Source organism: Juglans regia, chromosome 12, assembly GCF_001411555.2.
Source record: "Juglans regia cultivar Chandler chromosome 12, Walnut 2.0, whole genome shotgun sequence".
Lineage (NCBI taxonomy): Eukaryota > Viridiplantae > Streptophyta > Magnoliopsida > Fagales > Juglandaceae > Juglans > Juglans regia.
In genome coordinates, this window is record NC_049912.1 from 13,135,739 (window position 1) to 13,207,827 (window position 72,089).

General features: G+C 35.7%; 2 protein-coding genes, 1 non-coding gene and 1 pseudogene across 5 annotated transcripts; 2 read left to right on the plus strand and 2 right to left on the minus strand.

Annotated features, from left to right (window-relative positions):
* Positions 1-11,500: 11,500 nt before the first annotated feature.
* On the plus strand, positions 11,501-29,085 carry LOC108992409 (annotated as a pseudogene).
* Positions 29,086-31,852: 2,767 nt separating this feature from the next.
* LOC108981392 lies at positions 31,853-33,214 on the plus strand. The gene is made up of 2 exons (XM_018952535.2): positions 31,853-32,314; positions 32,442-33,214. Exons 1-2 carry the CDS (start codon positions 31,983-31,985, stop codon positions 32,926-32,928), a joined length of 819 nt encoding a protein of 272 aa, XP_018808080.1. The 5' UTR covers positions 31,853-31,982; the 3' UTR covers positions 32,929-33,214.
* Positions 33,215-33,910: 696 nt separating this feature from the next.
* On the minus strand, positions 33,911-45,444 carry LOC108982165 (putative cyclin-B3-1). Of its 3 annotated transcripts, XR_004797725.1 has the most exons (25): positions 45,297-45,444; positions 44,664-44,723; positions 44,520-44,577; positions 44,337-44,400; positions 43,361-43,412; positions 43,108-43,156; positions 42,926-43,019; positions 42,612-42,647; positions 41,517-41,574; positions 40,568-40,625; positions 40,396-40,453; positions 40,191-40,220; positions 40,029-40,083; positions 39,786-39,834; positions 39,411-39,501; positions 38,498-38,546; positions 36,566-36,859; positions 36,366-36,488; positions 36,068-36,157; positions 35,696-35,857; positions 35,530-35,589; positions 34,816-34,914; positions 34,502-34,680; positions 34,233-34,422; positions 33,911-34,120 (listed from the first exon to the last, which is right to left on the minus strand). XR_004797725.1 is itself a non-coding variant. In XM_035683234.1 (24 exons), the coding sequence occupies exons 2-24, from the start codon at positions 44,673-44,675 to the stop codon at positions 34,287-34,289; spliced, it is 1,956 nt and encodes a 651-aa protein (XP_035539127.1). In that variant the 5' UTR covers positions 44,676-44,723; positions 45,297-45,443; the 3' UTR covers positions 34,232-34,286. The 3 variants fall into 3 exon arrangements, 1 of the variants encoding a protein (XP_035539127.1); XR_004797726.1 differs by lacking the exon at positions 45,297-45,444 and having other exon boundaries at positions 44,520-44,585; positions 44,664-44,678; XM_035683234.1 differs by lacking the exon at positions 33,911-34,120 and having other exon boundaries at positions 34,232-34,422; positions 45,297-45,443.
* Positions 45,445-45,539: 95 nt separating this feature from the next.
* On the minus strand, positions 45,540-45,613 carry TRNAI-AAU. Its single transcript has one exon. It is a non-coding gene; the product is annotated as a tRNA-Ile (tRNA).
* Between the last annotated feature and the right edge of the window lie 26,476 nt (positions 45,614-72,089).

Genomic DNA, 72,089 nt, shown 5'->3' on the forward strand with positions numbered 1-72,089 from the left:
ATCTGGATTTTTTTTTTCTTCCTTGATAGCCTCCCACAAGCTAATGGGTGAATCCTGAACCATTTAGCTTGTCACGTAAAAGTGTAAAGCGAGCTGTAGTGAGTCCTTTCATAAAATGTCAGTAACTTGCTTTATAGTAGAAATGTGTTTTGCTAAAATATCCTTGTTTTGGATCTTATCCCATATGACATGGTAATCAATTTCTATATGTTTAGTCCTAGCATGGAAAATAGGATTTGAGGCTAAGGATTGCCACACTTGCCTTGAAGTGTTAAGACCATACACAGATGAATGCACAACATTAGTAAGGGTGGCGTTAATCCAACTGAGTAGGTATTGATCTTTCTTGTTCTAGATAATATAATCTAGATTTATAGTTTGAGAATCAGGAAGATTTTGTGGAGGGCATGGCTTAGTGTCATCAACAATATCCAAAAACTCATGACTCCTTAAAACTAGAATGAACTGTGACAACCATAACAATTAATTTGAGTTGTCTAGTTTGACAGAGGACAACCGAGTAATGTTGGGAAAGGAAAACGAGGAGGGAGTAGAACTAAAATTAGCCATAACAAAAGGTGTAGACCCTTTGGGCTTGTATACCATGAAAGAACAGAGTATAGGAGAAAGAAATTTTTCACACTTTCACTATATGATATGTACAAGTATATATGGTAGTTGCATGCAGTAATCGCTTAATCTATACAGGGTAACAAATCAACATTAAATATCTATCCGTTACAAATATTCAATATGCTGATATGTTGGAGCTAAATTCTTGGAGACTTAAATGATGATTGATCTGGATCTACAGTAGCTTGAGTCATGGGTGTTAAGATATAAAATAAATAATAAAATCTACTTTTTCCCATTAGGTTAAGCTTTTGAGACAAGTAGTAGTTTCACATGGTATTATAGCAAAGGTCTTGAGTTTGAACATTGACTCTACACTTTACCCAATCTAATTAAATATTCCATGTATTGGGCCACCCATTGAGAAAAATTTTGGCCCAAATGTGAATGAGAGTGTTAAAATATAAAATAAATAATAAAATCTATCTCTTTCCATCAGTTTAAGTTTTGGAATAATTGGTGATTTCACATGGTACTAATAAAATTATATTACGTGATGTATTGCTAGTACCTGCTTTAGCAAAAAATCTTTTATCCATTGGGCAACTTACTACTAATTACCCTTATAACTGTGAATTTTACGGTCATGTTGGTTAGGTTGTTAAGATATAAAATAAATAATAAAATTTATCTCTTCCCACCAATTTAAGCTTTTGGGATAAGTAGTGATTTCACAATGGGCATATGAAGATTGATTCATGGGCATCTAATCTGCATTTTTATTTTCTTCCTTAACAGTCAGGACTACTACAAAGAGAGAAAATACCATTGAGTTGCCCAAGACGTTTGTGGTTGTGTTCTTTAACCAACGGATACACTCTTTGTAAAGAAGTTGTCACGCGTTATTGTTATGCATGGACTTCAATTCGCTTTAAAGCCATTAATTGAGGAAGCTGCTAATCATATATATTCTTTCACCAAATTCTGCCTTCTTTAATTTCTGTCTACCAAGAAGCATCATATACTATCCCTCAAACTATTAAAAATTGATATTTTTATAAATTAATTTTATACTTGGCTGAATGAGATCACTATAAAAAAATAAATAGAAAAATAAGACAAATCGAACTGTTTAGTCAAATTTAGTAGGTCATTATTTAGGATCTCCTTTCTTAACTTTTAAATATTATAGCAATCTGGCCGGTTCAGATGACAACCTTTTATTCTGACCTTTTCATTTCTTTTCCCATAAGATGAATGCAACACTGACGTTGACAAGAAGTTGCTCCTCGATCATTCTTTTAAATTTTTTTTTTTAAGGAAGAGTCAGGGCCACATGTCCAATAGTGACCCCTACCCCAATTTTATCAATCAACCATCACTTTTGGCAGAAGAATACCCTAGACCAAAATACACTTGAATGGAAAAAAAATGAAAAAAAATAAAATAAAATAAAAACCCGAACCCAAGTGTTACTAAATACATTAACCTTATACTCCTAGCACAAACCTTATTCTAAAACAAGCCAAAAGAACAACCAATAACACACCTGAAGCCAACAAACAACCTTCCAAATTAAGATCTCAAAGAAGGGAGACCTAATTTATCCATCTTTAAAATACCTTTGAGCTTCCACGGAATATCATTAAAATTAATTCATGTACCAGACTGATGATTCGAGGCCAAAAAATGCCTTTGAGTAAGAAAATCAGCACCTGAATTTCCTTCTCTATAAACATGACTCATCTTGACTTACAAACTGGACAAGATCTTTTGGATTTCATCCCAATAGTCTTCAAGATACCAAATGCCACATCTACCTTTTTCCAACCAATTTACTACAAGTAAAGAATCAAGCTCAATCTCAATTCTATGCAAATCCAACTCCTTACTATGATGCAGCCCATAATAAAGAGCTAATAATTTTGCTTCATCCTTAGAGCCATGAGTCAACTCTTTAGCAAAATCCCACCTCAAACAACCCTGATCATCCCGAATAAGGCCACCCACCCCCATGCAATCTGGATTTCCCAACGAACTCCCATCAACATTCAATTTAAACCATCCCCTATTCGATCTATTCCAATGATCATTCTTTTATTACAAATGCTTTTGATCACCATATATAATGCATGCAAAGCACTATTGACTTCTTCAAATTTAAGCAGCTCAATCATCACCCATCTACAACTATACTTTTCATGCAAAATGACTTCTTCCATCGCCTTCCCAGGAATCTTTTCCTCTCCCTCCTTCCCCTTCTATTCCTCTTCTTTAACCTGTCAATTATGGATTTGCGATGTATTCTTGAGCTTTCGAGGTGAGGATACCCGCAATAATTTTACTACTCACCTTTGCAATGTTTTGCGTCAAAAGGGAATCAACACTTGCATATATCGTGACGAGCTTAGAAGAGGCGAAGAAATCTCACCGAAAATTTTCAAGGCCATTGAAGAGTCGAGGATTTCCATCATTGTATTTTCTGAAAACTTCGCATCATCTATGTGGTGCTTGGAGGAGCTGGTGAAAATCTTAGAGTATAAGGAATCAAAGTAGCAGAAGGTTCTACCGGTGTTTTATAAAGTTGAGCCATCAATAGTACGATATAAAAAAAATAGTTATAAAGAGGCATTGGTTGAACACAAAGACAAGTTCAAGGATGATGTCATGAAGGTCCAGAGGTGGACGAGAGCCTTAAAACAAGTGATCGATCTATCCGGTTGGCATTTAGAGATCAATGGGTAATTGTAACAACTCTTATACATCCATGGATGCATATTTTTTTTAGTTTTGATCTGAAGACATCCTTTGAAGATATATATTAATGCATGTGTTCACATTAGTGTTGAATCCTTGACTAAAGAATAGGCTTCAACAACTTTTCTTTCCATATCTTCTAAATTTGAAAAACTAAGAAATTTCACTTAAACTATTACAAAATTACCTAAATCAATAAAATACCAACGAATGTCATATTGTGAAGAGTTATTATATTTTCAAGTTGGTGTGTAGAGCAATACCATCTAAGTAACTTAAATGGTAAGATTTGATTGATAAGATTCAAGTTTTAAAATTAATATATCTCCTAAATCAAATCATGCCATATATGGGTTTTCTTGGATATCACAAACTGTTATACTTTTAAACTAATTCATACGTTTTTAATAGTTGTTAGCTCAAATGGTAGGGCTGATCATTTTCCTACATTTAGTACTTAACTTGGGGTCAACCCATGATAGGACGATTAGGATTAAGTTCGACAAGGATATAAATGTAACTTTTTTTGTACCCTACAATAATGTCACAATTGTGCCTAAAATTGTGTCATTTATTACATGGGAATTCCCATGCATGTCTTTTAACGCGAGTTATATAAGTCAAATTCATGAATTTTCTTTTAATCCATTTGCATTGGTAGGAACAAATCTAAATTTATCCAGGAGATCAAGAGGTCTAGAGAATAGTACTAAATCGTACATACTTGCATGTTGCAAGTATCCGGTGGGAATAAAGTCTCGTATGAAAGATATTAATATGCTTTTATGTAGTGAGATGAATGACACACGCATAATAGGAATTTTCGATACTGGTGGAATTGGTATGACAACTATTGCACAAGCGATGTATAACCTCATTTCTAATCAGTTTGAAGAGACTTGTTTCCTTGAAGATGTTAGAGAGTCTTCGAAACCAAATAAGGGCGGTCTCATCCAATTGTAAGAGAAAATCCTTTCTGAGATCCTAAGATATCAAGTATGAAGGTTGTTCATGTTGATCAAGGAATCAATTTGCTAAAGACGAGACTTTGCCATAAAAAGATCCTTTTGGTTCTTGATGACATTGATCATTTGGACCAATCAGAAAAACTATGTGGAAGATGTGATTGGTTTGGTTTAGGAAATCGAATCATCATAATAACAAGAGATAAGGGCTTACTAATTAAGCATAGTGTTGGTTGGAAATATCCTATGAAGGAAATGGATCATGATGAAGCTCTTAAGCTCTTTAGCCAATATGCCTTCAAAAGTGGCAAACATGATGATGATTTTGCAATACTTACAGAACTTGCACTATGTAACAGCCCGCTAAAATTCATTGATGGAATTTCTATTGACTTTAGGAATCTCGTAAAAACTCCATAAGTTTTTATGAATCGACCAATTGCATAGGTTTTAGTCTGTCAACATAGCCAGTGTTATCACTCATTATGGTACTAGAAATATGAGTTTTATTTATTTGAGGTGGTTAGAAGTGTTAGAATGCATTATGGTCTATGCCATTAGACTTAGTGGATTATTTAGGATTTTATGGTGCAATATTCTATTTTCATAATTCCGGACGAAACATCTGTTGGAAATTGTGAAATTATTTTTAGGGGCACTTCGAGGTTGAATTTCGGTAAAAGATTTTCATTGTAGGTTAATATGAATATTTAGGAATTTTTAGTGTTAAGTTTATGATTCACTTTTTCGGAGTGAATTGTAACCTCGGTAAATACACCAATTGCAGTGTTTCAAAATCACAGTGTGGAATGTCCAAATTAGATTAGAGAAATTTTATTTGGACACTTGGCAAGATTTTAGCCACACTTAGTGAATAATATTAGACAATATTAGACACTTGGCACCATGAGGAGCGTTTGATGGATTTGAAGGAATCAAGCTGTGAAATCATGCCACTTAAGCAAAACTTTGTTCATCTGCTCAACCAAATTGTGCCAGACCAATGAGGGTTTCCATCGTAGTAAAATCCTAAAGGGTGGGAATTCAATTGAAAGCCCAAAAACCTTGTTGAAATCAGAACCCTAAACGGTTTCCCCAAAACCCTAAAATTGGCCTCTAAACATTTTCTAATCCGATTTCTAGTATTGTGTTTAATCACTTGATTAAATCACTTCCACAAGCTATTAATCCTTCAAATTTGTGTTAGAACATCATTATCCAACCTTGTTAACATTGAAAAATTGATTGGGTCAAGTGATATTGGATTTGGGCTTGATAGCAACCCAAACCCTCTTTAAACCCCAAAATTTAGGCCCATTCGGTTTAGGCCCATTAAGGCCCACGAAATTGGTCACCATTAGCATTGCTTCATGGCTAAGTTTTGTACCCCCACTTGGCTGGCCAGATCTGTACAAGAAGGGCTTAGAAGGTTCATGAAATACAAAGCTAAAGGGCCACCTCACTCTTTCACTCTTACACTCCACCTTGAGAAAAGATCTTGGACTGATTTTTATGAGAAGAAAAGGCCAACACTCAACCTTTCCTTTCAGTCCTATCACTTCCCATAGCTTGTGTAAGCGGCTCTCCAGTCCACTTCCCACTAAAAGCAACTTTCTTTTATACTTTTCCTTCATAGAACACAAAAGACACTCTCGGACAGTTTTTAGTACCACTTTTGAACGCCTGTTTCGAAGCTTTTGTAAGTGTTTTCTCGCAAAATTTCCTTCATGAAAGTTGTTTCTTTTGGAGTCTAGTTTACATGGATATATTATTAGTTCCATTTGGAGATCATTTAATTGGTCAAAAGTTATTTAGACCCCAGAAAGGTCATTCTGGGCGATAAACTAGAGAGTGTGTTATATTTTGGAGTTTTTGACCAAGCTAATGAATAGATCTTGGTCCAAAATTTTTATAGAGTACTGTTAACATGTGTATATGATTATTGGTTGAGGATTTGTTGCATGATTAAAAGTTTTGGTGAAATATTTTCTTAGGTCTAGAAACTTAGAAACTAGAAGAGGAAAAACAGTTTCTGTTTTGAGCAAGTTTAAATCTTTTATGGTTTAATCTTATTCCAGTGGCTTTGATATTTTTATTGGAAGATCCTAAGCATCTTATATACATCTTAGAATATTATTTTTAAGATATTTGAAGTTATTTTCGAAGATATGAAATTTTATGCATTGAGATATTTGGTTAAGCCAAAGTGACGATGTTCTTGACTAAATTTATGTTTTGGGTGATGTTTAACCATGTGATCTTGAGTTGGAAGCTTGGATCTATTTTAGGACACATTTTTGAACCATGTGATGTTTTGGTTTGAAGATCACTTCTTTATAAGTCATGGATCATGAGGTTGATCAAAACAAGTTAGAAACCAAATTCTGTTTTGAACTTAGAAGAAAAAACCAAAAAGTTCAAGTATGGTTTTAGTGATTTTTATGACTTTTGTTCATGATTCAAAACATGATTATTCTTAAGAATATGTTATGAGTATAGTAGAAGAAAAATTTTAGTTTAATCATGAGTTTTGAAATTTGAAAGAATTACAACAAAATCAAAGGAAATAGCCTTGTAAGTTTCGGCCATATAGAGTTTTGATAGTTGTATTTAGTTTTAAATTTTTCTGAATTGATATTTGAGCTTAGGACAAAATTTACATAAGGTATGTAAATTTTGGTGATTTTTGGAGTTAGGATGCAAAATTCTTAAGTTAGGGGTAAATTTTTTCTAATTGTTAGTGATTAAGTTCTAATTATTAGAAATCACTACTTTCAGTTTTTCATGATCGTACTTGAGTTTTGTCTCGAAGCGTGAAGATCGAGGTAAGTTAGCTTTTAACTTACTATCAGTTTAATGTGTATGAGTGATAAGTAAGGGAACTAAAATGTCTGTATGCATGTTATCATATGTGTCATGCCAAGTCATTATATATTTACCTGTTACACAGAATTTATCCTGTCATGAATTATTCATCTGTTACACAAGATATTATGTCACGTATTGCTATACATTACTATACACTGCAAGTATATCTTGTTAAGTATGCCATCTGTTACATGTATTTCATGTCACGTAATATTCACTGTCACATGTTATGCCATGTTAAGAAATGTTGTCTGTTATATGGTATGCCATGTTACGAAATATTGCATGTTACATGTATGCCATGTTATGAAATGTTCTCTGTTACATTTATGTCTCGAAGTATGTCATGTCTGTCATCTTACGTTCATGTCACGTTATGCTACGTCAAGACTTCTGTCTTTTATGTCACGTTATGAAATGTCATGTATGCCAATTAAGTTATTCATGTTAATCACGACCCTAAGCACTAGGATGGGGTAATATCCTAGTGGAACTCCTTTGTTCACACTGGAGTGTCTAAGTAGGTGTGAAATTTCCTGGATTGACGAAGTACAGTCAACAGGTTGCGAATGGGGCCTAATTAGCTGGTCACCAGAGCGCGTCAGACACTAATGCTGATGGTGCCACACATTATGTTACGTGTGTCCACAGCAAGTGTGACACAAACAAATAAGTCATGGGGCCACAACAACTGTGGAGCATGAAGTATGGGGCCACAACAACTATGGAGCATACACTACGTGAAACACAACAATTGTGACACGTAGAATACGTGGGGCCACAACAACAGTGGAGTACGTATTAACGCACTCACAGCTGGTATAGAAACCTGTGATGTGATGCGGTAATCAGCAGGGACACACGGCTCAAGGGGACCTGTGTAGCACCCATATGGTCACTTTAATGATTAAGTCTATTGAATAAGATTCCAAGTTCAAGTCATGTTTCACGTTATGTTATGTTCAAGTTTACGTTCACGCAATCATGGTAATCCCATGAGACAAGAAAATGTTTCAAGTTCATGTTATGTTATGTTCACGTTTACGTTATGTTCCAAGTTGATATTTATGTTATGTCATGCTCAGGTTCATGTTATGTTTCAAGTTCATGTTCAAATTATGCATGTTTACGTTCACGTTATGTTTCAAGTCCATGTTATGTTCCAAGTTCACGTTCAGGCTATGCTTCAAATCCATGTTATGTTTCAAGTCACGTTCATGCTATGCTTCAGTTTCAGTTTAAGTTATGCCAGTTATGTTATGTTGTATGTCAAGTTATGCTATGATTACTTATGATTTGATTATGCATTCATGCTTTTACTGCCATGCATGCATCATTAACCTGTGTGGAAGTTTCCTGTTAACTTGCTGAGATTTGTAATCAAATCTTGCTGTGGTAGTCCCTAGTACTATTCCTCCCGAATGGTAGATTTTGTTACAGGATCTGAAGGAGAATTGAGAATCGACCAACTGGAAATGATCGACTAAACAATAGTGTGACGTAGATGGTAGTACAATACTTACCTCATTACTACTTGTATTTGTGGTATTCAATCTCCAACACTCTTTTGATCACAATCATTTTGGACTAGTGTTGTGATCTCAGTTGTTTAGTACGTCATTATGTATGAAGTATGTTTTAAGTATTTGAGATATTTCGGTTTGGTGCATAGTATTGCTAGAGAAAAAAATTATCCGCTGTGAATATTGCATAATGCTAGATGCATGTTAGAAATATTGCATCTTATATGTCATGAACCCCCCAGGTAACCTTGTGTTGCATGTCTCGACGCTTCAAATGTCCGTCCCATTCCAAGCGGAATTTGGGGGCATCACACACTACATTATGTTGGCAGCATTCCACTTGCTTCAAAAGTGGTAGGCTCAAAGCGAATAGGAAAAAGTACAAAAGAACTCCATAAGAAAATATCCAAGAAAAACTCAAAATAAGTTACAATGGATTAGATTATTATCCATGGAAGACTTTCCTTGACAATGCATGTTTCTTCAAAGGAGACAAGAGAGAATATGCCAATAAAGTACTGAAAAGTTGTGATTTCTTTCCCTATACTGGTATCAAAAAGCTGAATAATAAATGTCTCATAACTATTGATTGATATGACCGATTGAGGATGCATGACTTACTAGAAGATATGGGTAAAGAATTCACCAGAAGAACCTGGCAAGCACAGTAGAGTATTCTTTTATGAAGATGTTCATGAAATACTTGAAAAAAATAAGGTAAGATTCACTTTGTAAGAAATATGGTTTTACTCCTGAGTTGTCTCTTTTTTTCTCAATTGGACCTACTATTAAATTAAACGACATGGATATACACATAAGTCATATAGACACACGTACTGATCCTCCACATGAAACCAATTCGCCTTTCCCCATTTTTCTAAAGAGGCAAAATACTACAATTATCTTATCCTGTTTTAGTTATTTTTTAAATTGAGTAATACATATACACCATATAAAGAAAGATGTAGCTTCTTAGAAAATGAAATGGTAATTTATACACAGTTTGTAAAAAAAAAAAAAAAAACTTATATAATTTTAGAAATTAGTGTTGAATTATAGGGAATTTATCTTCGAATTTTTATAGAACGCTTGAGCATTCACTCACTAGGGTACAGAGCAAATAGAAGGCATATTGGTAGATCTGCCTCCAGGGGACCGCATGATGCACTTGAGTCCCAGGGTGTTTGCAAAGATGAAAGGGCTCAGAATATTTATAAACCGCAATGCAAGTTTTTGTGGCAGAATATCCTTTCCAGTCTTTGCCATCTAATTTACATGCAGAGAGACTCCTTGTTTTAAGGATGGATGAAGGCATGATTAGAGAGATAGGCGTGAGATTGCTATCTAAGGTACATATATTTATTTTCAATAAAGTCTATCTATACATCTTCATTTAAGGTATGTTGTGTATTTCATTTAATAGCTAATATATTTCCTTTATTTTGTTCATTTTTAATAGAACTTAACAAGTATGAATCTCTGTAACTGTGAATACTTGACAAAAATATCGAATCTTTCAAGGTGCTCAAATCTAAAGCAGTTGATTCTTGATGGATGTAAAAATTTAGTTGAGGTTCATGATTCTGTTGAATTTCAAGATAAGCTTGTTAAATTAAGAATTTATAATTGCTCCAATCTAAAGAATTTGCCAAGAAGCTTCAAGTTGAGATCTCTAAAATCACTTTAACTTGGAGGTTGTATAAGCCTTCATCTATGTTACATAGCACCGTAATAAAAGAGCTACCTTCATCTATTACAAATCTCACTGGGCTCAAAGAGTTATTTATGTATGGGTGCAGAAGCTTTGTGATTCTTCCAATAAATATTTTTCAGTTGAAACATCTAGAGGATGTTAGCATCGCTGATTGTTCAAATTTTGTAAATTTTGGAAAGGAGGTGGGGCATAATGGATAATCAAGGCCATGTACACAAAAAAATGAAATTTCATCAAGTGCGGAACTGCTCGCATTGTTGCCTCCAATTACGAGTTCAAGCATTTCTACAGAGGATTGTTTATCAACACCATGGCCATCTCCATCTCTGGTTTTACCAGAATCAAATTTATTAAAGACAATTAATTTCTCATCCAGTTTGAGGAAATTACATCTATCTAATAGTGCTATTGTTAGCCTTCCTCCATGCATAGAAGGATTTGTTGGATTGTGGCACCTTGATTTGAAAGATTGCAAGCAACTTGAAGAAGTTCTACAACTTCTACAAAATATTGGAATGGTAAATGTTGGAGGATGCATGTCATTGGAACGCTTTCCTCATGTATCAGCAAAATCTTCATTTGGAACACCCAACTTAAAACAGCTAAGATGGATTGACTTATCGGATTGCAATAAAATGCAAGTAAATGTAGGGACACATGCGCCAAACCCAATATTGCTTCACGTATATATCTCTGATCTGTTTCTCTAATTTCTATTTGTTTCGTCTTCATTATTTGATAATTTGCATTTACTTTCTTATATATATTTGGTTTAATAGAAACGCTTTCGAATGAAAACTTTAAGTAAGATTATATATCCAGGAAGTAGGATTCCAAAGTGGTTCAAGTATCGCAAGGAGACTCCTTCATATAGTAATTACTATGAAATAGACATTAATAATGCGCTCATGCGTAGGCATGAGATCATGGCATTAGTTTTGTGTGTTGTTGTGGGGCCTATTTCGGTGGGACTCGAAACTGTTACTATCTCGATAAATGGTAAGAAGGTTAGACTTGATATGTGTCTATTTCCTCCAATGGGCCCAAATCACGTATGGCTACAATACATAATAGCTACAAATTGTATTGAGATACAACCGATGTACAGGGAGGTCGGGAGCAATCTGAGGTTTATATTTCAAAGTACTTACTCAAAGGAAGCAATCTTAAAGGGTGTTGGAGTACATCTAATATACAAGAATGACGATTTCATGGATCGTATTCAAGTTTCAAAGAGATACCGTGATGATTGTGATCATAACTTAGAACCCGATTGGAACCCACAACAGAAGATGTGATCTTCAACCTTTAGCATTGCGGATTTGGAAGATGTTGATGCTGATTTCATTAATGAAGATTTGGATTTAGAACTTCGACTTGGGTATGCATAGTCGTAGATCGATGAGACTGACCTTCCGCAGCATGGGTGGTGTTTAGCTGGTTGGTGGGTGTGGTTTTTATCATGCTGATGAGTGCAGTGCAACATGGAGATCATATGAGCAATCTCCAGATATCATTGGATTTATCTCATTCTTTTGTTAGTGTAATTTCTTTCCTAGTTGTTTAACTGTCCCAATTGCCCTGATGTATGCACTCATTTGATTAGGTTATACGCAAAAGTGGCATCATTATTTTGGGATTAATATAAGAAGAACTAGTACCCCATAAAAGCCAAAAAGAAATAACATAATTGACAATTAGAATCATCAGTGTTTCAAACCTATATATATACACAATATTCAAGCAAATAATCAAAGAAGTTGACGTTCCACATTTGTTTCAATATTGCAAGTCAAAATAAATGAAATATTTTAAATTTTGAATAGATTAATCGTGATTGCACTCAATCGGAATGGTGCTTAATTTGTTTGTGGATCTCTGGCAATTTATCTCAAGTGGACGTATGTGATTCAAAGGAATGTTGAGATGGGAGGTATGCTTATGGCTCTAAGCAAACTGTAACATGAAGTAAATGATTAGGTGATCAGAAGTTTAAATTTAAGCTTTAGCCATGATGAGAGGATTGCAAATGGCAATCCATATGGGAATTGGGGAGAGAATTACATTACTTCAGCTTCGATAGTAATCTATGTAGTATGGAGATGTGGTAAATGCCGTCGGAAAGTTACAATAATGTTTCAAAAGCCTTTAGGTGAATCATATATATCATGTATGTAGACAAGGTAATTTAATTAATGAAGCTGCTCATAAACTAGCTAGCAATATATGCAAATTAAGTTCTTGAATGATATTGCAATTTGTTAGGTTTTTTTTTTTTTTTTAATTTTGTAATGAAAAGCTATTCATTGAGGATAGTTATGGTATTAATAGCTCATCTTAATACACAGTTAGATCAAGTGGACATGAGAATTCGTTCGAGAATGAGAAGCTTGGAGAAAAGTACACATGTTACAAGCTTAAGGTTTTGGTCATGATAATATTTATTTGGATTGCAGTTAAGAGATTATTCAGATTTGGGCTTTAAAAAAACCTCCCAATAATAGTATATGATTGTACTTTGCTGATGAGTACATACATCTTCAAGTTAGTGGGAGTGGAATTATTTTTAATCCAATTTGTAGATGATATTTTGTGTCCAAATATTGTAAATTTTGGAAAGGAAACCAAGCTCCGACTAATGCTTCCTCCAACAAATTCAAGCATTTCTATTTTCTAGAGTTAAAGTTCGATAGACTTGTAATTTGAATCTTAATCAATGCAATAGCCTCAAGAATCTCCCTAGAAGGCTCAAGTTGAGATCTTTAAAATCACCTTACCTTAGAAGTTTATGTTAGAAAATAAAGAAGTTGCAGGGAAGATGAACAAGCAGAGACAGAGAGAACTCAGTGAGGAAAAGATTGAGAGAATGTTCTCATTCCACCGTAATTGATCAAAAAAAAATAAAAATAGACGTGTCCATTCGGAAATTCTCACCCTTCCTGATGACATTAGCTTTGATAGTGACCTTGGTGTTGTGGGTGGCGCAGACGGTCCTTCATTTTCGGATGAGACTGAGGAGGACTTGTTGTCTATATACCTTGATATGGATAAGTTCAAATCATCATCTGCTATGCCTTCTTTCCAAGTGGGTGAGCCATCTTCTGCTGCGACAGCACCAAGTCCGGCACTGACATCCATGGTAACACCAGCATCTGGTGCAGTGACTGCTGCTGAGAATGTTGCCATTGGTACTAACGAGCGTCCCAGAGTTAGGCACCAACATAGCCAGTCCATGGATGGGTCCATGACAATTAAACCGGAGATGCTTGTGTCAGGTTTAGAAGATATATCTGAGTTGATTCCACGAAAGCCATAATAACTGCTAAGAGCACTCTCGTTAGATTAGTTAAAAGTTAAATCTAATGAGTATTTAGCTATTAAAGAGTAAAATATGCTCACATTGGATTAGTCAAATTTCAAATATTTAAAATTTAGGTACAGTGACTTTCAAAAGTTTTTCCAAATTTGAAGGTTACTGTACATACATCAAATACTTATTTTATTAATTATTTATCTCTCTTTCTTTCTATCACATATTTTATCACTATTAATATATTAATTTGACTTGATATATTAATTTAATAAGAACATGATTATTAATTAACATATAATAAGTAGAATAGTAAAATATGATAAAATTAAATAAATTGATAATTAAAAAAATTAAATATTTTTGAAATTATTAGTTATTCATTACTATAGAATGAATAAATATATAATCTAATGTGGAGATTTGATGTGAATAATCAAAATTAAATTCATCTTATATTATTTTATTATTATATAATGAAAAAATAGATATTCCAATGTAGATATTTATATGAATAGAATAGTTAATTGTCAAATTTCTCTTACATTCATCAAAATTGTCTTTTAACTTTAACTAATCCAATGAGAGTGCTCTAAGCTTGCAGAGCTTGCTTTAATTGATCCCAAGCATGCAAAGAGGTATCGTTTCTTGAAGAATTTTATAAACTTATTTATGAAGTTAAGGATGAGGATTGGTATTTTTTTCTTCTTTCTCTCAACTCTAAAATCTATCAATAAATTATTATATTGAAACATAAATGGTTGGTATGAAGAGTCTCTCTCTTGCACAATTGCTTGTTCATGTTTAGTTATGTATTAGTAACATTTTGGTTTTCATCTTTTTCTTCATTTATAAATATACAAAAAAGAAAATTATTTATCTATGTGTCGTGTGGATTATGAATGATTGCTATTGTTAAACATTCTAGTATTGCTAAATCGTACAAAAAATCCCAAAAAAAATCGCATAAACCATTACAGATCTTACAAACCCAAACAAAAACCTAAGAAACTTACAGATCAAAAGAATCTAACAAATCCAACAAAAAACCAAAGAAGCAAACAAACATAAAAATTAAACTTGCAAACCCGTCACGGTGACGATGTCACCCACAGTCGTAGCCACCAGCCACAGACAAAGGCGGATCTACATAGAGCTTCCAAACAAAAAAAAAGTTTTTCAAAATTCATAATAGCTCCTATATTTTATTCATAATTCCATGTATATAGAAATTGGTCCCCCCAAAAGAATTTATAATTTCCTTATTTTCATATGCTTTCTAAAATTTCTTAAAATTTCAATAAACATAGAAATGTCTCTCCCCAATTTTTTCCTATAACTCGTAGATTCTTTATAATTTCTATATATTATCTATTTTCAAGGATGTGGCCCCACTAAAATTAAATTAAAACTAAGATTAGGAGAAATAATAAACTATTAACATTGACCCCAAAGTTTTTTATTATACAATATTAAGTTTCTTAATATAGAATCCAAAGTGAATATACAAGAAAAACCATTTAAGATTGATGATTTATATAAAAAATAGTGGAGATGTTTTATCCTCTAAACTTCATTGAGAAAGGAAAAGTTTATTTAAAGTCTCAATTGTGGCATTCTATGCTTAATGTGACCCCAAAATAGATAGATTTTATTTGAAATTTGATAAACTAGTTATATATTAGAATGAAACATGGCATTCTAAAAGATCACTTGATAGTTTCTATGAATAAAACAATTTCTAAATATTTCATATTTACAAAAATAATAATGAATGAATATTATTCTATGAAAAATTGTCGTAAAAAATCTGAAACAGATATTAAGTTGTGTTTTTAAAATTTTATTTCTACGTTATTTGACAAATTATCGAGATTTAATTTTATATACAGTTATGCTTTATGATTTTGTAATATTTTTTTATTTTACATAAACATCTCGTGTGGTCAAAAAGTTAGCCCCCCTGAGAAAAATTGTTGGATCTGCCACTGGCCACAGAACACCCAACATCCAGCCCATGGAGTTCTAACCCTAACCATGACCCATGACAACAGAGAGAAGTCCTCAACTGGCTTAGAGGAGGAGGAGGAGGAGGAGAAGGGGGAAAGAGATAGGAGAAAAGAAAGGAGAGAGAAGAGAGGATGGTGGCCACTGGTAGAAGAGAACAGGGGAGAAGAGGGGAAGTGGAGAACTGGAGAAGAGAGCAGGGGAAGGGCAGAAGAGGGAAGGAGAGACATGAGAGGTGAGAGAGAATTTACCTCTTATAGTTAGGGTTATGATTTGGAACAACGTTGTTTCTTTCATTACAAATCTATTATATATATATATATTTGACATGCGAGTGGATGCCCCACAGCACACATCTGACGGGCAGGGGCCCCTGCTCCAGCCAGGCGTGGTCGGAAGGGGGGAGGGCGGGTAGAAAAGCGGTAGGGCCCCGCCGCCCACCCCTACATTCTATTATTTACAAGGCCTTTGGCATTAGATTTTTCCTTCTTCAGAATAACAGGTCTTTATTTTGTCAGCTCTAAGATTGTCTTTCTAATATGTTTGTTGGGATGAGATAGCAAAGATGACTTCTCAGATTCAATTGTTACCCACTTTTTGTTTCATTTTCAGACATGATTATGATTCTGTAATACCACCACCTTTTTTGTTTTTGTTTTTGAATTTAAGGGTATATACCACTTTGTGTATCTTCTTTGAGGGATCTATTTTTCTCTTCTTATGGGAGACCTCAATTTCATTGTGAATGCCCATTCTATTGGAAAAAATGATGTTTGAATTTGTTGGTGCCATGGATTCTATTCACTTTCCTTTCTTTGGTCCTGTTGGGCGGGAGGCTCTTGCAAGAGTTGCTATTTGCCTGTCCAAAGTGTAACTTAGGCTGCGTTTGGATGTTGAACTGAGTTGAATTGAGTTGAGTTGAGATGATAAAATATTGTTAGAATATTATTTTTTAATATTATTATTATTTTGGGATTTGAAAAAGTTGAATTGTTTATTATATTTTGTGTTGATATTTTAAAAAGTTATAATGATGAGTTGAGTTTGGTTTGGTTTCCAAACGTACCTTTAGTTGTCAATATTAGATGATTTATTGTTATGGTCTCTCTCTCTCTCTCTCTCTCTCTCCCTCTGAGTTGTATTTCTCTTGTCAAGTTTTTCCAAGTAATCGCTGTGTTTTACTTAAACGTTATGCTAATATTTCCTTTTTGCTCCATGTGATAGGATCTGGGCAAACAGGCAGTCAGCTGCTAGATCAAAGGAAAGGAAGATGCGATATATTGCATAGCTTGAAAGGAAGGTGCAGACACTGCAAACTGAAGCAACTTCATTGTCTGCTCAACTGACCCTCTTGCAGGTAATGGCATTAGCTTAGCACAGATTCTAGTTTTGGAGTAGATGTGTCCTGTTTCAGAGACTTGTATATCGCCTATATATGGTTGTGTTGGCACATCTTTCCTTTCTACCTGTGCAATTTGATTTCTAGTATAATTCAAAACATAGGCTTATATGATAGTTTCAATGACATTTATTTTGCGGGTTTGTTTGAGTTGAGAGATACAAATGGTCTGACGGCTGAGAACAGTGAACTGAAACTGTGCTTGCAAACAATGGAGCAATAGGTTCACTTTCAAGATGGTAAGCGCATATCTTGTGAGGCCTTTTCAAGATTAGTAACTCGATTCTAAAGTTCTCTCTCTCTCTCTCTCTCTCACTCACACACACACACACTGAGATTGGGTGTGCACACGTGCTCCTGTCCGTCTATTTTCATCTGGAAAAGTAGTTTTATCTTCTTTTCTTCACAGAGACATTTAAACACTACAACAGAATGTGTGTTTTGTGACAGAGGAAACTGTCACAAAAAAATGGCAAACCGTCACTAAACATATTTGGTGACGGTTTGAAACCGTCACCATGACCGTCACCTAAAGTGCGTCACAGAAAACATTTGGTGACGGTTTACTGTTCAACCATCACAAAAAATATTTTTAGTGACGGTTGGAAGTGTTCCGTTCGGTACAACGTTCGAACGTTCCTTTTTTGTGACGGTTATGAACTGTCACAGAAAATCACGTTCGGACGTAAAATCAAACGTTCGGACGTTATACCCGACCGATTGGCGTTCGAATGAGAGAAGTTGACGTTTGTTGGATATCGTTCGAACGTATCATATTTACGTTCTAATGTTAATGCGTCCGAACGTTAATTACAATAAACGTTCGAATATTTGTTCGAACGTAAACGTAAATGTTCAAACGTAACACGTTTAATGTTCGGACGTTATTTCGAATGTAAACAAAGGAGCGTCCGAATGCAAGTTCTTTGTTCGAACGTTAGTCGGTTTAACGTTCGAACGATTCAATTGTATTTACGTTCGAACGTTTGTTATAGTGTGAACCAACGTTTGAACGATTTTTATTTACATTCGAACGTACAGATCAGAAATACTAATTTCATAAAATTTAAAAACAAAATACCAATTGTATCATATTACATACCCAATTAACAAGTAACAATGTCTTATAAAAGTACAAAATTAGATATTAAAACTAGTCAGAAATATTGATAAAATTTATTTCTTCTTTTTCCCTCGCCCACGGGGATTCTGTTGCAACGACATAACACGCTCCATTTGCACCATCATCTCTCGTTGCACTTGCTCTTGCACTTCACTGCGTATTCTTTCCTCCTGGTCTCTCTGTTGGTCCTGCAAACGCGTCTCTAAATGAGACTGTCGTTCTAAGAGAGACTCTAACTCTTGCTGTCTCGACCTCATATACTCATTCTCACGCCGTGCAGCTTCTAAATCTGCTGTAAGATTATTAATTTGTGAAGCCGATGAGGTTGAGGAGGATGAACATTTATGCTTGATAGATCGTCCCAAACCTCTTGCCATACTAGACTGCGGCCCGAGCACTTGGGTGAATATGTCTATGTCACTAGGAGAGGATTCCGCAGAAGTCGACTGCATCTCCAACATTTTGTTCTGCAATTTAAAAGGTAATGATCGTAAATAATTAGTAACGTATTAAAAGAAATAGAAATAAGAAATAAACTATTAAAATGTTCTATAAAAAATTTATTTAACAAAATTAACACTGCTTACATAATTATCTGCAGCGACAGGATCCATCCACTCACTATGCTCATTAGTGTGAGCAGCAGCATAGACATGAATGAAGGAAAAGTTTTCAGGATCATCACGTTTCTAACAAAGCGACAATATTAGCAATTTTAAAAAGATAATGTTAGTACTTATCAGAAAGAATATCAGGAAAATAAATGAATTCTATAATTTTTTAATTACCATTTTTTCAGCAAGACGGTGGAATGACCTTGAACCGGCACGATGGTGGACAGTCAGAACGGATCTATTCTGTGCATTTGTAGAACTCAAGTGCTACAAAATATATTAAAAATGTTAATTGTAATATGTATACATATAATGTATAAAACGAATATGAATGTAAATAATTAAAAGATATAAATGTAAAATACCTGATAATCTGGAGATGCGAAAAGATCACAACACTTTCTCCAATCATCTAACTTCATCTGCTGAAAAGGAGACTGCGCAGCCTCTTCCAACGTCTCAAACTTCTTGAAGTGGTCATGACATCGTCCTTTGTGACGTCGGAATAGTGTAGCCATCAACTCATTCACGGTTCTTAAATCCTCGCTACGGCCAAAGTCGAGGTCGAATTCATCCTAACAAGGGAATCAGGTAAAAAATATAATATATTAATCTAAGTGAAAAAAATGTACTGAAAAGTAAATTCACCAGCACACGACTTCGAATGTGCTCCTTAATCTCATTCGGAACATCTCGCCATGAGCGCACATAAAATGGAGCATAAGCTCAAACTACTGTGCCAATATAGGAGGAAAGCGCTGCTGCACTATCATCCACTCCTCCAGTGGAATTATCAGGAATTGTGATCTTCAGTTTACCGTGCCTTCTATTTTTTTCAAGAGAGATTCCACGTGTATAGCCACGACCGCGACGTGCAGATGCATGAACTACATGATAATAATAGATATACTATAATTATAATTATATAGTTATTGAGAAAAAAGTATTAACTATATATATAATTATCAACGACAATATTTCCTTACTGGTAGGTGTCGACTGGCTGTTGTTCTCTTCTGTGTTAGCTTGATCTTCAGGAACGGATTCCTCGAGTGGGGAGTCCTCAATGGATTCAGGACTTGGACTTGGCGGAGGCACATTTCTTCGTTGTCGTTTTGGCGGCATTCTTTAAAATAATTAATTATATCAAAGAAAATTAATTAGAAGAAATTATGAAAATTTAAGATATTTTATAGTCACCTATATAAATAAAATATTTAGTACTTTTATTCTTCAGATGAATTTTCCATGCTTGTTTCAGAATCTCCATCAATAACATCTTCATCATCATCATGCACCTCTTCTTCATCATCATCATCATAATCATCATTCATGTGCCGTAAATAATTGTGATGATCGACCAATACATCTGCTGACCCTTCATACGGCTCACCATGCAGTACCCATCGCGTATACCCCAGATCCATACCGTTCACAAATATATGACGCTCTACTTCATCCAATCCTATCGCACACAAATTTTTACACCCTCGACATGGACACTTAATGTAACCACGACTATCAGCAGAGGCCCGTGCAAAATCAATGAAAGTTCTTACTCCACATGCATAGGGTACGTAATCCTTTCCAAGTCTATCGTCCAGACGCATCCAATTTTTGTCCATTTCTAAAAACATCTATATATTAATAACACGTACATTGAAAATTCACATGCATGTCATGCTCCAATTCTCATTACTTTTTTGATAAGGTAGTTGGTCCTATCCCATTCGAGATTATATTCTCCATATTACACAAATCTCGTCACTCTACTAATTTCCACGTTAGTAGAAATTCCGGCAGCACCTCCCCATAATTCTCCAAGTATACATGTTCAAATATCGGGATTGTGACCCTACGAACAGTATACCCGAAGAACAGTAGAAGAAGATACCGAAACTTCATATTAAACGTGGAAAGTAGCGAGTAACAAAAATGTGTAATACAGATAATATAATCTCAAACTGTCCACACTGGACAATTCAGGAATCAGTGGACACATAAATGTACACTGATTCCCAAACGGGTCTAAGGGTATTTATGCAATGTCACACGCATCTAGCAAAAAATCATACAACAATATCTCCATGTTGTTTAAATTAACAATGTCACCTTCAAGTAGTGTTATATTGTTAAACTAAAGAGGGATGGAAGATTATGTGACCCTACGTTTCGTGTCTTGTACACAACGAGGGAGAATGATCTTGAAGAAATGTTTAAATTTTAGTCTAATTACTTAACCGTCACAAACTGTCCGACCTTGACAACTCTCAAGGCCGAAGAGACTATGACAGTCAAGCAATTAAATTGAAATTCCAACATTTCTTCAAGATCATATTCCCTCGTTGTGTACAAGATCATTATTCTTAAAGTATAATTTTAATTATCATACTTAATTTCAAAGGTTATACTATAATTTTAATTATTATAATTCTTAAAGAGTTACTTTTATGCTTGTTATTACTTAATTTCAAATATTATTATAAATATTTAATTATCATACTTAAATTTCAAAGGTTATACTATAATTTTAATTATTAACATTCTTAAAGAGTTACTTTTATGCTTGTTATTACTTAATTTCAAATATTATTATAAATATTTAATTATCATACTTAAATTTCAATGGTTATACAATAATTTTAATTATTATAATTCTTAAAGAGTTACTTTTATTTGTTATTACTTAATTTCAAATATTATTATCACAATTTTTCAAATCCATATCACAACATATTCACAATAACTCACAATATATTCACAAAATAACATGCCACATGTATTAACATATTTCTAAACTTGAGTAAGCAATAAACATGTATTAACAAAGCCTAATGACAATATATTTCTAATAATAAACACAATATTTCAAATTTATATCACAACATATTTAAAATAACTTACAAACTATACAAACAATAATCACAATATGATAAAGAGTAAGCATCAAATCACAACAACATATTGATAAAGTTTAGAAATATACCTAGCACTCACAATATCCTCTTACAAATCAAAATCTTCAAACTTCCCAAAACAAGCAATCCTTCAAAAGAATACAACACTAACTTATTAGAAATATTCTATAACAAAAACACATTCTATAAATATTATAAAATTTAAATAAAGACAAGAAATAAAAATATTTTCTTACCAAAACTCAACTCTCTCTCACTCTCTAACTCAACTCTCTCTAACTCTAACTCTCTCTCTCTCTCTCTCTCTCACTCTCTCTCTCTCTCTCTCTCTCTCTCTCTCTCTCTGTGCAGGACCCTCTCTTTCTGTTGCGCGCACGGGAGAAGAAGAAATGATGCGCTTCCTCCCGTGCGCGTACTGATTAAGTTCTAAAATTATTAGTTTAAACGTTCGAACGTTTAAGTTTTACGTCCGAACGTTATATTCTAAAATTATTCCCGCCCAGAACGTTCGGACGTTTACAATACACGTTCGAACGTACCCTTCTTATGATATAACATAAAATCTAGCGGGAAAGTTCCCGCACTTTCCTCATTTTATGTTCGAATGTATCACAATTTTTCGTTCGAACGTTTGTAGATTTATAGATAAACGTTCGAACATATAACTTAAACGTCCGAACGTACATTTCATGAAAGTGTTACCATATTTGAGCGGGAAATCTCCCGCACTAATTTAACTAACGTTCGAACGTTAACAGATTTGGTGTTCGAACGTATAGTATAAACGTCCGAACGTCTGAATAATCACACAGATACCTTAATCGAGCGGGAAAATTCCCGCCTCTTAGTTTAACGTTCGAACGTTAACTTGAAACGTTCGAACGTACGATTCCTACTATACTAACTTATAGTATAATATATATACTACATTTTATATATCTATAACTATATACTACATTGTATAGTATGATAGCATAATATACTTTAAATGAGAACATCAACGTATATAATATATAAACTATACCATATATATAAATCAATAATATATATTAAATTGTTACTTATTAAATTCTTTATTATATACTAACTTATAGTATAATATATATACTACATTTTATATATCTATAACTATATACTACATTGTATAGTATGATAGCATAATATACTTTAAATGAGAACATCAACATATATAATATATAAACTATACCATATATATAAATCAATAATATATATTAAATTGTTACTTATTAAATTCTTTATTATATACTAACTTATAGTATAATATATATACTACATTTTATATATCTATAACTATATACTACATTGTATAGTATGATAGCATAATATACTTTAAATGAGAACATCAACATATATAATATATAAACTATACCATATATATAAATCAATAATATATATTAAATTGTTACTTATTAAATTCTTTATTATATACTAACTTATAGTATAATATATATACTACATTTTATATATCTATAACTATATACTACATTGTATAGTATGATAGCATATAATATACTTTAAATGAGAACATCAACGTATATAATATATAAACTATACCATATATATAAATCAATAATATATATTAAATTGTTACTTATTAATTCATCAATAAACACCATAAACTCATAAACTATTCACAAAATTCACAAACAATAATCACAATTATTTCAAGAGTAAGCATAAAATCACAACAATATGTATAAACATATTGCTAAACTTTATAAATATAACAAGCACTCACAAAAAAACCAATAATCTAATTGTCAATAATATTATATAACATCCTAATATATAACTTAAACATTTATAATATAATATATTATAGATAAACTAAAGGAAATTAAATTGACAAACGTTCGAACGTAATAATAAGTACGTTCGAACGTTCTGTGTATATAAGGCCAAAACCGAACGTCGAAACGACATTTCCAAAACGTATCCATCGTCTTCTCCGTTCTTTGCCGCCACGCCTCCGTCACCGCCGCCGTCAACTCGGCCACAACCGTCACTAAAAGGTAGGTTTAAATGTTTTATGCAAATAACATGTATTTTATTGAGATTTAGATTGAGATTTGGATTGAGTTTTGTTTAAAACCGGATAAGTATTACCGGATTTTCAACTTCATTTTCCGGCCACCACGGCCAGTCATTGGCCGAATAGTCACCGTAGAAATGTTTCTTGAAGTATATACTTCATTTACATGGTGACATTTCGGCATTTAGAACCTTGTAGAGAAATTTTCGAGATTTCAATAATGGCTGAGTCGACTCAGCCATTCTGCGTTGAAACGTTCGAACGTTTCACTAAGACATTCGAACGTACGACGTTTAAATTACAGAGCCGTTACGGCTTCCACGTTCGAACGTTAATCGTCTTACATTCGGACATGAATATTATTAAACGACATACGGTCGGACGTTTAATTATAACATCCGAACGTAGTGATTTTCTACATTATTCATGCTTCGACGTTCGAACGTTCATATTTACGTTCACACGTAAAACAAATACGTTCGAACGTACATTCGAACGTATTTGTTTACTGCTTATGTTCGAACGTACATCTGTACTTCGAACGTATTTGTTTTACGTTTGAACGTAAATTTATTTACATTATTTTACGTGCGAACGTATAAATTAACGTCCGAACGTTTTTATCTTTAATGTTCAAACGTTAAAGATAAAACGTGCGAACGTTAATGCAGAGCATCTTAAAATTAATACAAAAAAATGCATTATTGTAAATAATTTTTTTTTCCTTTTCTATTTTTAGGATATGGCTCTTCCACTGCATACACGAAAACGAGGGAGGGAAGGAGCCACGTCGGACACTGCCCGTATCGGAGCTCGTACTGTTATGGTAGAGAGAGAGGTCTTAATTAATGAGTTCGACGAACTCTGTTGGCAGCAGACGAACCTAAGAGATGTTTTCCTCAGTAGAGGCTGGGGAAATATCTGCACATTGAGGGGGAAGGTATACCCCTCAATGGTTCAAGAATTCTATATGGGGATGTGTGACATGCCTCCGGATGCATCCTCTCACACCGTGACTGTACGCGGTGTTTCCATTGAGGTATCGGCAGATGTCATCGGCGAGCACCTCGGGATTCATCGAGGAGTTGAGACATTTACACACTCAACACCCCGTGAGGATGTAGGCACTTCTACATCATCTACTGGCCGGGGATGTGAGCCAGCATCAGCCAGAGATGCAGGCCAGTCAGAGGCTGAGGATACTGGCGTCGAGGCTCGGGATGATGACCGAGACGAGGATTTCTACATCCTCACCGGGAGGGATCGCATGCAGATCGAGCGGAAGAACGCCTTCAACCAGAACCATCTGCTGCATTTCTTCCGCATGTTGCACCTTATTGTTGCAACAAATGTCGATCCTGTGGCTCATAAAACCACATTTAGTCGGCTTCGGGCACAATTTTTGATACGAGTGGCACGTGGAGATCCTATAGATTTGCCACTGCACATTTTTGAGAGGATCCGTTACGAGGCGAGCATCGTCTCCACGGATAATCTCCCATATGGTGTCCTCATCAGCCGACTATTACTTGCACGGGGAGTGCCGACCCAGCCAGAGGAGCGGGTCAAAGATCAGATGAGCCCCCTCGACATGACCACGCATCGGCGTAGCATTGGACAGGCGAGGGGACGTCAGCCACCCCCTGTAGAGGATCTAGTTCCTCCGACGCAGCCTGAGCCAGGTCATGTCGGGAGTAGTAGTCAGCATACGCCGAGTACATCTGCAGGAGATGTGCGGCCTGCTTGGGTTGATGCGGTCATCTCACAGCTGACTGCGCATATTGATCATAAGATCGATCGATCGCTCGAGGCTATATCGGCGTCTGTTGCCGAACTCACCCATCGTGTAACTATCCTCAACGACAAGGTTGATACCTTGACTGAGGAAGTACGGAGTTCGACTTTTGCGGATAACGTTATCATCTGACTGTTGTTTACTACATTCTATCAAATTTTGTATTTTATTTTTAATATTTGTAACGAAAAATATTATTGAATATTTTTATCGTTTTTTAATTTCAATTTTTAATCTTCTTTGATGTTATAATTTCAACTTTAATACTAAATCACTGCATTTCAAATATATATAAATCAATAATATATATTTATATATTACAAAGTGTGTATATATAAATATATACAATTCAATTTTTTAGACTTGTTCACAAATTATGCACAATAAAAATCACATAATTTTTAAATTAAAGTCATTTAATTTAAATTTACAATGAACGTTCGAATGTTATTACTTAACGTTCGAACATTGGTGCAAACATTTTCGAACGTAAAATTAATAACATTCGAACGGTTGCGCCAAAACATTTTACGTTCCAACGTAAACAGACATAACGTTCGAACGTATATGTGACGTTCGAACGCATATTTCCCATACGTTCGAATGTAAAAAAATCTCATTCTATCTTTAGTGACGGTTTCCAAAAACTGTCACAGAAAATGCCTTTTAGTGACGGTCTAGGGATTGTCACAATTTCCCAACCGTCACTAAAAAGCAATTGTGTTGTAGTGTCATCAGCATGACGCTCAATGTATATCTATTGTGTTTGTTGATTTTTGTTTACTATTTGCTTATATCAACTGTTCTTTTTTGTGTATCTCAGGAGGAGCCCTATATCAATTGCAGCAGCACTCATTTACATTATCACCTAGCTTTCAGATGATAAAAAACCTCTTAAAGGTTTATACATTGCACTTTGTTTGCCAAGGTTTATACAATGTGCTGATATTGTAGGGTTGAACAAGATGATCCCACTTGGTTGATACATGTACAAGAATATATATATATATATATATATATATATATTCAGATTCATAATTAGTAACTTTCCTTTCCTTTTTATTTTTTGTTTTTCTTGCATCTTAAGACACGATATTCCAAATTTGCCCTATTATGTTCCAGGGTGTCTCTGCAGTGGAAGCCTTTTATGAAATTCTGAGTCAGTCTAGCCTAAATGTGCTGCATCCTGAAGGAAAGAAGCTTGTAGCTCTCATCGAATGGAGGGAGGTAGCGTCTCTAGACTTACTTGTTCTGTACTATTCATTTCAGTCAGGAATCAAATGTTTGGAGGATACCATTGATCACGACTGGGTGAGTAGCATTTGCTGTTTTTTCGTTCTTGATAAGTTGTTTGGTTGATGAGAGAGTGTGGGAAATGAATATCTATATATATATATATATATATATATATATTAAGCCTTTTTTTTCTTTTTTAGAGAAGATGAAAAATTCTCCTTAATATTATCATATGGTCGTGTTTGATATCCAAAATTTTAATCGCTTGTATGTTTACTCATTAGGTGTTAGAGAGAGTTAATGTTAGTCTATCTTTAGAGTAAAGGTTATCGTAAAGAAGAATGAAAATAAACTACGGGTAATTTGGATGCTCCAAAAGGGAAGGAATGGAAAGAAAATGAAGCTTTAAATGCTATGATTTAATATTATCAGGTTTGAAGATAGCAATCGTCTAGACCTTTTTTTTTTTTTAAAAAAAAAATCTATTTATGCAGGGTTGAGTGATTGATAACTTTTTTTTTTTTTGGTTCCATTTTTTGTTTGAAATTTACAGTTTGTTTTATTTTTGTTCTTAATTTATTTGGTTTCTAGGTGCTTAGTTTCTTAACTATGGCATTTTATTATTGTATTTCTCTTTGTTTCTTTTATGAGTGCATGTTTATTTTTTGATCTTTTTCCCTTATGTGTCTTACTCTCAGTTTCTTTTCTTGGTGCATGTTTCTTTTTGATATTTTTAAACTCTTCTGTGTCAGCAGATTTTGATATAGGAGTTTTTCTTCCTTTTTTTTTTACATCTCACCGCGTTGCTGTGTTATTATTTTTTCGTTTTAACTGATCTGATTTATTGGTTTGTTTCTTGCAGGAAGTATCCAGTTTCTGGTTTGCAGTTTCAGTTGCTTTGAGGTTTGTATATGACTCATTTTTTTATTCAGTTTGTATATTGTTTTCAAGTTGAGAACTTACCAAAAAAATATATATATATATTGTTTTCGAGTTGAGTATATATTGTTGAATGTGTATATTTTGTTATTAATTTGTGTGTTTATGGTGTTGAGAATCTCTTATGCAGGCCATTTCTATATTTCTATTGATGGGTACCATCTTCGTTCCTATCGGCCTTGTTACTCTTTATGCTTCCCAAAGTGTAAGCGTTCTCTGTAGTTACTTTTAAGCTTATCATGTTGCTGCCTACATGCCCTTTTGTACCTTCATAAGTGCAATGATTATTTATTTGCAATTTGGCTTCTAGGTTATTGAAGTTGTGGACAAATATGATGTTGAATGCATACTGAAAGCATTTAAAAGCAATAAGGTAGGATATATCAAAGACAACTCAATTCCCAAAAACTGTTCACGGTTCTTAAAGGTGTTTTATTTTTTATTTTTTTAATTTTCTGTTTGCCACATCTCATGACAATTCATCAAGGTTGGTGTTAGGGATAATTGAGGGGTGGTGGGGGATCTAACTATTAGTTAAGGCTTTTATGGATGGCCCATTCTTAACAATGAAAAAAGCTCATTGAGAGATGACGAATTTTGTTTTGCATAGTCCTTTCCCAAACCAAGAATCCCAAGGTTTCACTTAAGAGTCTGGAAATGGGGCATTTCTCATGTATTTGGATTTAATGTTGGTGGCCTAGAGACTGTTGGAGCCTACAGAAAGTTGCCAACTGAGTTTGGAGAGGAGAGCAAGGATTTGATTGACAGATTGAGTCCCTGCTTTTCAAGAAAAGGTGCTTTCTCATTATCCAATTTGAATCTCCACCAGAATTTCATTAGCATGGTGTCCAACCCAAAGCAGTGGGACAGACATAAAATTTACTCATCCTTTGAATCAAATATGAATGTTTTAATAAGATTAGCATTCGTATGAGTTTTGGATCTATACAGTGATTCTAATTTTTATATATTAATTATATTTTTTTTAGTTTTAATGCTTTACATGGATGACTGTCTTGAGTGTTTGTAATGTCTTAGTGATTAGGAATTCCTACACCTCTGGTTGCAATAAGTTTTATTTGGTTTTGACTCTTATGGTATGATTTTTGTCGAGGGAATTCTATATCAACGACAAAGCACAACTCTTTTACTTTTCTGCCTAAAGGTTTATTTGAACAGGTAATCTTTAAGCATCCTCACAAGAAAATGTGTATATATGATCATATTGTTTTGCTGATCTTTTATGTGGGTGTTTGCTTATGATTGGCAGTTACTAGGTGGTTATTTCTAAATCAACCTATGCATACAACTAGAGTTAAACATAGGTGTTAAGCCAACATATCTATCTATGGGTTGCTTTGTGTTTAAGGGGTTAGCAGATGCAAATGGAGAAGCATAGAATTGATGAAGTCCATTTCTTTCGTGTCTTGGAAATGAGGAATCATAATTCTTGGAGATTTGAAATAATTTGTTATCTTATTCAAGGACTTGCAAGAAATAGGTAGCTTCAAATTGAAATTCCATTATATTATCGAAGAGGCATAAAGAAGAACATATTGACTCAGTTAATTGATTCAACATGAAATTATGTTGTGAAAAGCAAAACTATACTTTTTTTTTTCCAGAGTTTAAACTTCTCCAAAGCCTTTTGTTTTAGCCTTTTCTGTTAATAAATGTGCACTTCATTTTAAATGTGTTTTCATGATGGTTGTACATTGTGTAATGCTTGGCTATTAAAATCTTGGTTATGCATTCTTTGAGTGTGTGGTAGTAGTTATTGTGGTGGCAATGATGCTATTTTAATGTCTATGTTATTCTAATATATCTTGACTTTAATTTTGAATTAATTTTTTTATATTTTAATATATCCAAATATGTAATTATTATACTTTACTGACCTATCATTATCCAAAAATATTTGCTAAAATTTGTTTTTTTTTGTCTCTAAGCATTAAAGTATTCATTAATCGATTTTTTATAAAAAAAAAAATCATATTATTTTTATGAAAAACATGTTTAACCCAACTAGACAAACGTGCTTTGCACGTTGCTCCCGACTAGTATTATATATATAGCGCAGAGAGAGAGAGTTGGAAGACGCTGAAATGGGAGCATCTGAGAAGGAATGTACTTTCTTTCTGAAAATATTCTTGGAGAAGGCCCAAAAGAATATCCTATTTGAATGCTCTCAAGACAAAAGGGGCCTCCCTTTTCCCCACTCATTTTGCTGTCATTTCTTTGAATCGTGAGCAGTGAGCACCTTATATAATCCAATATTGCCTGAAGAACCCTCATACAAATTTGGAAATTAAAACCGACAGTGGGTATTCCTCCATTCTCTGAAAAGTATCAATTTGCATTACAAGTTTGAGATAGTTTATTATTTTTATTATTGGTTTGAATTATAGATCCTAATTGAACAGAAAGGCCCAAGTTCTACACATTGAATAACTATTGCAAAGTTTAGAATAACATGTCGTGTTCAGTTTGATTCATATAGTTGAATGTCCATGACCTAATACGACACGACTCGCAAACACAATTTGCAACCCTTCTCTTATCAATAACTATAACGAAGTTTGATTTTGATTCTTCACAATGATCAGCTAGCGGCCTAGATATTCAGAGTTGAATGGTTTTGGTATATATATGTATCGTGGACGTGGAGCCTGTAATTAAAGTTTGAACAAAACATTCGCATATAAAACATATTTATCTCAATCTCACAAATTGGAGCTATTAAAATCCACAGCCAACAGCGTGCAATCGTCCCATACTCTGAAAGAAAAGTCTTGCATTTTCTATTTAAACTATTCATTTTTCAAAACACTCAGCATCTCATACTCATCTATCCAATAAATTAAGGAGATAATGAGAGAATAAAATGGCACAAAATGGAGGCAGACAGAAATATGGGAGAATATTGGACAATATATATATAGGACTAAGCTGCTAATGACAAGTCCTTTTAATACTTGAAAAGGGATAATATCGTTGCAACAAATTAAAAAGAAACATATGAAACAAGTTGATTTTTGTAACCTCATCAGCTTTAATGCTATTCTGCAACTACATTTGATCCATATGGCGAAATAATGAGGTACTTTTGTAGTTAGACCACCTTTGGTCAGGATGTGGTGTAAAATGACTGATGAGATAGATAAATTTAAGATAACTGTTATAGACACAAAAAGAATATATAAAAATAAATTCACAAACTAATATGATTTAATGAGATTTATTAATAAAAATTATTTTACAATATGACGTATCACATCAAGCCACATCCGTTTGTAGATTTATTTTTCTGTAATCCCAACTTTGTATTTAAAGTATTTTTCCTAGATTTAATTATTTTAAATTTTAATGTGTAGTCTAGTGCCGATATGTGGATTATATTATTTCTTAGAAAGTTAAAAGGTGCCATACTTTTATTTGATAATTAAAAGAAGAATCTCACTACATATTAATTAAAGTTAAGTTTATATAGGTGACCAGCATAGAATTTTTTTACCAAAAGAAAAAAGAAACAAATAACAAAGAATGGATAAAGATAATAATAATAATGCTACTATTCCAAGTCAAAATTCGAAAGCTCCCTCTCTATTTGTGAGTTCGTTAAAAGTTTCAAATGTGGAAAGTTCTCGCCGGGCCGCCCTCCAACTCTCATCCAAACCACAATTCATCGGAAACTAATGTCGCTTACCACAAAAACATATGATGAATTTTTCTTTTTCAATGGGAGTAGAAGAACCAAAAAAAAAAAAAAACATCCCTCACGTGTTTGTTGAAAACTTATGGATTGAAATCTCATAGTTTTTATAAAATCATTTAATAATATTTAAAATTCGTTTTATAAATACCATAAAATTTTGAAATTTTATCTTAATTTAAAATTTGAAATTTGGATGGCAAATGATGTTTTGATAATGATGATATTGATGACAAAGAACACAACATCAAGAATTAATATGTTGCGAATGTAGGGTCGAATGTGCAAAATTAACAAAGTTCTTGCTTTGGTCCATTTTAACGGCTTGTTCAAATCAAAACCACTCAAATATCAAAATCACAAACCTCATTTCGTTTCCACGACACACAAATCTCTGCCTCTCTCTCCCTCTCTCTCATCCCCACAAATGAAAAGCTAAGTACTTGATAGACCCAAATTGAAGAACAATAAAGGCCATGGCTTTTCTTCTTCTCAACCTCTCTCCCTCTCTTCTTCTCCATCACAAATCGAGAGAAAAATCATTCATTCACCCATCATTCTTCCCCAACTCAAATCCCAATTCTCATTCTCACTTTCTGCCTCCTCTCTCCCTCACTTCTACTGCTTCCTTCACCAGCCTCCAATCCCCTCCTCCACTCCAGGACGTGGCTCAGGATAACACTCCCCCCGGTGAGCAGGATAAGCACCAAAAGGACGACTTCTATGTCAACCTTGGCCTTGCTGTGCGGACGCTCCGAGAAGACGTCCCTTTGCTATTTACCAAGGACCTCAATTATGATATTTACAGGTGATTTTCTCGTCTGGGTAGTTCATATTCTTTGTTTTAATCTTCTGGGTTTGTTATGTTTTCTAGGGTTAATGCTTGGTTTCTGAAACAGTTGCTATTTTTGGTTGATTTATTTTAATGTTTTCAGGGATGATATTACATTTTCAGACCCGTTGAATACATTTACTGGTATTGAAAACTACAAATTGATCTTCTGGGCATTGAGATTTCATGGTAAAATCCTGTTCCGAGACATTTCGCTTGAGGTATATCGGATTTGGCAACCTTCAGAGAATCTGATTTTGATAAGGTGGAACTTGAAGGGTGTCCCTCGGGTTCCATGGGAGGCCAAAGGAGAATTTCAGGGCACGTCTAGGTATAAATTGGACCGAAATGGCAAAATTTACGAACACAAAGTCGACAATTTAGCGTTTAATTTCCCGCGGACGCTGAAGCCGGCAGCTTCAGTATTGGATTTGGTGGGTGCATGCCCGGCAAGCCCCAATCCGACATTTTTGTTCGCGCCGGTGGATGTTTATTCGTCTTCATGGGTGGAGTTTTATCGGGCAGTAAGGGAGACATTGAAGCGGGAAGGGTACTTGCTTTCACAAGATGGTTTGATTACTTGTTCATAGATAGTGAGCAACTCCATACACCAATCACTTCATAATACATCAGAATTCAACATATATATGTATTTTGTATGATATATTATATTGATCAATAGAAAATAATGGTTCTTGTTGAAGGACTAGGGTGTATATTTAGATAGGCAGGTATGTTGGTGGAGGAAGAGAAGCTTGGGGATGAATGAATGAATGAATATAAATTATATATGTTGAGCTAACAGGGTTCATATATGTATGTATACAAACTATTGATTTACTGTTTTTAGTGAATCTAGTTCTTCATTTATTCTGATTGGCTTCTATCTACTATTGCATTTTTCTGTTTCTTGCACTATAAGAATACACTACCCTGGCTCCCCTGCTGTACCATTTTTCACCTTTACACAACCCGTCTTCCTATATTTTGCTCATCATCTTAATTTTTAGGGTTCAGCATAAAGTGATGAGATTGAGATGAATCTTCCATGCTATCTGCACTGATCACTTTCATCACCTCCAGTTGTTCTTTCCTCAACTTTGTTTTGGATTAACTAGAGTGAGCAATCTAAGAACCAAAAGAAAATGGCTGGATTAACTGGCTAGCTTGCCTACTATTGCATCTTCTCTTGTTTCAGCCCTGTCATCCAAACCTTGTGTGGTGTCAGAGTGGGTTGTCTACTATTCTCTATGATGGAGTGATGAACACGTGAGAAACTTCTACGTTTAAATGTAAATAATAATAAAAAAGTAATTAATAGTTTCGTTTCCCATTGATGCTGTCCTAGAATTGAGGTTCCTAAGGTTCTAATATCTTTTTTAGTATTATTTTATTAACTATCTTGTTTGTACTTTTACAAACATTCTCAAGGCACTTGAGAAACGTAATTGATGCTTATTGCTTGAGGTGTGAAAGGATGTTTCCCTAGAGAGTTCCACTTTCAACTTCGAATGGCACGGAAAAGTATGATATTGTTTGAAATGTGGCTATAATGCTAGGGCGCAACATACGGAAGTTATAACCATCTTGACATCGTCAATTTTACTATCATCACACCGCAAAATACAAATATATCAGGCAGCTGCTGGCAAATCAAGGCGACTCCAACAAATAATATGGAGAATGTCCAAAGATTAACAACCAGCTGAGGTGTAATTCCTCAATTGTGTAGAATTACTATTGAGCTACAATCCCCAAAGATACAATTTGAGTAGGTATTTCCTGCAAGGTTTCAAGAAAAGGAAAAAAGAAAAAGAAAAAGGTGGTTTTTAGAATTGCAGAAGAAACACAGCATGGCATCATACAAAAGATCCAAATACAACTGAAATCTCACCTGCACACTTTCCATTATGATGCCAATTACAGAGGCTATCCACACCAAGTGTAATCAAAGAGGAAGCCTATCTAAAGTTGTTATTGCTGCTACGCCACTGAGATCAGGCTTCAGATATTTTTCGTATGTGACTCTCAACTGTCCTGTTCCAGCATCTTTATGGAATCTTAGGATCATCTCGGCACAATCCCTATGGTGACCGAATTGAAAAATGATTTAGATACTCTGGGAAGCTAAAAGTCATGAAGAAACTGAATCTTGAAAAGTACCTGAGTTGGGATTCTTCATAGCGTGCATGTTTGCAAAGCAAGGGGGTCCAAGCTGGAGTCATGTTCAGGGTACACCTTGCAACATAGATAGCTGATGCACATAGCAAAGAGGGCTTGAACTTTAAAGCTTCATATTGAACTAAGCAAAGTTCAATGAGGTAGAACGCCAAGCGTTCAAGCTGGGAGCAATTTCCAAAGGGGAGCAGAGGCAATCAGCAATTGATGATTACAAAATCATATCTAGTCTGCACTGAATATAGTCTGCCTCTACCAACTAACAATTAATGACATGGCTATTGTAAGTTACCACATACCTTTGTGTCTGACTGAGCAGCCTTGAGAAATCTCAACATAAACACATAAGGAGTAGCAACATTAAGACGAAACTTCAATTTCTTAAGAATAAGCCTCTCCTGTAAGGCAAAGCCAATGTGTATCGTTAAGTACACTAACCATGGCAATCAAATTTTGAGACGTCATCAGACCCAAGATTTGTGTAGAAAATACGAAATCTAAACAGTTATAAGAATTCTTCTTCTTTCACAGGCTCCTAAACGGTCAAAGATAAACAGTTTAACACATCCCAGGGAAAAAGTAAATGCAAGCAAGGTCATTTAGATTATATTTTCCACAAGTCACTTATTTGTCTGGTGTGTACCACATTAGGTGTGAACTTTGGTATGGGTTTTATATGCTTAAGCCTCCCAATAGCTTAAACTTTTGGGCTAGGAGCTGTTACTTAATATCAAAGTCTGATTTATTGTTTATTGGACCATGTTTCAAAACTGTTTGCTCCAAGGAGTTAGGACGTGTTCAGGGGAGGGCTGGAGTGTTGGAAAGCCTTACAGTGGTTAGCTTTGGAATGCGCTTGTGCACTAACTGGGTCCTCTACCTCATACCTTAAACGATTGGACCTAGAATGAATAAGTACATTCCAAACCATCCACCCTGCTGCTTTCGGGTGGCAGCAATCAAAAGAACAGAAAAATGAACCTGAAAGCAAAGCTTAGAAGTGGGGGCAGGCATACCATTGCAAGCATTTCATCTCTTCTATACGATTCAGCTGATATACTAATTAAGTCCTTGACCTGTATTATAGGGAGAATAAAACTCAGATGACCATGTACTCTGGAAAACACCAGTAGCATTGAAACAAAATTTGTAAGCATGTGATTTGAACATATTGATCTTTACCCTGGGATGCCAGAAGTCTTCATATTTTGATGCCAGCAAGAGTGCAGTAAGACCAACCAACTGCAGTTCATTCTTCTTTATGGTAGCTTGTGAAAGAAATCCATCTAACAAGGTCACCATGAGATATAGAGTTTCTTGCATTAAATCAAATTTGAAGTGTACCTGTAACAGGAGTTGCAAAAATGCAGCAAAGAAAATGAGCTCAGTAAAATGAATGCATAGATAACCAATATCAGAAAACCTTCATCAGAATGCTTTTCTGATCGAGTGGATGATCAAATTGCCTTATAACCAACCAGAAAGGGAAAAGAAGAGAGAGAGAGAGCAAGAAAAAAAGATTTTACCAGAATGCATGGAAGAAAAGATATATACCTCAATTAACCAGTTTATCAGAATACCACGCATATGAGCTGTAATGTCTGTCTGAACTGACATATAATTTGCCAAAGACTGATTCTGTGCCTGCAGTCAAAAGTCAATTTAGCATTAGGCAATAACATCAAACTAAATTGGTTTAGAGAGCAATGCCAGAATGCTAAATTCAAATAATAAGATATAACTAGATATTTGAGAAACATAAGTTAAAAATTGTTAACCCTGGCCAGAATAAAACAGAAACAACAGAATGGTGTAAAAATATGGGAACGGAGACAATAATATTAAACATCACCTCTGTAACCCAATAGTACTGATAGATCTCATCAACATATTCAGCCACTTCCAGTTGATTGCAAATGTCATCAATACTTGGTAGCTCTTCCAACTTCATTGCTTCACCACACTTCTCTATTAACTGCAACATAATAACTGTTGTAATTGAAATTCACAAGAACAGGGCCAATGCATTACCAGAGTATAGTGTGCCTCAACCTTTGATCTTGCCATTAAGGAAGATGTATAAGATCTCCTCCGAGCCGATTTTCTAGTAGCAATGATATCTGGTACAACCCTTGGATTGCCATCAGCATCAGATGGAAGCTGTCCTTCTGTGGCTTCTTGTGGATCCACTAATGCAATATTTGCTGGAAGAGATGATGTCACTGCTTCCTCCCTTTTCTTGGATGAGATTGCAGCAACAGATGTCCGTTTGTTAACATTTGAAATGTTATTGGATTTTAAAGTCCTTTGAGCATGGGTAGCCTTGAGGGTGGTCTTCACAATTGGCTACATCATTAATGAAATTAAAAGGTAATTGGATCGCTAAAACTCAATAGATACAGAATTGTGTCAATATGCTGATTGCAAATCAATTATATTTGAGAAACAAAACTAGGCTTCATGAACAACCTAATTTCATTAACATGATGAAGCATTGTAGTTGCTTAATTATGTGAAAAATACACCAGAGAAACACATTAAACTTTGAAAGTACTTCCAGCTAACTAGTCAAAACCAGTGTTGATGTTAAGTGCTCTTAAGCACAGAGTGCCAAGGCTGAAGCAAAATGAAGCACATTTACAAAAGCCAGCTTTAAGCACGCTTTTTGGGGCTTTTTGTGTGAGCTTAAAGAGCAAAAAAGTGTGCTTTTGTAATTTAAAAAATAAAAAATAAAAATATCATTTCAAGACCAATAAAATGATATAAACAAATATTCTTAAGTATTTAGTTGATACTGAAGATCGTTTACATACCATGGCGCTACATGTTTTCATATGTTATGTATATGCTTTAAACTCGATATAATATTCCAACTTGGCTTTCTAGATGAATTGGTATTTGATTGTGTTAGCATAGAGGTCAATACCTACAATTCTTGCATTTTTTTTTATCTTGGCCTTTCTAGTATATTTTCAATTCAACACTGTACTTTAACTTGACTATGCTATCAAAGATTTTTCTTTTACGAGTGACTACCATTTTTTTGTCTTCAATTAACTGCACAGAAAATTTATGGAGGGTCCTTTTTGTAATTAACTCATACCACATGGGTTATTTTTTTTTTTAAAAAAATACAGGGTCTTAAACTTCTGTACTGCATGGGATGGGGGTATGTAACTAGAATTTCCCAAATTTTACATAATTAGTTGGTTACTTGATTTTCATGTCGTAGTTTTGCATAATATTCTAATAAATTGAGTCAATAGGCTAAATACATAAAATCTTGATTTCTAAAACCCTTTTTTATTGTATTTTGTGAATTATTTGTTATCATAAAGTAATTTTAAAAGTATGAGATTTACTTCAATTAGGCACACATTTACAAATCAAAGAATATTAGTATAACAATGGTCATAAACTACCTTGACGAAGAACAATACCTAAGCTTCAAGTATGAGCATGGGAACCAAGCGGATGGCAGGTTAAATAACAGTCATGAGATCCTTGACTATATGAAAGGAATTGTGACTGCATACATACGCATTAAACAACTCAATATAAGTCAATTTTATACACTAGTGAGTAGCCTTATATCATGGAAATGAATTATTTAATTCTGAAACCTATGGTTGATCCTGAGCACGTGTCATGCAATAAGATGATCATAAAATATTCTTATTGACTCCTAGAATAATAATTTGATGAAAGAAAACGCAATTAACTAAGACTTCACTTTTAGACTAGGGAAAATTACTGTTCTGGTCCCTAAGATTTGCACTTTTTCAAAACTAGTACCTATAGTTTAAAAAGATTAGAACTAACGCCTACTGGTTATGGTCAAGTTTTAGAATGGTCCTTCCATCCGGACTCTACTACTCTCTTGAAGGAAATTGTAGCAAGCTCAACAACAATAGAGTAGAAGTATCTCAACAACATGAACAATTAAACATAGCAAGCACAAAACACATAAAACATGTCACATACCCTGGTATTTTTTCTTTGTAATGCTCGGGCCTCTACATTAGTTTGACCCCTGTAATCATACATGAAAAATTTTTCTTTGATTAGTAATCATACACAAAAACATAAAATTAATATATAGGAATCTCAGTCTTATATAGTTTGCCATTCCATAAAACTAATGAAAAAAGAAAAAGAAAAGGTAATAATCCAACCAAGTGGTGTTAAATAAATCTATCTCAATTTTAACGCGAGACAAATGAGACTACTAAATTTGATAAATTATATCAAGTTAGCTTGGTGGGGGAGAAATGAGTGGTCCAGTCTCGAAAATGTGCATTATGTTGCTTGTATAATGTGAATCATTTTGTGTCTGCAATGTTTTGTGAGCAGATAATGATGTACTTAAATACCTGATTCTCAAGAAACCCTTGCAATGGATCATACACATTAGAATATTTAACAGCTTTAAAATTAAGTAAACACTACATATGCTTGTATACTGTCAAAAGATGAACACAACTTAATTGATATGTGCTTTAGTTGACAGTGTTAGACTAAGGCCTTGTTTGTTTTCCAAAAACATCTCATCTCATCTCATCTCATCTCACCTCATCATTACAACTTTCTCAAATCCCCACACAAAATAAAATAAACAATTCAACTTTTTCAAATCCCAAAACAATAATAATATTAAAAAATATATTCTAACAATATTTTATTCAACTATTTAACTTTAATCTCATTTCATCTCATCTCATCTCTGAAAACAAACGAGCCCTAAAACTCAACCCCATGCCATGTGCAAGCCATACAGACTGGAAAGTATACAGCCATATCATTTACACAGAAGAGGAATTGAATGAACAACTGGCACGAATTTTAAGTTCAATGGACTGGATAGAAAATAAAACTGGCATACTTCATCATTACTCACATTATTATGAAGCCATCACTCACTCGATTCTTCCAAAGATGACTCCTAGCATTTCTTACCAGGGGTGCTACTTTCCTGCCAGTTTTACCAACTGAACCAAGCAACAAAATCATCAACGATTGAGAAACATAATCAATGCAGCATATGCTGAGCATAATGCAGAAACGAACACAGCAGGCCCAATTAAGAATAATTTATTAAAATTAACATTGTGATTTATTTAAGAGTGTGCGCACGTTACGTATAGTATATTGCATTATTTCTACTGGTTCTGGCTAACTATAGCACTTAACATAAATAAAGTGAAAACACATTGGATAGTATAGCTCTTTGCCCTTGCACATGTGAAAGACTCAAAAAGTCACCATAGTTTACCGAGATATCCACTTTTTTCCTTGCCCATGTCAGAAATTTCAGCATTTTCCTTCAAGCAAAATAGAAAAAGACATCAAGAAGTAACGGAAAAGAAGGGGAAAAAAGAATAAAAATCCTGCCACCAAACAAACCAGAACTGTAGGAGGAAAAAACTCATTAGGAAAGGCAGGAAAAGAAATCTCCACGATCAAGCTCTCCAACTAAAATTAAAAAAAAAAAAAAAAAACTATGTATTATGGCAACCTTTGGGATACTTGTATCTGCCTGGTTCCCCCTTTTTAGCACTGGCAAAGAGTTCCTTCAAGCAGAGTGGGCTAATATTAAATAAAAAGAAAAATTGCACCAATAGCACATGCATATTTTATTTATGTTGGATAGACCACATTATTTTGGAAATTCACGTACCTATTTGATAAAAGAGAATTCCTTGTAGTCCTGGTAAAAAAAAAATATATTATGTAGGAGTCGTCTACAAACTTTTAAGTTGTATAAGAAATTAGCTACACAAGAGTTTCAAAAACTATCATTAGTATTAACAGAACCCTGGCTAGAAATCAGAGTGCTTGTTCTAACGGGGAGAAAAAAAAAAAAAGAACAGGGTTTCTCATACCTGCCATTTGTACGAACTGAATCATGGCTTTGACTCATGGTCTTGTTCCTATAACCATCTGAAGAGGCATTCAAATCTTTAGAAAACAATATTTCTCAAACAAGTATCTACCTATTGTAATACTGAATCATAGAAATAACGATCTGAAAACTTATGTAGGAAACCAAATAACCTCTCTTGGAAGTATGCAAGTTACCAACACCTTGACTTGTGCTTTCCTGCACTTTTCCCTATATTTGAACAATAAAGATTTCAATATTTCCAGCCGGAAAAAACTTATATAAGACAGGATGATGGATATTGATGTTTGCTAGCCCTGACAACAAAACCTTTGATGCTGACACACATTAAGATTGATTAACCGAAAAATTGGATTTTTTTAAACCATCAGATACATTATTCTTAAATTTACCTACACGTTCTGTTAGAAACAGAACAAAAAAAAAACTGATTTTACCCAATCTATCACATTGATTTCAAGACCCTGCTCATCTTTAAAAATATATAATAGGTCTTAGAATCTGAAGCTCAACCCCACAATCTGGCAAGTCCAAACACTACCATACATCATTTCATTGGTGGTTGTTACTTTCTCCTTCCCAATTATGAAATGCGCTGTTTTTTTCTTGACTCAGATTCATCGCTTATTACTTAAATAAATTTTTCTAGTAAATTATTATTTAAATAACTCATGATCAGCTGCGCTAATCCGACATTATTATATCATTTACCTTCACTATGTCTATCATTCCAATATACTTACAATCTTTGAAGAACACTTGGCGTAGTTTTAAAACCATTGCAATACCATTTTAGAGATGATTAACAAACGCAAGATTTTAAACTGACCATTCCATTCATCTTTTGTTGTGTTATGCATTAAAAACAAAACTAAGACAGAAGTTGGAAACATCAATTAAGTAGAGCTACTTCAAGATAAATTACAATCATTTAGGATGTTTTATACTTCCCTGGTCAAAAAAATAAAATTTTGTTACCTATAAAAAAAAGTGAATTACACTAAAAAACAACAGAAACAGAAGAGCAATGCAATGGAACTCAAAAGAAAGTCAACAAGCAATAGGAAAATATATACATTTATATCGGTTCCAGTTTTATACCATAATGGATTTCCTTGATGAGACATTCAAAATCTTTCCGGCTGGACGCAGTGAAACCCTAGACAGAACATAGTAGATGTTATTTCAGATATAAGGAAAAATACAGAAAAGTTATATCCTAGCCCATTTATGAAAATTCATTCCTGAAACATGTCCGGAAAACAAAAGGAATGATAAATCAACTCCTTTAATATGAATTTCTGAAAGAAACAATGAAGATTTTGAAAGCCAAAAACTGTCCAACCAAAAAAGAAAATAAAGACAACACAAATATTGATTCTATTCATTTAATTTTCCATATCAAATATGGGGTTCATTAGATGACTATCAAAGTTCTTCTTTTATGCGAAATGAAGAGAGAGTTGAGAGATAGAGAAGGTCAGTGCGAGAGAGATACGTATCCACAATTCATCTAGTAAACATATGTTAGTGGAAAGAATCAAAGTTGCGGTTTGCACTAACCACAACTGGCACAACAACAAAAACAAAAAAACTTGTCTCTTTCTTAAATGGATAAGGGGAATGTTACAAATACACATAAAAACATGTTTTCTTTGAAAAGTTTATCAAACAAGAAATTCAACCAAAGGAAGGCAACAACCGCTTAGGATATGAAAACAACCAAAAAACAAGAATGGGCAACATTTTTATTGCCTGTTTGGTTTTGAGTTTGGGAGCTTTAAAGGTACTTTTAACAGTTAAAAGCTTTCTAAAAAAAAGGTATGTTGGTAAATTTATAAAAAGTGCTTTAAGCACCAAAAAGAGCTGAAAATCCACTTTTTTAAACAAGCACCAAATTAAAGCTTTTGTTGAAAAGCTCATGCAGATAATTTTGAAAACCACCGTAACTAAAAGCGCTTTAAGCATATATTCACCAAAAAGCTTTTCAATAGTAGAAATTTCTAACAAAACTCTATAATTAAAAGCCCTATTACCTACAGCAATCCCAAACAAGCACTTGTATTACAAAAACCACTTTCAAAATCAAAACTGCAAGAGTATTTGACTCCTGAAAGTAGAAAGGCATCATTTTGACAAGCATGTAGAAGAAAATGATTGATAATGGCGCTGATACTCATGGTTCAGAGTGCATACCGTTGCAAAGACGTAGTTGTCTTGCTTATACCTTTCCTGAAATAAAATAGAGCACGTAGGTTTAGAGGCACTACTCCCAGGGTAAAAGGGCTAAAAAACGATCATCTCGTTTATCATCTTTTCTTCATAAGAAAAGATTATGAGTATCATAAATTATTTCAAGGGGCAGAAAATAATCCAGACTCGCATGATACAATGATTCTTAACTCCTAATTTATAAGAAAATGTAAAATAAGAAACTCTTTTATAGCCCCCAACATAAAAGAAAAGTAATAGAAAATAAAGAGTGTGATGAAGTTAAAATGACAACATACATCAGTTTGGGGCCATCACACATCGCATTGCTCGGAGAGTTTCTCTTGACATTGCTAACGTCAGCCAATGCCTTTCTTCTGACCACTGTTTTTTCTGGAGAAAGGCCAATCTAAAATTCTTAAAAAACTTCTCAAAGCAAAACCCAAGGCCTGTTGAAAAATTTATTTTAGTTAATCCTTACCGGTACTGATAAGTTTTCCTTTGCACTTCTCCATGTTATTCAAAGCACTCTTCATGAAAAAAAGAAAAAGATAAATTAAAATTCAATACTCAAAAACGCTTTGGCATTGTCCAATTTATATATGCCTTGAACCAACCACAATTTGTTTTGCCTTTTTCAGTGATAAACTTCATTAAACACTGAAAAAGGCAAACTTAGCACCAATCACAATAAAAATCACCATGTACTATGGAAAGGAATGGAGTAGTAATACCTGAGCAGTAGTCGAATTAGCCCTTTTGTTAACAGCTGCAGATTTCTTTCCACTGAGAAAACAAAAGAGTAAGGAAATAAAAATGAAGAATATAAAATTTCCCCCATCACCCCCAGCTTGTTCACCTAAAGGCCAAAACATAGACTTAACCTAGAGTGGGAAAACCAAATTATCTCTACAACAGTAGCCAATATATATAGAGCATAGTGTGCCTTTAATTATTGAAATAGGGAATAGCTGGGTATTGAGGCACATTGGCCATTGAGTGCAATTAGTACTGCACACGGGTATTATTCATATCATCCCCTGAATGGCAACAAAATTCTCTCTTTACATCCTTCTTTACAAGTCCAACCAAATCCCATTTCTTATGCCCTTTTGAAACCATGAAACCCTAAAACTTTCCAACCTTTCAGATTGCAAATCATCCCTCTGAACATCCTTTAAACCGTACCCTTTTTGCTACCATAAAAGTCTTCGCTTCGCCAGTTTCCAACTCCACACGTCAAAATCAAGTCTTTTTTTAAACCGTTATTTAATGATTTATACCACCCTGATCTTTTCTTCTAAAACTATAAACCCTTAGCCTATCTCAAATGCACATAGACAGGCTGTCCCTAGTACGTCCTATGTCCCAGCTAATATGTGTTCTTAAAGGTAACTGTCTTGTTTTATAGAAACCAAAGCAAAATATAGCATAATAATGCATCATTTTGTTTTCATTTCTCTCCTCACTTTAAGCATCACAGCAATTTTTTTATTTGCACAATGGCCAATGACGCAGCTATTGAGGAACTAACAAATTAATAATTGCACAAGCACTCTTTCCTAAGGAAAAATGACATGAACAGCTGATTCATCTACATATTAATACAAAGAATTGAAAGTTTTCACAATTTTTTTGTAATAGGTAATCAAAAAGTTTTATTCATAATAACATGCAAAAAACTTTCCCAGATAACACGACCACACTTACATGCTATCTGCAACAACTTTAACCGCTTCACTTTCCATGTAAACCTTAAAATTTCTGACACCGCCTGTATCAAAAGGGAGAAAAATGAAGCTCTTAATGAGCTTCTATGCGGTATTTCGAAAGCTTCACTTCAAGATCGCGCCCACACACACACACAGACAACAGTATCTAATGAAAATGTACCAGTCTTGCAAGTGTGACTAGTTTCAATTTCACGATTCAAATCTGCACCGTACTTTCCCTAACATTCTCCAGAAGAAATGTTCGTAAGTGTTTCATCGAGACGGAACATGAATTTACCAAGATTTCAGAAACTGTTTAGTGTACCTTGGCAGCCATCGTTTGTCTAGTCTGGTTCGTTATAGTGTTCTGTGGCTGATTGAATGCCTGAATAAAAATAGTAGAGGCTTTGATGAAAATAAAAAAAGGGTAAAAAAACAGAGCAGGACTATTGTAAAAAGATTGGCTACTTTTTTCTTCCTTTTCGTTTCTTTTTGTAAGGATCCCTCAAAATCTCCAGCGTTATGTACCTAAATCAAAAGACATACTCAAAAAAAAAAAAAAAACCCAGAAATCGTTATTCTTCCTCTCAAAACCCACATCTCCTATTCAATGGAATACCGAATACCCAAATTCTTGCCCACCCGACTAAACCCTAAACTCCTCTAAAAGCTTTTCATTCCCCCATAACAACGCTATTAGTTTTTTGCCCTTTATTTTTCAACAACAATGATCGCATGAAATATTCTCTCCCTATTTCCCCCTCAAAGAAAAAGAAAAAATTAAACAAATAGCGAAGAGTTTAATCACATTATTAAAATTTGGCAGAGAAAAGAATTACAAGCATATCATTTCGATACCTAACAGTAGATCTCTCGGTTTCTTCAATCTAAAACTGAAGGTATATAGCACGCTTACATATAAGTACAGATATAAATATGCATAAAAATTAGTACTTACACTGGGGAAAAACTTGGATCTTGGCTTTGAGATATCTACAGCCACTTCGGAATCTCAGACTACGAAAAGAAAAGAGCGAAGTTTAGAGTGACAGACACGGACAAAGAGAGAGAGAGAGAGAGAGCGCAGCAAACGCTGAATTGCTTGAATTCTACAGTCGCGCTCTTTTGGTTTTGTTTTTGAAAAACATTCGCTTTTACAGTAATACCCTTATTTTTATAGACCAATTTAAAAAAAGGTGCCTGGCCCATGCAGGTCTCGAACCTGCGACCTTCGCGTTATTAGCACGACGCTCTAACCAACTGAGCTAATAGGCCAATTTGGTTGTTGTGATGCAAAGCATTTTCTTAACCAATGAAGTATTGTCCACTGTTACAGAACAATTAGCCTACAACTTCCTTCGTACTAGTTAAGGATGCAAATCGGCCGGTCCGATCGTGTGATAGATCGAATATTTTTGGTATATTATTTTCCAGACCAAACCCGCTAGCTATCAATTCAATCCGGCCTAATTATTTTTCTAGTTTTTATTCTTTTTTTTTTAAATCAATTAATAATAAAAATTTAGTTAAAATATTAAATTAAAATTAAGTAACTTATTAATGTGAATTATATAACTAACTCAATAAAAAAATATTTTATATGATTAATGACAAAAAATTAGATAAAAATTACATTATTAATTTATATAATTACTATATAATTAGTAATTTATAATATATATTAGTTAATTGATAGCATATTAACAAGTGTTAATAACATATTTAAAGTTTTATATTAATGGTGATAGGTTAGATGAAAACTACATAATAAATTGTACAATTATTATGTAAATAATATATATAATATTTTTTTTTATTATTATTCATTTGATCCTATTCGGTCTGATCTGGGGTGGAAAAACCCTGGATCGAGACCTGACCAAAACTTTTTGATCTTCTAAAACATGGATCGAGACTGACCGGTCTCAGTCTCGGTCCGATCTAAACTGACCGTTTATCACCCCTAGCACTAGTAGTGGACTTAACAAAGTTATATTTTGGCCAAGATTTAATTAAGTTGCATAAAAACTTATTGTAATATACTCAATAAATCTACAGTATTTTTTACTTTGATGATTTTCACTGGCCAAATATTGTTTTGGCATAAAAAATTCCTATTTCTCGCGTGCTATTCATTTTGCACAATCCACAACTCTAGAAGAGTCATCTTCTTCTCAAAAGCACGATTTCATTTCACCCAAATCCCATGATCTCATCTTCTTACCAGTAGCCGAACCATTCTGCCCAAATTCCACATCGTCATCGTCTCTCACGATCTCATCTTCTTACTAGCTCCATCTTGTTCATTGAAGTTGTCTCCATCTACTTCTCTGCAATTTTCTCTACGCACTCGTAAATTTAGAGTTGTAAACACTGGGGTGTGATCTCCCTCACGGTCTCGAGTTCTTCCTATGGTAACAATTTCGAATTTCATGAACCTTCTTCCATAACCTCATAAAACCTCACACACACATAAAATCAGATGTCACCATATGCAAGAATCCTCAAAGCAGCTATTATTTTTTTAAGGGAAGAAAAACCCAAGCCTTCTAGAACTATATCGTCTTTAGACAAAATAAGCTGGATCATGGGCTTCTACCGCAACTAGCTTGGATATAAAGAAAAAAAGAATGACTCATATTCGTTTTAGAAATATGACTGTTGGAAAAATATGACCAGTGTAAAATATATCAGTTGAAAAATATGACCATTATAAATAAAAAAGACCGTTAGAAAATTAATTTGTAATTTTTTAATAACAAATAAATATTGAAGTTACAATTAGAATTAAAATAAATAAAAAAGTCAAAATCAATATTTTAATAGAATAGTGATAGATTTGGAGAGTTTGTTATTTGGTGTTGTTAAAAAGTGACTAACTAAATTTGTAAAAGTGAATTTTCTAGTTAAATTTTGATCAAACTTTGTTGAGTTCACTACTAGTGCTCTAAGACAAAGATCTAAGGCCCCATTTGGATGTTGAGATGGTCTCAACTCATCTCAACATCTAAACACCATTCAAACACAAAAAAATTTTATTTTCAAAATTTTCAACTAATCATTACAACTTTCTCAAACTTCCAAAAAAATAAAAATAAAATAAAATAATTCAACTTTTTCAAATCCTAAAACTAGAAACAATATTAAAAAATTATATTATAATAATATTTTAACTTTATAATTTTCTTATTTAATTTTTTTTTCTCTCTTTTCTCAAAACCTCATAAAATATCTTAACTCAAACTATTTCATTATTATTTACAAATTATTTTATTATTATTTACAAATTTTTTATTTCATCCCATCTTATCTCAATATTCAAACGAGATGCATCTTGGTTGTTTATTCGCTACCCATTTGTTTTGGTTTTACCTACTCAAAACAAAATTAATGTTCACCTTTCAAGTCTACTTCCATGACACAAATCTCACCATGCAACCTCACACGTAAATAGGACGGTGATTGCCTATGTTAACATCCCTCTCATATCTAGACCTGACTTGAAACTTGACAAGAAAACGAGCTCGAGCACTCGACTTGACTTGTTTATCAATTTTTATTTTTTATTTTAAGAAAGATATATAATAATAATATAACATATTCTTTTACTCATAATTAGAGGTGTAAACGATCCAGTCCGATCCGGTTCGGTTTTAGACAAAATTTAGAATCAAATCGGTATGTACCGGTTTTGTATTTTTAAAAACCGATTATGCACCGATTACCCTCCTAAACCGGTATTCTCCGGTTTTACCGATTTCCGGTGCGGTCCGGTCCGATTTTTCAATTTTTTAAAATATAAGTTTGTCATTAAAAAATAAAAATCTCTTAATAAAAAAAAATTACTACAAAAAGTCTATTCTAAAAATCTGTTCCTATTACAAAATCTGCACTACTAAAATCTGCAATACAAAATCTGCACTATTACTAAAATCAATACAAAATCTACACTACTAAAATCTGTATTAAAATCTGTAATACTACTAAAATCTGTAATGCAAAATCTGCATTACTAAAATCTGCACTACTAAAATCTGTAATACATTTAATAGACTATAGTGATTTAGTTATAGTAATTAGTATTAGTTATATATTAGTATAACTATAACTATAGTATATATTAGACTATTAGTATTAGTTATAAACTTATATATTAATATAGCTATATAATATATTAGACTATATATAATATAACTTAATATATATTATCTCTAATTCATCTTTAAGATTAAATTTTCATTTTATAAATTATAATACGCAATTATTTCATATAAGATATATAATTATATATAAAAATTTCACATATAATTATATATTATATATAAACTTATATATATAAAATATTTTGTATAATATTAATTTTGTATAAAACTTATATATAAAATATTAATTTTTATATTCCTTTTCCCCAACCGGTCCAGTCTGGTTCGGTTCCGGCCAGTTTGCATAATTCAAGAATCGGTCCCGGACCGGACCGGACCGGTTCAAAATCGGTCCGGTCCAGTTCGGACCGATTTTCTAGTTTCTCAATTTAAATTTACACCCCTATTCATAATATACACGAGTCAATCAAAACTTGCATGGAAACGTAGATTTGTCCTTACAAAGACAACCATTTATAAATGCAATCTATTCTCTACTTGGTCTTTTTTATAATAGAAATTTTAAGTTCTGAAAGATTAAACATGTACGTACACCCACTCAAAAATGTTGGTATGGATTTTTACGCCCTTACATTATTTACTCAAAATTCTTTTTACATAGAAAACATGTCAAAAGGAGATTTGATAACAACGCAAAACTAATTAATTTTGCATTATTATCAAACCTCCATCCTTGCATGTGCTATGTATGTATTATAAGAAAATTATTTATTTGTTATCAGTTATTTTTAATAAAAATTATTATTTCCTATCAAAATAAGTCTGTTTTTATCACAAATAGTTATTATCGTCACAAATAATCCGTCATAAATAATTATTTTTCTTATAGTGTTAATTAAGCACTAAAAACTATATTAGCTGCTCGAGATAAAAGGGAGCCTAGACCCCAAATAAAACTATATTACAATCGTTACAACTTCTTATATATATATATATATGGGAACCGCCGTAAATATAGTTTTAAATATATATATATATATATATATATATTTAAAACTATATTTACGGCGGTTCCCTCCTAGTTCATGTCAAGGAATATGGGGCGCCCATTTTCAACTTATTTTACATGGATTGCGTAGCAATCTTACTTTTAATTGCATTGCATAGGGTCCATCAAGAGTTGCTTTCTATGCAAAATAGTATTGAGAAAATTCTTGAGAGTGGAGATATTGTAGGAAAAACCGATATCTCTATGTTATATAGTCATATGATTTATCAAACTTGTCATTCATGCTGCAAGATAGAATGAGGGGTATTAGTTGTATAAAACACATGTCACATAGTGATTTACTGAGAGAGTATAAATACATGTATATGTACATGAAGACCAATTGAATAAAAATAATAGAGAAGTATATTTTTCTATCGTGCTCTCTCTCATCCTCTCTCTTCTTCCTCTTCTTTCTAAACTTTCTTTTCCGTCTCTTGATCTCGAGCATGGAGATTCACATTTTGTCATGGTATCAAACGGTATCTTTCCGTTTTTGACTCCACATTTTCCGCAATTTCTCAGTTCCTTTCTCAAGATTTCGATTTCTTGAACAATCTTGATTTAGGTTTTTCTAGACACAATGTCTAATTCCTCCCGTTCAAATCCTTGTGATGATTCTTCTAGTCCTTATTTTCTTCATCATGGAGAAAATCCAGGCTCTATGCTGGTTACGCAGCTGCTTACGGAGAATAATTTCCATACATGGAAGAGATCCATGTCCATGGCTATTAGTGCGAAGAACAAGACTACATTTGTAAATGGTAGTCTCCTCAGACCAGCTGCTGATAGTCCTTGCTTGGCTGCTTGGATACGCTGCAATGACATGGTAATTTCATGGCTTGTCAACTCTCTTTCTCTAGACATCGCTTCTACAATTTTATTCATGCATACTGTTGCTGATATATGGAAAGAGTTATATATGCGTTTTGCTCAAAATAATCGCCCTAGGATTTTTCAATTAAGGAAATATCTCTCAGCTTTAACACAAGAAAATCACTCCGTCAGGTAAAGCTTCTAATTCTTCTTCTTCTCTTTTTTCTTCTCATGAATGGATCATTGATAGTGGAGCAACTGACCATATGGTATGTTCCACTTCCTTGCTTACTTCTGCTTCTTTACCTATCAATCACTAGTTAAACTCCCTAATGGAGCTATTGCACATGTAACTCATATAGGTACTGTGCAACTTTCAGATTCCTTAGTACTAAAGAATGTGCTTTGTATTCTTGCTTTTTCATTTCCTTCAACCTCATTTAGTTCATCGTCTTACTGCTGATTCATCTTGTTCTTTCATATTTTTACCCAAATTCTGTCTTATTCAGAACCTACACTCTTGGAAGATGATTGGGAGGGGTGAGCAGAAAGCTTGTCTATATTACTTGCTGTAGGATTTTTTAGCTTGCTCAAAGATTGATGTCACCTCTTCTGATTTGACACTCAAAGTTGCTTCTGTCAACTTTTCTTCTTTTGATTTGTGGCATTATAGACTAGGTCACATTTCTTTGCCTCGATTACTTCTTCTTAATAAAACTGTTCCTGCCATAAAGTTGTCCAATGTCAACAATTCTCCTTGTACAGTCTGTCCCTTAGCAAAACAGCACAGACTTCCATTTCCTTCAAGTCAAAGTGTATCTCATTTTCCCTTTGAAATAATACACTGTGATATATGGGGTCCTTTTTGCATATCTTTTATTGATGGCTCTAGATATTTTCTAACTATTGTAGATGATTATTCTAAGTGTACATGGGTCTATCTCATGCATCATAAAAGTCAAACAAGGCATTTTTTGCTTTCCTTCTTTGCCTTAAGAGAAAATCAGTTCAATAGAACAATTAAACACATTCGGTCTGACAATGGTCTTGAGTTCAATATGCTTGAGTTTTATGCTTCTAAGGTAGTTACACATCAAAAGACTTGTGTAGAAACACCACAGCAAAATGGGGTCGTAGAGAGGAAACATCAACATTTATTAAATGTAGTTAGATCTTTAATGTTTCAAGCATCTCTACCTCTTAAATTTTGGGGTGAATGCATCTTGACAGCTACATATTTGATAATAGAACTCCTACACCTCTTCTTTCCAATAAATCTCCATACGAAATCTTATTTTCTAAAACACCTTCTTATTCTCATTTATGAGTCTTTGGTTGTCTCTGCTTTGTTTCCACCATATCCAGCCGTAGACATAAATTTGATCCTTGTGCTAAGAAATGTCTCTTTCTTGGATATCCTTTTGGTGTCAAAGGGTATAAAGTATTTGATCTAAATACTAATTCTTTGTTTATCTCAAGAGATGTAATCTTTCATGAGAATGTCTTTCCCCTTCAGCTTGATTCCTCTTCCACTCCAATTCCTTCTTCTTCACATAGATCTCTTGTTTTACCACATCCTATCCTTGATATTCCTTCATCTGCTCCTACTCTTACAGATATTCCTAATCCTAATTCATCTACAGATTATGTTCCTCCCATAGAAAATGTTTCCTCTTCTTCTTCTCAGCCTTCTCAAGTTTTCAGACAATCTTCCAGAGTTCGTAAGCAACCATCTTACCTGCAAGATTATCACTACAGACTAGCTAATGCTCATGCCTTTTCCAATCCACCAAGTGCAGGACATGGTAAGACAACTTCAATTCCGTATACTCTTGATTCTATTTTGTTATATCATAAACTTTCCCCTTCTTATAAGTCTCTAGTACTTTCAATTTCCTCTCATCTTGAACCCAAAACTTTTAGACAAGTTGTTCAGCATGCTCATTGGCATGATGCCATGGCTACAGAAATTAGTGCCTTAGAAAATAATCATACTTGGTCTCTTACTTCTTTACCTAATGGAAAGCAAGCTATAGGCTGTAAATGGGTGTATAAAATCAAATATAAGTCAAATAGCAGCATTGAGAGGTATAAGGCAAGATTGGTAACTAAAGGCTACACCCAAATTGAAGGACTTGATTTTCAAGAAACCTTTTCTCCCGTGGCCAAGCTAGTGAGTGTTCGTCGTCTCTTGGCTGTTGTAGCTTCAAAGAACTAGTTTCTTCATCAGTTAGATGTTAATAACGCCCTTCTTTATGGCGATTTGGATGAAGACGTTTACATGGAAATTCATCCGGGTTTTTCTAGACAGGGGGAGCATAGTGTATGTAAATTGAATAAATCCTTGTATGGTCTTCGACAGGTGTCTCGACAATGGTTTGCCAAGTTGTCTTCAGCCTTACTTTCTTATGGATTTGTTCAATCTCAAGCTAACCATTCTCTTTTCACTCTTCAAACTTCAACAACTTTTACTATTCTTCTAGTTTATGTCGATGATATAATAGTTGCTGGAGATCATTTGTAGTCCATTTTGGATTTAAAACAGTTTCTTGATAAGAAATTCAAGATTAAAGATCTTGAAGATTTGAAGTTTATTCTTGGCTTGGAAATGGCACGTTCAGCTAAGGGAATTGTTTTAAACCAGAGAAAATATGCTCTTGATATTTTAGAAGAATCTGGTTTTCTTGGTTCTAAGCCTTTACGTTTTCCAATGCAGCAAAATATCAGATTAAGCAAGGATGATGGTCCTCTTTTGACAGATGCTTCTCTTTAATGGAGACTCATGGGTCATTTGATTTATTTGACTATCACTCGACTTGATCTAGCATATTCTGTGCAAGTGCTTAGTTAGTTTATGGATAAATCGAGACAACCTCATTTAGATGCTGTGCACCGAGTTCTCAGATACATTAAATCTTCTCCTGGTCAAGGTTTATTTTTTTCAGCACATACTTCACTCCATCTTAAGGCTTATACTGATTCAGATTGTGCGGGATGTCCTGATTCTCGTAGATCGGTAATTGGATATTGTGTTTTCTTGGGAGATGCTCTTATTTCCTGTAAATCCAAGAAGCAGCCGACTGTTTCATGCTCTTCTGCAGAAATTGAATATAGGGTGATGGCATCAACTACATGTGAACTGACGTGGCTCCTTTCTTTACTTTCTGCTTTATGTATTTCTCATTCACAGCCTGCCCTTTTGTTTTGTGATAACCAAGCAGCCCTCCACATTGCTTCCAATCCGATTGCCACCTAGTTCGTGAGAAAATTAAAGCTGGCACCATTAAAACTTTACACGATCCAAGTTCTCATCAGCTTAGTGATCTTCTTACTAAGCCTCTTGGATCAGTGTAATTTCATTTTTTACTTTCCAAGATGGGTGTTATTGATCTATACACTAAATCTTGAGGGAGAGTATTAGTTGTATAAAACACGTGTCACATAGTGATTTAATGAGAGAGTATAAATACATGTATCTGTACATGAAGACCAATTGAATAAAAATAACAGAGAAGTCTATTTTTCTATTGTGCTCTCTCTCATCCTCTCTCTTCTTTCTTAACTTTCTTTTCCTTCTCTTGATCTCGAGTATGGAGATTCACATTTTGTCAAGGGGCATATGAGGAGAGTTGCTGCAATTGATGGGTTCCTGTAATGGAGCATTTTGCTATAAAGCTTGTTTTTAGACTCTGTAATGGGGGAAGATTATCCAATTCTTGGTGTTATTATATATATAGGTGTTTAATTGCTCTTACCCATTTCAATTGTTATATAGGTGTTCAACATTCCAATACCAACATCTAAATTAGCCAATATTATTGTCGTCCAAACATTTCAATTAGCATTCCAATGTAATACTGTTCAAAATTAATCAGCAATATGTTGCAACTGGGCCACACTTTGGTCAATATTTCAAAATGGGTAATAATACACTTATAATTCTTTTACAACTCATTTAAAATCAATCAATGAAATTGTGACACTTCATTAAAAAATATTTTCAATTTTACATAACTATGTACTTTTCATTTTAAATAGAGTGGGAAAATAATTGTAAACTAATTATAGGTTTATCATTTTCCTTTCAAAATTGGACACCCCAAATAGTGTTCAAAATGGCCTAATTAGACAATTTGGGCCTAATTCAACATAGCATTCCATGTTTGAATTACCTGAGGTACACTAACGAAAAACTCTTTACCGAGGATCTGTGCAATGTGCACCCCTAGAAGGGATAGACAAGAACTCATTTATGCACTACCATGAACCATGCAATAGTCACTTGGTGAGATCATAATTCTCAATATTTGTTTGGGAGACCAAAACTAGACATGAGTTATATACATGCAAGCTGGCCGTTTAATGAGCAATACAAGTTAAGATTTACTCTGCTCTTTGGTAGTGAGCATGGTTTGTAATTTACATATGAATACAATTAAAGGAAAATGAGTGTTAAGCAATTTGATCTTACAAAATTTTTTGTTTGACACCACATTTTGAATAAGATCGAAATATGAGTTTCCATATACACTGCACCTTCCTAAGCTAAAATTAACATAAAAATAGGACATTTTGGGCAGTAGGTATTGTTGATGCAGTAAAAATCGCACAACAAGTCGGAAGGGAAGAAAGAGTCATTCCCGGCCCACTGGAGCGACTTGGGCCTTGTTCGGTATTGTTTGAAGCCCCCGGTAGTGTTCCGATGCAGCTGTTCGGCGGCAGCGGTGCATACGTCCATGACAGTAAATGGAAAACATAAGTGCAGAAAAATAAAATAGATAAACACATGGATTTACGTGGTTCAGCATAATGCCTACGTCCACGGGCATTTGGGGAGGAGAAATCCACTATAATATTCTAGTTTACAGTCTCTCATAGTCCCTCATATCTCACTATACAATGGTGATGCCGTATATGAATTTACTGGAGAAGAGGAATTCGTTGGAGTTCCCTTGTTTGAAAGAGCCGTCGAAGAGGAAGAAGAAGCACTGAAGAAGAAGAAGATCCAGACCCCCAAGAAGAAGAACCTCCCATGAATTTATCCTGATTACCTTTTCCCGTGTGCGCCCCTACAAGTAAGGCCACGCCTTCTAGCTGCGCCCCCTTGACATGCCCCTACACCCACCAGTCCCCCCTGACCCCCTGACATCCCACTACTTCTTGATAGCCCCACGTCCTCTAATGTCCCCTACTGTTACCTAGCCCTTGCTTCGCATGCCTCCCTACCCCTTTGTCCCCTACTGGGCCCAAGGCCAATATCTTTATCCTCCTACAGTACCCCGTGATTCTTAAGAGTGATTTGTTTCCAAAAGAAGACTTTGAGAATCTTCAAAGGTAAAAATGTTGCCGACTTGATCTGCCCGAATACGTGGGGAAGCAAATTCCAGAGGTCCCCATGCATTTGTTCCTCTGGCGCAAACAGTAAATATTTTCGAATTTGGGTTTCAGATATGAGCTCGATCACATAGAGTATGGGTAGGCAGTTTGTGTGGGTCTAGGGCGGGAGATGGGCTCAACCGTATATGGTGCGAGCATGGAGCTCGGCTAATGTGGGAGATGGGCTCGACCACATATGGTGCGAGCATGGAGCTCGGCTAATGTGGGAGATGGGCTCGACTGCGTATGGTGCGAGCATGGAGCTCAGATGTGGTTGGAGGCTAGCTCGACCGTGTATGGGGCAAGCACGAAACTCGGATGTTTGTCATTTATTCGTATAGTTTACGTTCGTTTGAGGCCTTTATCTTGTTGTTAGCATTGAAGTTTGTGTGAGTTAACCCACACAAAGTGATCAGAGGGCCCGTCAACCCCCTGGGTCCACCTTAGGTGGTTGCCGAGCCCGTTGGCTCGTTCCCAAAGCTTACCCGTGCAAGGCAGTTGTGACTCGAGTCAAGGGACCCGTTTTCTTGCGAGTGTAAGGACTACACTTATCGAGTCAAGGGACTCATCTTCTTGTGAGTGTAAGGACCAGACTTATCGAGTCAAAGGGCCCGTCTTCTTGCCAGTGTACTTGACTTTTGTCGAGTCAAGGGTCCCGTCTTCTTGTGGGTGTAAGGACTCGGATTTGTTGGACGGGGGGTTGATGCCAAATCCGGGGACTTGGGACCTTACCCAGCGGTGAGTTAAGGGACTCGTCTTCTTGCGAGTGTAAGGACTCGGCTTATCGAGTCAAGGGACCCATCTTCTTGCGAGTGTACTCGACTTTTATCGAGTCAAGGGATCCGTCTTCTTGCGAGTGTAAGGACTCGGCTTATCGAGTCAAGGGACTCATCTTCTTGCGAGTGTAAGACTTATCGAGTCAAGGGGCCTGTCTTCTTGCGAGTGTACTCGACTTTTATCTAGTCAAGGGACCCGTCTTCTTGCAAGTGTAAGGACTCGGCTTTGTTGGATGGGGGGTTGTTGCCAAGCCCGGGAACTTGGGACCTTACCCAGCAGCGAGTCAAGGGACTCGTCTTCTTGTGAGTGTAAGGACTCTGTTTTGTTGGACAGGGGGTCAGTGCCAAATTCGGGGACTTGGGACCTTACCCTGCAGCGAGTCAAGGGACTCATCTTCTTGTGAGTGTAAGGACTCGGCTTATTGAGTCAAGGGACTTGTCTTCTTGGGAGTGTAAGGACTCAGCTTTGTTGCTAGTGTAGGGACTCGAGACCTTACCCCTCAGCAAGTCAAGGAACTCATCTTCTTGTGAGTGTAGGGACTTGGCTTTGTTGGACAGGGGCGCTAGTCTGTGCCAAATTGCTTTGCTGAAGCACGGGGCCACATGATCGGTGTTTCTGCACTATAAGAAGTAGTCTCTTTAGTATAAATAAATTCACACAAATTTTGTGAGATAATATCGAAAAGTTTTTAGTTGCTGTAGTCAGTCCTTGCTTGGCTGAAATTTGTCCGCAGCTGTCTGTTGCTTTGCCCCTCTTTTTCTCTTTGTCTTATTTATTTATTTGGAAGCATGCCAAGTCTTTTGGCTAGTTTGAACCAAATTGTGTCGAGCCCTGGGGTGTCGTTCAAGCTGACGAATTATCGAGTCCTACGCGGTAACCGAGCAGTGCAAGGCAACTAGAGGAGGTGTTGGGTCCAGTACATGCAAGAATGTTGAGTTGGTTCGACCTTTATGCATGCCCGATCCGAGTTGGCGAGTGGCCTGTCCGAGAGGTGCATGGCAACTAGATGAGGGGCACGGTTTCAGGGTTCCCAAGCTGTGAGAAGTCCATGCACGTGGGGGCTGTCCGAGGTGGAGCTCGGTTGTCGAGTTGAATGGTGGAGGGCCCTACTACTGTGTTGCTGAGTCTTCCCTTCCCGAACCCGTGTCGAGTGCTTGAGCTGAGTGGAGGAGTCTTCCCAAACCAGTGCTGAGTGGTCTTCCCTAGTTATGTCTTCCAAGTTGTGCACGCAGCTGTTTCCTGAGCAGTGTCTTCCGAGTAGAGGTGTGGTTGTTCGAGTTGATGGTCTCTGAATTGGTGGTCTTCCGGAGCCAAGTTGCTCCCATGCAAGTGGGCTGCCAAGCTGAGGGGCTCCCGAACTGGTGTGCTGCCATGGGGAACTCTGAGCAGGGGAGGACCCCATGCGAGTGGGCACTGAGTTGAGGTGGAGAACCATGAGCAGAGGGGGGCCCTATGCAGGATGTGCCGAGCCGAGGGGGGAGAACCATGAGCAGAAGGGGGCCCATGCGGGATATTCCAAGCCGAGGGGGGAGGACCCCGTGGGATGTTTGTCAAGCCGAATGGGAGGATGACCGAGTTGAGGAGACTTCCTGAACCCGTGCTGAGTGGTCGAGCCAAGTGGCACCACCGTTTCGAGTCCTACAAAAGTGTGGCTGAGTCGGGTGGGTCGAGGTTGTGGAGTGTGTGAGGAATGACAGTACTCATGTGCCAACTGTGGACCAATTGACGTAGATAGACGACACCAGCAGGCCCAAAGGTGGTCGTCGACGTCCTTTTTCCATCGCGCCTTGGTTGTTATCCTGTGTGCAGAGCGAGGTGCACACGGGGGCAGACAGTCAATGGCCACAGTCGACCAATGTGGATGGGGGCCGTAACGGTTGAGCCAGAGAGTGCTGACAGTTCACACGGTGATCGCTGGCAAGGTAACCATGCTCGCGGCTGGAGGGCACAAACACCTTGTCGTGTGCACGGCAGCGTACGCATGGGGACAAGGCTTTTGGCCATCGTGTGCAAGTCATGGACGTCAAGGACACCGTTGGTGCAACCAGACTGCGCCGGCTAACCATGGGGTCTCGCCGGTGTCCCCTTCGCAGGCAACATAGTTGGGTCGTTCAAAGGCCAATGAGCCTGGTAGACATTGCCCACATGGGACCATTTCGGGGTAGGGAGAAGGTGGTCAGTGATCGGCCCAGAAGAATCAGATGGCACCGTTGGTCATCATTATGGCCGTCGACTCCGCATCTGGGTTATGCCACGACTGGGCTGTGGCACCATCGAGGGTGCAGCGGCATGGTTCGTGTGGAACTACGCTGTGGGAGTGGGGTGGTCGGTGACCACCGTAGACGGCTCAAACTGTGCCGGCGGTCTGTTTGGTAGATGCCAGCGCCACCTCCCGCCATGCCACGGCGGGCCGCAGTGTCACTGGGTGCACACCGTGCACCCAGCAGTTACATACCCCGTGCATGGCACTGTTTATTTCATGCATGGGATGGACGTGCGGGTCTACTGTGCATGCATGCACAGTAGACTTGCTTAAATGCATAGTGCCACCGTGTATTGTTCCCGTCTCTGGGTGCCCCCACACTGTGTACAGTGTCTCGGGTGTCGTGCATAAATCAAACTCCTAGAGTTGGAAGATGGGCGATTCGGCCGGTGTGTTATTCATTGTCCACCTATTTTTCATAAATGTAAAAATTAAGAAAATTGAGAATACTTATCTGGGAGGACGTTATCTGTCTGCCCAGTGATTTGTTCAATGTGCCGAAAAATCATCATTCTTCTACCTTTGGCTGAGAGAGAAAATCAGATCCACAAACGGTGCCACTGTTGATGCGGTAAAAATTGCTCAACGGGCCGGAATGGGAGAAAGAGTCATTCCTGGCCCACTGGGGCGACTTGGGCCTCATTCGGTATTGTTTGAAACCCCAGCAGTGTTCCGGTGCGGTTGTACGGCGATGGCGGTGCATTCGTCCATGACGATGAATGGAAAACATAAGTGCAGAGAAATAAAAGAGATGAACACATGGATTTACGTAGTTCGACATAATGCCTACGTCCATGGGCGTTTGAGGAGGAGACATCCACTATAATATTCTTGTTTACAGTCTCTCATGGTCCCTCATATCTCATTATACAATGGTGATGCCGTATATGAATTTACTGGAGAAAAAGCATTCGTTAGAGCTCCCTTGTTTGAAAGAGCCATCGAAGAGGAAGAAGAAGAAGATCCAGACCCCCGAGAAGAAGAACCTCCCTTGTATTTATCCTGATTGCCTTTTATTGCTTGCGCCCCTGCAGGTAAGTCCACGCCTTCTGACCATGCCCCTTTGACATGCCTTTGCACCCACCAGTCCCCCTTGACCCCCTGACAACCCCACGTCCTCTGATGTCCCTTACTGTCACCTAGCCCTTGCTTTTAGCATTCTCCGCGTGCCTCCTTGCCCCCTTGTTCCCTACTGGGCCCAAGGCGAATATCTTTATCCCCTCACATGTATAAAAACTAGAAAATCAAAGTTTAATCACTCAATGATCATAGGAAATAAAGTTAAATAATTGCTCAACAACCAATATGTATGTGTATAAACCCTAGAAAATCAAACTTTAAGATCCTTTCACCAGAAACAACTAAAATGAAGATGATATCTTGATTCCATAATTTTAATCGAGAAGAGCGATAACTTTCACTAGGAGCCAAACAAAATAGTAGACTTTGTTGTGCCTTCCACTTGTGGCATCGATCCAAGATGAGGAGGAAAAGTCTTTAGCAATAATACGAGGCGAGATGGGTTTGGCAAGGGGACAATGGGCTGACTAGGGTGATAGCGATAACTTTCTGGGGGTGCTAACTAGCCAGCTTGGGGTAATGACAACCTTGGTGGGGGTGACAATTGAAGAATGTTGGATAAGTCATGTATTGGGAGAAGAAATAAATTACAAGGCATTCTTACCAAAGTTTTGAATTCCATTACAATAAGAGAAAAACTCAGAACCGATCGGATATTGTACCTATTTTTATACCGGCCAATAGAATCTCAACATATATGAGATTTATTCGTCTTACAGTAGATCCTAGCTTATTGAATTAGCTCTATTAATTTCCATATGCTCTCCCCCTCTCAACTCTCCTCTCCCCTTTTGATTCTCTTATTTTCCTCTCCCCTCCCAATTCTCTTCTTTCTCTCCTCTCCCCAGCATCCTCTCCCCTTCCTCCTCTCCCCTTTTCCCTTTCTCTTATCTCCCGTCACCCTCTGCTCTTTCTCCCCTCTCCGTCGAGTGCTTTGGAACGAACCGATCTCCGATCCGGAACCCACTAGATTTTAGCCATTAACCTGTATGTTTTTTTATTTATTCTACATTCTCTTTTGCATATTAAGTATTTAGGGCATGTTGGATGCGAAAACTTATTATATCGTGTTGGATGCAATTTCTATTTTGCTCTAATTTCACAAGGAATGGAATCTTAGAATTGTAGGAACTTTTCCATGGCCACAATCTTTGAAAAAGTCTTTGGCAAACTCAAGTGGTGGTATAATGTTCAAACCCAAGTACCAATTCCTCCATTCTAATTGTTGGAAAAATAATCACATTATATTAAACTAGCAACAAGACATGCAGAAAACCAAACTCAAAAGCAAATTTGATACCTGAGTACTAGAAAATAGTTTTCCATCATCACCATCTTGTTCTATTTTCATGGTAGTAAAATTCTTTACAATATGCAATGGATCATTTCAAGGCCATAAAATCGAGCATCATCATTTTCATTTCCGAGCTTTCCATTATTTTACACACACACACACACACACACACACACACACACACACACACACACACACACACACACACACACACACACACACACACACACACACACACACACACACACACAGAGAAGAAGAAGAAGAAGAAGAAGAAGAAGAAGAGATCTCGGGCACATAGAGAAAGCTGGAAGAGTGTCCACATCGAAAAAGTAACTAGGGATGTTTGGATAGTGAGTTGAGATGAAAATTAAAAGTTGAATAAAATATTGTTAGAATATTATTTTTAATATTATTATTGTTTTGAAATTTGAAAGAGTTGGATTGTTTATTTATTTCGTATGGAAATTTGAAAAAAGTTATAATGATTAAATGAGATGAGATGAGTTCAAATATATATATATATATATATATATCTTTTAATCAAAACCTAGCCTAAATATTGCCCGGTTTGGTTTGCCAGATGAGATGAAACTATCTCATTTGGTCTGTACGGATGAGATAGTTTTGTCTATCCAAACGTCTAATTTCACATCTCTATTTCATCTCTAAATTTTTAAACTCATCTCATTAATTTATGACATAAATAATAAAAAGAATCCTACACCCACACATGAGGGATCCCGACTGGGATCCCGCCCAGTGTGTTTCTTTTTTTTTTTTTTTTTTGCTTTTTTATGCATTTTTATTGTCATTTTTAAATATTTTTTTTTTAAATTCACAACATCAATAAAAAATACATACTTAGTCATTAAGTAAAAAGAAAAAAAAACAATCGGGATCCCAGTTGGGAATACCAAGTTGTGGTTTTAGTATTTTCCTTTATCGAATCCCAAAAATTTAAAACTATCTCATCTCATCTCACTATCCAAACATACATTTTTTTACAAACTATCTCATCTCATTTGAACTGTGTATCCAAACCAGGCCTTACTCTCCACATCATTATAAAACAACTCTCCATCTCTCTCTGTGTGGCATATGAAACATATTATAATGTTTTGAAATTTCAATTTTGCCCTTCATACCTAATCGAGTAAGTGTTTGTTGGCAAATTAGGCTGTGTTTAAGCTGTATTTGGATGTTGAGCTGAGTTGAGTTCTCTATAAATAGTAGTGAGTTGAGATGGTGGAGTGAGTTCTGTGGGGGCCACCTAAAATGAGTTTATAAGTGTTTTGTTTGGATGTTAAGATGAGTTTATATGTATTTATGGAAAGTTGGAAAAAGGTTGTGGGTCTCACGTGTAAAGAGGTTTTGAGTTGAAATGAATTTAGTGATTTAAGAGTTGGGTATTTGGATGTTAGAAGTGATTTGAGCTGAGTTCAGTCAAGTAACCAAATGTAGTCTAAATAAAAATATTTTCTTTCATGTTGAAATGACCGAAAATTTCCTAAATATACGAAAAATTCTGAAATAGTCTGGTATTATGGACGAAATGCAATATAATGGTTTAATGCTCCGGTTATTGATTAGATACCGGAAGTTTTGGTCATTCCAACCGTTTCAAAATGGATTTTAAAACTTTGATTCTTACCACCAAATTTGTTTAGTGATATCTTTGTTTGAAAAAACAAGTAAATTAACTTTTTTTTTCTTTACTTTTATATTGTAAATTTTGGACAAATTGAAATTCAAGATCTTTTCATCTACTTTTATTTTTTTTTATTTTAATCAATATTTCATGAACTATTTTTAATAGAGAAAACTTATAGTTTTAAGAGAAATAGAGAGATAAAAATAATATATTACTTAAATATATGAATTTCTCTAAGAATATCCAAGACTTAAAAGAATAACTAGTGAATATTTTTTCTTTTCTAGTTATTAAATTTCCCAAAGATCTTTTGCACATATTCTAAAATTATTGTGTTTTATTTTAATGAATTTTTTTTCTTAAATTCCCTCAAATTAAGCTTTCTCCATAGGTCAATCACAAGTTCAAAACTATTAAACCAAATGCTTTAATATTCTAAATAGTGCCAATGTTGTTGGAACAAGTGACTTGTTAAGGTGTGTTTTGTAACCACCAACTCTGAACCACGCTGAGTGCCTGTAAAAGTAGAGAATGGGGTGGTCGGGTGTGTCCATGACACCTTCGATGCTAAATTCAAAATATATTTTCACTGGAGAAAAGAGAAAAAGAGCTAAGAGTTTGTTCAGAGTGATTAACCCATTTCCTTACTGGTTGTTTTGCTACTTATGCCCCATCACATTGGGGTATTGTTTGCTCAGATTGTCATACTGCCCCATTTAATGCAACAATCCCTTGTCGACAATTGGATCTTCTAACGGGATTCCATGCTTGCACTCCATACCGGCACATTTAATGTGGTGTGACCTTTTTGCATGTTACTTGGGTTGGAATGCGCCGGCACTTACTTTGGCATAGGCCTCTCCCCATGATATTGGGCTGGATTAGGTAACACCCGGTCACCAGGCCCAAAAGCAATACGAACATAGGCCCAATCCTATGAGGGGGGAAACATTCCTTTCAGTTATTGGGTAAGAAGTGGGAAGGGGGAACACAAGACCAATGGGAAGGGAAGAACAAACGATGTGGAAAGGGAAGGATTGATTGCCTGGGCCTAGCATATAAGTAGGTCTACTGAACCAATTGGACAACTTCCAATGGGTAGTGACAATTGTTAGAAAAGTGGGGTGCCAAGCGTGAGGCCCATGACTCCCGCCCACGATTGAATGTGGAAAATGAATTATCGCATGTTACCTTAGGCATAGGAGCACAAGGTGTTGCAGAAAACGGTCGTGGGGGTATGGAGACGTCATGGGGACAAAAATGATGATTACCACTGCTCACACAGTAGGAATTGACGAGATAACTAGAAGGGATGGTTCCCCCTCAGAGGACTGGGCCTATGTTCGTAGTGCTTTTGGGCCTGGGGACCAGGTGTACCTAATTCGACCCAATATTGTGGGGAGGAGGCCTAGGCCAAAGTAAGCGTCAACGCATTTCAGCTCAAGTACATGTAAAAAGGTCACGCAACATTAAATACGCCGGCATGAAGTGCAAGTATGGAATCCCAACAAAAGATTCTGTTGCTGAAAGGGACTACCACATTAAATGTGGCAGTATGGCAATGCGAGAAGACAAGACCCCAACGTGAGGGGGCATAAGTAGCAAAAAAGTTGGTAAGGAAATGAGTTAATCACTCTTAACAAACTCTTAGCTCTTTCTTTATTTTCTGTGGTGAAAATATATTTTGACTTTAGCATCTGAGGTGTCATGGATACACCCAACCAAACCATTCTTTTATTTTACAAGCACTTGGCGTGGTTTGGAGCTGGTGGTTCGAAAACACACCTTAACATGACTCATATCATGTTTAACACGTATAGAAAGTAATATTAAAGTTAATTGCCATACTAGATCAGCAATAGCAACTGGCCCATTGGGAATTATTAATTGTTTTTTTTTTCCAAGTAACTACATTTGGTTGAAGGTGCAATGGTTCTGCCTTTGCAGTATGGTACCCCTGTTCCTGACTATTCAGCTATCCTCCACTGCTGCCAACGAAGCTGCTCCTGCCAATGACTCCTCCACCTCAGCTGATTCAAGAAGGACCACCACCATGTCAGATTCTTCACAAATAGATCCTTCTGGAATCACCTAGTTTAGGTTGGTGCCTACCCTCTAGGTATGGCTGCTGATTCAGTGTACAGTATTGTATTGTGGCCGACAGCTTTTGTTACAAACTCTCATTGTATTCATTTGTGTAGTGCACAATAGATGCTCAAGAATATTCCTAGGCAAGTTTGTTAGGATTGCCTTGTATATATATACACACTTGTATTCAGACTTTTATTGAATGAAGAATATATTCAAATTCCTCTTTGCCTTCTCTGTCTTCTACATGGTATCAGAGCTAAAAAATTAACAAGCGTCGTCTTCCCTTTTTTTTTTCCTTCTCTTCTCCTTACCGATCCTCTCAAATGGCTACCGAAACTCCATTTTCTAAAAAAGAAATATCCAGTCCCAATCCTTTCCAACTACCCAGTAATTTCTCCCATATTGTCTCTGTAAAGCTTGGTTCCGATAACTACCTACTCTGGCGTGCACAGATCATCCCCTATCTTCATGTCCAAGAACTCTATTGTTTTATAGATGGCTCTTCTCCTCCTCCACCTACTATTCTTCTCGTCTCCTCACCTTCCGTATCTGCTCCCTTTCCTCAATCCTCTTCACTCACTCCTCATCAGCCCAACAAACCCACTTGTCAGGTCTGCAACAAATTTGGCCATATAGCCCTTTAGTGCTTCCATCGTTTCGATCAGGCTTGTCAATTTGATCCACCCTGTTCCATGTCTGCACATTATTCTAGCTCACAATCTTTTCCGGATCGCCAATGGTATCCCGATTTAGCTGCAACAAATCATCTCACCTCCGATCTTCATCATCTCAATTTATCAGCTGAACCATATCTCGGACAAGAGCAAATCCAAGTCGGCGATTTGCCTCTCGGTTTTGTTTAAATTTCTAATTTTTCCTTTGCCTCTCCAGCCTCTATTTGATTCTTCTAGTTCCTTAAGCCACAACAGCACATCTTCAACCACCGTGCTGCAGCTCAAGAACTCCACCAGCCAAGGCTCACAGCAGCAGCAGTCAAAAGCAGTAATTAGTTCCTTCTCTCATCCTCCCTCCTGCATAGCTCTCTCTCTCTCTCTCTCTCTACCTATCTCAATATTTCAGTTTTCTAGGAGCAAGCATGGAACATTTCTAGCTCTAAACCAACTCACGTCAACAGCAGGAAAATAACCCTTGTTCTGCTTCACGTACAAGCACCCCAGCACCAAAAGCAACCACCATGCACAACCAGACTAGTTCAGCCTCTATTTTTTTAATCTTTCTCTTTCACTGTGAAGATTGTATTGAAGCCCTCAAACTCTGCAGCAGACCAGCCATCATTAATCCTTTTATTACCTCACGTTTCTAGACTAATGAAACCAACAATTTCCAGTGAAATTAGCCCATGTTTTCCAGCAACCTAAAGCATTTCAACAACCATCACTATAGCAGTAACTCTTCGATTTCTAGCATCATGAAGCAACCTCCATGCATGACTAACTTTTGCACCAGTCGTCAAAGACTAGCAACTGGTGGAAGCCAAGATCATCGTAAACCATCTGCCTCTTTATTCATTTATCTCTTTTCAGCTCACAACACTCTCTATCAAGTATAGTTTACATGTGTCAGATGTATTGTTAATACACTAGTTTTATTTATGTAATTTTGATTATTCATTTTTACACACCTTCGTAAATAATACTTCTTCAATTTTCCTAAACTATCGAGAACCTTCTATTTGCTTGGGTTTCACCCTTGTTATGGTATCAGTCACTTTCTTCCATGGCGCCAACTTAACCTTCTCTTTTCGATGATGCTACGAGTCCTTTTTTTCTCCATCCAAGTGACAATCCTAGTGTCGTCTTGGTCACTCAGCCTCTAATCGGAGACAATTATCACACATGGTCTTAATCTATGACTATGGCTCTCTCAGCCAAGAACAAGTTAGGGTTTGTTGATGGTTCCATCATCAAACCTTCAAATTCGAACGATCCTTTGCTCTCTCCATGGCTACACTACAATAATATGGTGATATCTTGGCTTCTTAATTCTATTTCGTCCAATATATCTACTAGTATTTTGTATATTTCGACTCCACATGAGATCTGGTTTGATCTAAAAGAACGATTCTCTCAAAATAATCGTCCTAGGATTTCCAAGCTACAGAAATCCATTTCTACTTTTTCTCAAGGAAAGCTTTCGGTGAGCACTTATTTTACTAGTATTTTGTATATTTTGTTACCAAGAGTGATGATTCCAGATCTGCTAAATCCTTCTACAAGAAGGAATGATCAGTGTATAAGCATTGTGGAAACCCTGGTCATGTCATTAAGAAGTGCTATAAATTGTATGGTTTTCCATCGGGATACAAGCCAAAATTGAGGCAATAGTCTATTTCCAATCAAGTTGTCCATAGTGACAACAATTCCTCGGCTGCATCTCCTTTTTCTTTAACCGAGGCTCAATACCAACAACTATTATCAATGCTTCACTCTCAAAACATCTCTGTTGACCCTACTCATGCTGTTAATGCAGTAGCTTCGACTTCTTCATTTTCTGGTATTTTTTTGCCTAATCACTTGTGCAATAAAACCCACTCGGCATTTTCATCTCTTAAATCTGGTTTGTTTAGTCTTGATTGTTCGATTCTTGACACGAGAGCTACAGATCATATGGTTCCTTCCATAGATTTTCTTTCTTCCATTACCTCTACTGTTAATACTTCTTTTAAGCTTCCTAATGACCAATCTGTGTCTGTTACACATATAGGCACTGTTCATATTTATGAACATCTTGTTCTTTATGATGTTCTTTGTGTTCCTTCATTTACTTTCAAATTGATTTCTATCAGCAGGCTCACTAAGGAGACGTTTGGATTCGAAGATGACTTGAGATGACTTGAGATAAGCTGAGATGAGTTAAGATGGATTGTGAATAATAATGAGATGAGTTGTGAATGGTAATGAGATTTGTAAGTTAAAGTTGCTGAATAGTAATGAATAGTAGTGAGATGAGTTGAGATGAATTGAGATGAGCTGAGATGAACTGAGATGATTTGCGAATCCAAACGTCTCCTAAGTAACTCACTTATTGTTTTTTGTTTTCTTCTGATATGTGTTTCATTCAAGACTTGATTCACTGGAGGTTGATTGGAGTGGGTAGACAACAAGGAAGACTTTACATACTACAACAACCAAGCTTTTCTTCTTCTACAAAGCTTCAATCTTTTCTTGTTCTATATATTGCAGTTTCTAATCCTTTTTCATATGTTTGTTCTGTATCTTCCAAGTACTCTTTGTTTGAGCTTTGGCATAATAGAATTGGTCATCCCTCTGTTTCGAGGATGATGTTTCTCAATAAACTTGTTCCTAAACTGGTTGTACCTAGTACTTCATGTATGATTTGTCCTCTGGCCAAATAGAAAAAACTACATTTTCCCAATAATAATCATTTTTCTATTTCTCCTTTTGACCTTATTCACTATGATGTTTGGGGACCATTTTATATTTCTACTGCTGAAGGTTACAGATTTTCATTTTTACTATTGTTGATGATTCTACTCGTGCTACTTGGATTTATCTTTTTAAATGTAAATTTGAAGTGCCATTGCTCATTAACACTTTCGTCAAGTTAGTCAAAACACAATTTCATACCAATATATATATATATATATATATATATATATGTACTGACCATGGTACATAATTTTTTCTTTTCACTTTTCTAAATTCTAAAGGTGTCATTCATTAACAAAGTTGTGTTGAGACTCATCAACAGAATTCTATGGTGGAAAAAAAACATCAACACATTCTTAATATAGCATGAGCCTTGCCGTTTAAGTCTCATTTGACTATTAAATTTTGGAGTGATGCTGTTTTAACAACTACTTACATTATTAATAGGTTACCTATTCCTCTCTTAAAGCACAAGTCTCCCTTTGAGCTTTTATTTCATTATTCTCCTTCCTATTATCACCTAAGGACTTTTGGATGCTTGTGGTTTGCTTCTAGCTTACAAAGATCTCGCACTAAATTTGATCCAAAAGCTTGTGCCTGTATTTTTCTTGGATATCCATTTGGTATCAAGGGTTATAAACTCCTTGACCTTAATACAAATTAGTGTTTTGTTTCTTGACATGTTATCTATCATGAACATGTTTTTCCCTTCAAATCCCAGAATTCTCTTCCTCTTAACCCATCCCTTCTTCAACTACATGCACTCCTATCACTCATCAATCTTCAACTTTAGATTTTTTTATTGTGCCTTCAACAGATCCTATCACTTCTCCTAGTACTTCTTCTATGACTACTGACATACCTCAGTCTTCTACCACTTCTGATAATACATTTTCTTTTCCAATCATCCCTTAGAGATAAACCAGAATGAGAAGAGCCCCAAGTTATTTGCATAATTTCTATTGCAATTCTTCTTCTGCACACTTTGTATCAGATTCTACAACAAGTCTTTCCTCTCCTCTTCCATCAAATATCAAGTATGACATATATGATTTTCTTTCCTATGATCGTTTATCTCCTAATCATAAGTATTTTGCTTTATTGATTATTGCTGATATTGAACTTGAATTCTATCATCAAGTAGTCAAACACTCTCACTAGAGATATGCTATAACTGTTGAGATTAAAGCCTTGAAAAATAATAATACATGGACTGTTACTTCTTTACCTATTGAAAAAAAACCTATCGGCTGTAAATGAGTTTACAAAATTAAGTATCATGCTGATGGTTCAATAGAACGATACAAAGCAAGATTTGTTGCTAAGGGCTACACTCAAAAGGAAGGTTTTGATTATTCTAAAACTTTTTCACTAGTAGCTAAAATGGCTACTGTTATAACCTTATTGGCTATTACCGTTGTACAAAATTGGCATCTTATTCAACTTGATGTCAATAATGTCTTTTTTCATGAAGATTTATTAGAAGAAGTGTATATGAAATTGGCTCCTGGTTTTCACATTAAAGGGGGTCCAAAGTTTGCAAGCTGAATAAATCCCTCTATGGTCTGAAACAGGTTTCACTTCAATGGTTTTCTAAGTTTTCTACTACTCTTCTTAACTTGGGTTTTACTTAATCCAAAGCTGATTACTCTCTTTTTACCAAGACTTGTGGTTCTGCTTTCATTGTCCTTCTTGTCTATGTAGATGATATTTTGATTGCTAGTAATGATGTGTAGTTTGTGGAGCATTTGAAATCCTTACTTGATAAGTTCAAGCTTAAGGATCTTGGTTGGCTCAAATATTTTCTTGGGTTGGAAGTGGCTAGATCTTCACATGGCATTTGTTTATGTCAGAGGAAGTATGCACTTGAGATTCTCCAAGATGTTGGTTTTCTTGCATCTAAACCTGTTTCTTTTCCTATGGAGCAGAATGTGAAGTTGGGCAAAGATGATGCTGAATTGCTACTAGATCCTACTGTTTTTTGTAGGCTTATTGGTATGCTACTCTACCTTACATTTACAACGCCTAATCTGTCTTACTCAGTGCATAGACTTAGTCAGTATATGGCACAACCCAAACAACCTCATTTAATAGCAGCTTATCGCATTTTACAATATGCGAAGAGTACTCCTGGTCATGGTATTTATTTCCTACTGCAAGTTCCCTAACAATAAGCTTTTGCAGATTCAAATTGGGCTTCTTGCCCTAATAGTCATTGGTTTACAAGCGTATATTGTATTTTTCTTGGGAATTCTTTGGTGTCTTGGAAATCAAAGAAATAGGTTATTGTCTCTCGGTCTTCAACTGAAGTTGAATATCATTCAATGGCTTCTACCACTTATGAAATTGTTTGGCTTCTTACTCTCTTATCTGATTTTGGTTAACTCATCCTCACAGTGCTCAATTGTTTTGTGATAGTCAGGCTGCTTTGCATATTGCTGCCAACTAAGTTTTTCATGAAAGGACAAAACATATTGAGCTGCACTGCCACTTCATCCATGACAAAATTCAGGTTGGAATCATAAAGACTTTTCATCTTGCTTCTCAACACCAACTTGCTGATGTTCTCACTAAACCTTTGGGCCATCAACAATTTCATCGCTTGATTTTCAAGATGGGAGTTGACTCCATTTACTCTCCATCTTGAAGGGGGTATCAAGTATATTTTACACATGTCAGATGTATTGTTAATACACTAGTTTTATTTATCTGTCCATAGTATAAATACTTTGTAATTTTCATTATTCATTTTTACACACATTTGGAAATAATACTTCTTCGGTTTTATCTGTCCATAGTATAAATACTTTGTAATTTTCACCTTATGTTTGCTAGGGTTTTACCCTTGTTACTCTCTATGCATGAAACAATATAGCCCACAGGTTGGACAGGCTATGTTTTAGAGTTTAGGGCAGAAGCTACTTTCATGTATTTACATGGCTTTTGATAAAGTGTCAAAAACTACATGATGAAACTGCTAAAGTGAATGAATTGGTTAACCAAAAAATGAATTAAACACTTAATTATGTATTAGTTTTTAGTACTTGACTCAATGTAAAATTCTGGTATTTTACACTTGAAAAGAGTTGTAATGCAGCTGGTCCATACTATAAATTAATATTCCAAAATTTTACTCTCATATCATATTTATGTTGCAGGCATTATGGGAAAAATATTAAAACATACGAGTATTCTTGGAAATACCCAACTGGCACAACAACATCAAAAGAAGAAACTCAACCCACGCATGATGCAAAACACAGGGGCTGTAACGTGGCTTGAGGAGCTTCACGCACGGACAACAAACTCAAGCACTCGGAAATGCACTGCAAGGCAAAGAAAAGTGAAGCAACGCGCACGCTACAGAGGCTAGATCATGGCCTCACTGCGAGCAGCTCGCATAGGCTAGATCGTGGCCTCACCGCGAGCAGGAGCTGGAGACGCGAATTGCAGGAGATTGAGACGAGCACACTGTAGAGGTGAAACGCAGATGCACTCAAGCGGGCAGACCAGCAGATGGAATGCACAATAGAAGGGGGCTGAAACGCAAAGGGATGCACATGAAACGCAGGAGAATCATGCACTGCAGAGGGGGAGGGAGGCAAAATGCAGAGTATAAAAAGAAAAGAAATTTTTGTGCGCCTCTCTCTGTTTTTTTTCTTTGGATTTTTTTCTTCGTCTAGTTTTATTTCTTCCGCTTTTTCTTTCAGTGGATTTTCGACTACAACATATTATTTCCATATTGGCAATTTTCCTTTGAAAGTAATAATTAGTGATGTTAGAATTTAATTTTTTTGGGCATTTTGTTAATCTAGAGATGATAGGCTAGGTTTTCAACT

What these genes read in the sequence shown, in the direction of transcription:
- LOC108982165 (XM_035683234.1), bottom strand. An exon ending in TGTGATGGCCCCAAACTGAT is followed by an intron (nt 42,648 to 42,925) that starts GTATGTTGTCAT and finishes ATTTTATTTCAG; the next exon opens with GAAAGGTATAAGCAAGACAA. An exon ending in CCTTAATGGCAAGATCAAAG is followed by an intron (nt 36,489 to 36,565) that starts GTTGAGGCACAC and finishes ATTATGTTGCAG; the next exon opens with TTAATAGAGAAGTGTGGTGA.
- LOC108981392 (XM_018952535.2), top strand. Translation starts at nt 31,983, where the DNA reads ATGGCTTTTCTTCTTCTCAACCTCTCTCCCTCTCTTCTTCTCCATCAC. An exon ending in CTCAATTATGATATTTACAG is followed by an intron (nt 32,315 to 32,441) that starts GTGATTTTCTCG and finishes TAATGTTTTCAG; the next exon opens with GGATGATATTACATTTTCAG.